The sequence below is a fragment of the Barbus barbus genome (genome assembly GCF_936440315.1).
Source record: "Barbus barbus genome assembly, chromosome: 24".
NCBI lineage: Eukaryota > Metazoa > Chordata > Actinopteri > Cypriniformes > Cyprinidae > Barbus > Barbus barbus.
The window spans coordinates 7,816,222-7,884,505 of record NC_136752.1 but is presented as its reverse complement, the minus strand read 5'-3'; the positions used below and the strand labels follow the sequence as shown (position 1 = coordinate 7,884,505).

Here is a 68,284-nt window from a genome sequence, read left to right as displayed (position 1 = left end):
ATTCCGGCGTAATAATCAAGGAACTTTGCTGCCATACCATGGGTTCAGCAGGCGCAATGATATGACACAGTGCCTGAGAGTAGTCCCCAGCTATATCATAACCAGTTACCTAGCTGGGGACTACTTCCAGGCGCTGCGTAATAGCCGGAGATCGGCTGAATGGATTCAAAAACGGTAAAACTCAACTGTTTAAGGTGTAAACAGTTGATAAAGAGGTGTAAAATGAGCCTATTTCCAAATAAAGTGGAGTGTTCCATGCTTAATATCATGTCCAACAAACTTGTTTCTTGAGTAAAAAATCATTACACTACATTAAAATATACGTCAAGACGGTGTTTAAGTGTATTTATACAAACATCTTCAGTATAAAAAACACAGGAAGTGTTTCATATATATATATATATATACAGTAGTAAAAGAAGGAAGAATATTATCTACATGCTTTGAACAATATTTAGCACTTATAAATGAATTGAGAGTTGAATTACTTTTAATAATATTAATCATTGTTTATTTATGTGCAAATTTGTTTACATTTTTTATATAAAATAAATGAAATTATTTTATAATTTAAAAAATAAATTGGGTATGTTTGTTGTAGGATTGAAATTTCTTGAAAAGTTTTTTTTTTTTTTAATAAAACATTTTTAACACTTTAGATTTTTATTTCGAATAAATACTGCTCTTTTTAACTTTCTGTTCATCAAATAATCTTGAAAAAAGTATCACAAAAAATATTAAGCAGCATTGCTATCAATCTGTATAATAAGAAATGTTCCTTGAGCAGCAAATCAACATATTAGAATGATTTCTGAAAGATCATGTGACACTGAATACTGGAGTAATGATGATAAAAATGCAGCTTTGCATCACAAGAATAAGTAATATTAAAATAGAAAAGAGAGATTTTAAATATAGTAATAATATTAGTATTTTACTCTATTTCTGATCAAATGAAAGGCTCCATTGGTAATCATGAGAAACTACTTTCAATAACAAGTTCACTCTTAATCACTTTAGTTCTGATGTTTATGCTGCATGCCAAATTACTACTGAACCCCTCAGTTTACATTATTGGGAACAACATTTTCTGCTGAGACTTTGACACAGCTTGTAAAGATAGTTAGTGTTAGAGATGGTGATTTCACAAAATAATTAATGCACTTCATAGCATAACTGTTTTGTGGTTTTTGATGGCAACAGAATGCTTCTCTGAAACTCTTTAAGCTTACTGAATCGTACTTCAGCAAACATTCAGCTCCTGTGGCTCTATGATTAAAAGCTTCTCTAATTAGATCAAACTGATAGCACCCTGGCATCATTCCAAAGCACAGCCCCTTGAGAAATCTCTTGTACAGTCGTACACAAGCCAAGTGTTGGTGGTAATGCTTGAATAGCACATGCTGCGATTCTGCTTGGCTCAATTCTGTTAGACTGTTATATTCAACCCGACTATGATGAACCCGATCAATTAAAAATGGGTCGTGTCTCATTGTTGATGCTTGATGCTGTGCTTCTCCTGGGGCGTCTTGCTAATCGAGATAAATCGCTATCTGAGTCGCTCCGATCAATATGTGCTTCACAACACACCCATTGACTATCCACAGTCACGGCCGGCTCCATGCTGTGCAATGTCTTTGGCTCACCGGATTTCACATTTGCTGATTTTGTTGTATTCTTTGACCCTTGATGGGGAACATTCAGCAGGTAAACAGAATTTGATTTGATCTGGATGCCACACATGCCCTTGCAACGGTTTCAGGCCCTTGTCAAATTCTTTTTTTTTAATTGCTTGTAAACACTTTAGTGTAATTTTGTTCAAAGGATCAATGATAAGAAAGTGCCTACAGTTGTCACACCCATGGACTTTGTGTTTTTATTCCTCATGTTCACTTGACCTAGTTTCTGTCTCCCCTTGATTGTGTCATTATGTTCAGGTGTGTCTTGTCAATTATTGTAGGGGAAGTCGTGGCCAGGGGAAGTTGTGGCCTAATGGTTAGAGAGTTGGACTTGTAATCGAAAGGTTGCGGGTTCGAGTCTCCGGCCGGCAGGGATTGTAGGTCAGGGAGTGAATGTCCAGCGCTCTCTCCACCCTCAATACCACGACTGAGGTGCCCTTGAGCAAGGCACCGAACCCCCAACTGCTCCCCGGGCGCCGCAACATAAATGGCTGCCCACTGTTCCGGGTGTGTGTTCACGGTGTGTGTGTGTGTGTGTGTGTTCACTGCTGTGTGTGTGCATGTTGGATGGGTTAAATGCAGAGCACGAATTCAGAGTATGGGTCACCATACTTGGCAGTATGTCACTTCACTTGTCATTTGCCAGTGTATTTAGTTCTAGTTTGTGTAGTGTTTTGTCCAGTCTTTGGCCTTGTTTACACTGCAGGTCTTGATGCCCAATTCTGATTTGTTGCCTATATCCTATTTTTTTGGCTGTCTGTTCACACATTCTTTAAATTGTGACCCATATCCGATTCGTGTGTTTACACTTGCCACACCATCTGAAACATTACACATGCGCTGTTGTCCTTTACCACCTCCACACATGCTTCCTCCTGAGAATAATGTGTGACCTGTGCTGACAAAACGAGTCACAATGAGCAAAATTAAAAATGTAAATTTTATTTTTACATTTGCTGGAATCGGACAAAAATGTCTTGAGCTACAACGTTTGAAGTTAGCAAAGTTGATTTTGAGAAAGATTACAGTTCTCCTCCAGTTCTTATTCATATTTAGGCCTACTATATTAATAATCACCATAGCTACTTCTTATTTTATCTTCGCTATTATAAATGAGAACAACTGCAACCCCCCCCCCCCCCCCCCCCCCCCCCATGTACGAAAAACAAATAATCAAATGTAAAAATCACTTCAGTGTGTAAATTACAAATAAACTGATTATTAAAACTACAAATGCAGTTCATTGAAGTATAGCGAGTGATTCCTTCTTTTTGTCATTGTTATTAACATTAATGAGACAGACGTAATTTACTGTAATGCACAAATCTAATATAATGTTAGACATCAGATTTTTTCCCCAACAGTTCCCCAAGCGTTCACTTAAAACAGAACAGATTATGTTTGCGTGAATACTGAAATACTATAATTCTGTTTATTTATCGAGATTGCGCGCCGTCAAAAGTGCCATTATGCACGCTCTTTGGATAACAGTCAGCGTTAGACGCAAGTGGAGAAAAGGTAATCCTCTCAGAAAATGTACAAATAAAGATAGTTTTAGACGTTTAATTACTATTTTGAGCATTGGGATTGCTAGACGAGGGCTTAATGAACTAATTATTGTGAAAACCTCAAATTCGACTAAAATCAACTTTTTCACTTTTTTTCCCCTGTAGCTCAAAATAGCCTGTGCGCATTTACACTTTAATTTTTTATAATAATTTTTTTTTTGCCAGCTCGGGTCACATACGATGTCATTAAACCGCGGAGAAGTACCAAATTGTCGCCATTTTAATGATGTACAGAACGCAATGCCTCAGAAAATCCGATCTGTCTGTTTACATGACAGTCGCATTGGCACATGTCTGATTTAATTCCACATATGAATGAGGCCTGAAACCGATCTCGCTAAATCCAAATGCATGCGTTTTTTTCCTGTTTACACCCTCATAGAACAGATCCAATCTGTGTCACATGAGCAAAAAATCGGAATTGGGTCACATTTAACTGCCAGTGTAAACGGGGCCTAAAGTGTCTATGCCATGTGTGTTTCCTGCTTTCCTTTGTGGATTATACCTTCTGTGGATAATTAAAGACTATTTGACTTAATCTTCTTGTTCGTGCACATTTGTTATACACCATAGCATGACAACAATAAAGAAAATGAAAAATAAAAATCTTAAAGGGGTCATCGGATGCAAAACTCACTTTTACATGTTGATGTTGAACATAAATGTGTGTTCGCAGTGTGTGTACACAACCACCCTATAATGATAAAAATCCACTCAGTGGTACTTTTTTAATCTTTATAAGCAATATCCCCTTTTTCAAATCCATTCTCAGCTTCTTGTTGGTGTGACGTCACACCAACCAAGGCCGCTCCCACAATAGTTGATTGACACGGCTGTCTTACCTTATACCCGCCCTAAATGAGCTGAGTGAATTGTAAACAGTCCGACCTTCATTGTGTCGACTCCGGTGCAGGGGAAGACGAGAATGGCCACGTTCACACAGCAGCAGAATACGGTTGTCAGTCCTGTATGTGAGTCCTTAATACGGTTACGTTCACACACAGGGGCGCGTTTCCCAAAAGCAACCATGGTCGCAAGTTTCGTCATTCAATGGATCTTACAACCATAGTTAGCTAACGATGCTTATGGGAAATGCACCCCAATACAGTTATTTACTGGTGTGACAACCGCATTCTGTAACCGAACTCACACCCGTAAATTTTCAGGACTCGCAACCGCATTCTCGGAACACACACACTGTGTGAACAGAACAGGAACGGATAACTAGTTGTCTGTCACGTCATACAGCATGAGAGAGACTGTTGCGTGTGTTTGGTGTTTTCATGTGTGGTTTCAGTCACTTGCAGAATTGCAGAGTGTTCTGCAATTTAAAAGCTGCTGTCGGTTATTGAAGATGTGATGGAAGAACTCGAGGCTCGATTGGACTCTTGTCATGTCTGAAGTGATAAAACTTTCAATATTATGGATGTCGCCATCTTTGATTTTACTTTGGTCACTGTCGCTATGGTTACTGGTAAGGAATATGGGCTTGACTCCCATTGCACTTTCATACAGATAGTATTCCCAATGCAACTGTAAACTGCTGTGTGAACGGGACATTTTGAGACTCACACCTGTTAGTAAATGTAGTTGTCAATTCCAAAAACTGGCAGTGTGAACGTGGCCAATGTCTCCAAAGCGATTGAGGTGTTCTGTTGTAGGATGTAATAATGAACATAGCGGTCGTCATTTATTCCCAACATCTGAGCCACTGAAGACACAGTGGATTAACATTATTTTCATTTTTGAAGGAAATGCGTCTGGCGATCTACATAAATGCATCTATGTTCACACGAATCATTCGTGATCCAGCTTCACCTACAGCAGAAGTGAGGATAAGGGTTTTTATGCATCTTTGCAAACCACCTTTTTTAATAATGTGCTAGTTAGCAACTTTCACGGCTAAATGCGGCTAAAGTAAACATCCCATGGAAGAGAGGGGCGGGGTGAGCAGAGCTCATTAGCATTTAAAGGCAAATGCAACAGAACGGCTTGCTCTAAACAGGGCTGATTTTGACAAGGTAAAAAGGGAGAAATTTTAACCACAGTATGTTATAGACTTCTCATTAAGACCCTAAAGAATCATATCAACTGGAAAATGGGCATCCGATGACCCCTTTAAGAAATCTAGTTCCAGGTTTTTGGAAATGTACTCTTTGTATTCTTGTTAGTTTAACATGGTTATGATTTTTTTTTTAAACAATTTTCTAAAAAACTTTAAAAGTACACATACACATGTCCTTTCAGGTTTCAGGCTCTTGTCTAATTCATTTTATTGCTTTACAAACAATTGAATGTAATTCTGTTTAAAAGGTCAATGCCACGAAAGTGTCCATAGTAAAGAAACAAGGAATTTAAAATATATATATATATAGTTTAAAACACAAGTTCTTAATTTACTGTTCGGATTCATGTTAGTTTCATATCATCAAGACCATTTCAAGAAAAGTTTAAATTGAATGACTTACAGTATATTGAAATTTCAAGTGAGGCAACCATCAAGTACGAAGAGTAAATAAGCAAACAAGCAAATAAATAAATAAATGGTTTAATTTAGTTTATAGAGGAAAAATAGTTTTTTTTCTAAACAAAGTATAATTTAGTTTTGTGGAGTCACACCACATGACAGTTTTACAACCTAAACTAATCTTTCCAAGTCATAAAAAGTTAAAATTATCTGATATTTAGGAGACTTACCAACATTGTCATAACTTCCTGTTTAATTTTTTTTTTTTAAGCATTTTGGTTGCACCACATGACTTTGATTTGTAGGGAACATGTTTTTAAAAAATATTAAAATGTGAATATAAAATATTAACACTTTTTTTTTTTCAAAGAAATAATGATAAAACATTATGCTAAACTACTAAAGGTTTTCTTTTAAGATTTTTGTTCTTCACTATGATAATTTATCAAGACTGACCTTTGCAAGTTGTATCACACTGACATATTTACTTAATGCCCTCCATGATGAAAGAGATATATATTTAAGTCATTGCATATTTGAATTGCACTTTAGATAAATAAATAAAGATGTTGCAATGCCAGCTTTATGTCTTTTGGGATTGCTATGTACCGGCTTTGCATGTTGTTCAGTCGCAATATGGTTGAGTGGTGCGTCTTTAATCCACTCTCAAAAACTCCTCTGTGTAACTCCTTCAGAGTGATCACTGGCTTCTCTCTTATGTTCCCACTGAGAGTTTTGAGTGAAAGCCTTTCCTATCTGTGTACCTTGATGGAACTTCCAATTCCTGATAATTGAACAAATCATGCCCAATGGGACACTCAGCACTTGGATGCTGTTGTCTACTCTTTCCTTAATTTATGCATTTGTAGTTAATCTCCAACTATTTTATGCCTCTTTTTCACAGTTGTCCTTCACGTTCACAGCCTGGATAATGATCCCTCAGCTGTGGGGTTTCTAAACTGAAAATGTGATAGTTATTTTAATGACTCACAGGTACAGGATATTTGCAACATAATTGTGTTCACGTTACTTAGAGCTCCTACAGCACAGCCGTGGAATATCTAAACAAATATTTTGTTTTTATAACAGTTATTATGTTATGACCATCTACTATTTAAAGCTAAATAATCATTGAATAATAATAGTAATCATTCAATAATCATCAAGTCCAGTTACAGTATATGACTTCAGTGTTGAAAAACAAAACATTAGATAAAGACCCCATGAAATAGTTTTTTTTTTCTGTGCATATTTTCTGTTGAAGTCAGGGCAACACATTCCAGAGAACCTTTTTCTTATTTTAATTATCCAACAGACTTAACTTGAAACTTGAATTTTCTTGAATTTTCAGAGGTGCTACTTGCAGTATATGACGTTTACATTTTAGAATGCATTTTATTGGACAAAAAATGATGTATTCAATTGTATATCTTCAATATCCCTGCTCTGTTTCAGGAAAAAGTCTGTACTGTACTACTCTGCTAAAACATAATTTAGTCAGCTTCTGCTGGCACATAGATTACATCAATGAAAAAATGAATCACCACGCACCACCACAGGTTCACCACGCAGTAATATTATAAATGTTAAATTATCTCACGTCCTCCACATAGTATTTTAGGTTTGGTCTGGTACAGAGAACGTCTCTTACTTATTCAACCGCAGCAAGCCCACTGATCTTCCGCTTAACATCATATTGATCAAAACCCAACACAATGGTAGATCTACAATAGTGGGTGACTTACTATCCAACAAGCTTTGTTAGCTACCAAACAAGCTAGGTAATGTCATAATCGCTAACATAGTGGACTCATGGAAAAATGCATCAGTTATAGTTTTTTTTTGCCATGACAAATTTATTAGTGACTCAGCATCATTTGTAATAACGAGAAAAGAATCACCTTGTCCGATGTTTAAAGTGAATAAAATGGCCTTGGCAGCCTACTTACTGCAGTTGCACAACTACCGAATAACCACTGAAGGGTGGTCTATGTATTAAGCTACCAAAACCATTCAGGTGGATTACAATAAGCTTTACTTTTAGTATAAGAAAAGACAGTATGAGGCTCTTACGGTCTGACAGATTCTGTCATCACAGTTACACGGCCATATTATTGCCATCCCTGCTAATTCAGTGATTTTCAGAATATTGTAGCACATATAATGTGCACTTCCAGTTCAATGAAGGTGACCAAAAGACAACAGATAATGGTATAAGGTGTATTATTGTGCGCGTGTGTGTTTTTAGCATGGTGAGTATCTCAAGGTCATTCAATATACTTGGCTCACAGATTTTGCAGCAGTGTCCACTCTATAGATTATATAGTGATGTGGATTGTCTTACCATTCAGTGCTATTGGTAACATAAACCTTCATTAATTATTGTTATCGTTTACCCATGCCAGATGCCTATTATGTTTACAAACATCAATCCCACGAAATTTGAGAATCTTTGTATAAATAACTAAAAAGCCTCCCTTCCTCAATGCAACGTTCTCAAAACCTGAAATAAAGAAATCCAGGGAGATTAGACTATATTTAGTATTATTATAATATTATTACTCTCTAATGATAGTTGACTGCACCTTCCCTGTAGGCAGAGTCATGAGTTCATGGGTTTTAAGCATTGTCCTATAATGTATCCTTGTAATATAATCACTGGAGAAAAGTGCAGGAATAAAATGTTGTTAATTATAAATTTAAATATTTTTGACAATATTTATTTAAATCAGTTGCCTTAATGAACCAACTCACTAAAATATACTGGACTTCAAAATAGGAGAAAGGACATTCTAGAAATGTATTTGACTCTGCAATTGCAATACAGTGTGGGTGAAAATATGGAAGTTGCTATTTGTGATGCTGTATCATTAATTAGCTTGTTATGGGAATAAGAACAACTGTGCTACTGTCATGCCGCTGAAAAATTTTGTTATTAGCATTGCCACTTTTAGTTCGTTTCTCCCCAACATTGGTGACCATGGAGTGAAATTTCTACAATATATTCAGTCAGAAAGTCAGAAAACAAAGGTCCTCACATTTACGATGTGTATGATTCTCTTATATAGTATATTCAGTCTTTTACCTTTGTATATATTCTGTGGATTTGAGTTAAATTGATTTTTAGTTCCTATATAAATAAAACAATTTTTTCAAAATAATTTATTATTATTAGTAGTAGTAGTAGTAGTATTAGTAGTAGTAGTAGTAGTATTAGTAGTAGTATTGTTGTTAGTAATAGTAATAATAATAGGCAAGGCAAGTTTATTTATATAGCACATTTCATACACAATGGTAATTCAAAGTGCTTTACATGAAAGAAAGTAAAATAGTCATAAAATAATAATAATATTGATCACAGCAATAAAAATTTGTTGAATTTTTTTTTATAATAATAATAATAAAAACAAGAAACGCTTTGTTCAAACTCAAACACTAAGTGAGCGGGGAAATAAAACCTTCCAAAACACCGAACTATTCCACTACTTCACCCCCTACTTACTTTGACCATCATATCTGACCTATTCGCTAAAACTGAGGGCGTGCCCCTGTCTGTAATGGTAGGAATTTAGAGTTGGTAGAGCGATTCACGACTAGAACCTCAGTCCAGAACATCAGTTCACCTCAGTTCTAGTGTCTCACATTCTCTCGGTATTAATACCTTCAAATGCACTAATTGCCTCTAGGGCTCTTAGTGCCTTAGAGAATGCATTTAGTCCCTCCCGGACTGTGCATATCTCTCAATCTATAGATGTACACTCGTACACCTTTATACTTGCAGGTGTACCTAAATAATGACACCAGTTTTCTTCTGCTGTTGTCATATCTGAGTGAGTCCATCGCTCTCCCCCTCCCGCACTCCCTCCGCTTACAGACAGTCCCTAACCAGAAACCAAACAAATAGAACTCAGAGGTCCTACTTTAAACTGATTAACCAACACACTTGTCTTTCTTTGCCCACATTCTCTTTACCATCACAGCACTTACTTTAGCCTTCAGTTTAAACTTGTAAAATGATATAAAATTGATTTAAAATTAATTTAAAACAATTAAGAATAGAAAATGATTATCACAGTAATAAAAACAAGGAAAATTATGTAAAATGAAAGTACAGTGCAGTCAGTTCGGATAGCACTGCTCATTCAACAAATGCACAGCTAAACAGATGAGTTTTGAGTCTGGATTTAAATGTGGCTAATGTTTTAGCACATCTGATCTCTTCTGGAAGCTGGTTCCAACTGAGCATGGTATAATAGCTAAAAGCGGACTCCGCTTGTTTTGTGTGAACCCTTGGTGTTTCGAACTGACTCGATCCTAATGATCTGAGTGGTCTGTTAGGTTTATATTCAGTGTGTATATCTGCAATGTATTTGGGTCCTAGGCCATTTAGTGATTTATAAACGAGTAAAAGAACTTTAAAATCAATCCTAAATGTAACTGAAAGTGAAAGTGAAGTGAAAGTGACGTGACATACGGCCAAGTATGGTGACCCATACTCGGAATTCGTGCTCTGCATATACCCATCCAAAGTGCACACACACAGTAGTGAATACACACACACCTTGAACACACACCCGGAGCAGTGGGCAGCCATTTATGCTGTGGCGCCCGGGGAGCAGTTGGGGGTTCAGTGCCTTGCTCAAGGGCACCTCAGTCGTGGTATTGAGGGTGGAGAGAGCGCTGTACATTCACTCCCCCCACCTACAATTCCTGCCGGCCCAAGGCTAGAACTCGCAACCTTTTGATTACGAGTCCGACTCTCTAAATATTAGGCCACGACTTCCCCCTGGAAGCCAGTGTAAGGACCTGAGGACTGGTGTGATATGCTCAGATTTTCTGGTTCTAGTCAGAATCCTGGCAGTTGTCTAATGGTCTTCTTTGGAAGGCCTGTGAGGAGACCATTACAATAATCCACCCTGCTGGTGATAAAGGCATAAACAAGTTTCTCCAAATCTTGACTGGAAACAAAACATCTGATTCTTGCAATGTTTTTGAGTGTACTGCTTTGACATGACTACTAAAACTGAGGTCTGTCTCCAGAATCACCCCAAGATTTCTGACTTGATTTTTAGTTGTTTGACCCCTAGAGTCAAGGTATGCATTCACCTTGAGAACTTCATCTTTGTTTCCAAATGCAATGACTTCAGTTTTCTCCTTGTTTTACTGAAGAAAGTTCTGGCACATCCAACTGTTAATTTCATCAATGCATTTGCAGAGGGAGTCAATGGGGCTGTAGTCATTTGGAGATAAGGCTAGGTAAATCTGGGTATCATCAGCATAGCTGTGATAGGCAATTTGGTTCTTCCTCATTATCTGACTTTGTGGGAGCATATACAAGCTAAACAAGAGTGGTGCAAGAATTGAGCCTTGTGGGACTCCGCATGTCATGGACGTCCACTTAGACTCATGCTCTCCTATACTCACATAATAACCTCTCCCTTCTAAATATGACCTGAACCATTTGAGTACCACCCCAGAAAGCCCGACCCAGTTTTCCAGTCTCTCTAGAACAGGGGTCTTAAACTAAAATGGCTTGAGGTCCAGTAATGAACCCTCTCCACCAGCCGAGGTCCAGACAATTCTAAAAAACAATTGATGGTTTTTGCCAGGCCAGGGTATATGCAAGATATTTAAGCTTAATTTCAAGACTTTTAAAGACCTTTTTTAAGACCTGCACAAAAATAAAATAAATAAATAAAATAAAACGACTGTAAAAAGCATGATTTACAGTTCAAATGCTTTCTTGTACCATTTAAGACTTTTTAAGGACCCGTCAACTTTCCTAATTTTTGAAAATGCCATAGTTTTTCACTCACTGAAAGTTTCATCTGTCGGCGCGCATGCAGTTCACCGCTCTTTGATCTCATCACTGCACGCACGACTGCACCCAAATGGCTCTAGAGCTGACCTTGATGTGCTTAATATCAATTTTATTTATTAAATTAGCATTTGGTATTTATTTATTTCATTATGTCAAAAGCCTTTACGAATTCAGACCGGAGTCTGCCAGTGGGCAATCGTTTCACTGGGAATCTGATTTGGGGGGTTTGTTAGTCTCTCAACAGATGCAAAAAGAGTGCGAGTGTTGTTTAAGTTACTGTTTATAAGGGTTGAGAAGAAGGTCTGTCTAGCTGTGGCTAGTTCCGCATTGAAAGGATGAAGGCTGTTTTTATAGATGCTATAGTGAATTTCGAGTTTTGTCTTCCACCACATCTGCTCAGCTTTTCTGCATTGTCTTTTCATACTCTGAACTGCTGTTGATTTTTGTCTGCCATTCTTCTTGCAGATTTTCAGGGGGGCAATATCATCAATAACATTCTTAACTTTTGAGCTAAAGGAATCAAGGAGAATATCAACAGAGTCTGCAGAAATGCTGGGTGTTGAAGATATAGCCTCCATATATAAATAACACTTACAAATTAGCAATGTGTTTGTTTTCATTTTTTTTTTTTATATATATAATGCTTGCAGTAATAATAATAACAATAATAATATGATAAAACAACATTATTATTATTATTATTACTCAAGGTCAATTGTCAAATGAAGATGATAATGATAATTATTGATATTATTGAAATTGACCGTGCGTTTTTAGAAAGGCTCTAAATAATGTTGTTGTTGTTGTTGTTAATAATAATAATAATAGCATGTCAACTTTCAGCACTACAGCTGCAGCTATTGAACTATTTGGGGTAATCGGTCAGTTTGAATGTTCTTAAAATCCATCATTGTCAATGTTTCTGTGCTTAAAATGTCTAGTGGTCTCATTTGAACTCAAACCTGTGTGCTGCTCTTGTTGGAATGACAGCCTGTGGAAAGCATTCAGCTGTTTCGAGCTGTCTTGGCCTCACAGGTGGAAGTGAACATGACGGAACATTCTAATGAACTGCATGAAGCTGCTTTCAGATCTCAGGGGTGGAGTCTCATTTTCCAGCAACTGTATCTGTTGCTTGATAAGAAAATGTCAGTTTCATATCATCAGAAGAACATTGCCCTGCGGGAGGCAGGAGAGAGAAACACCCTGGGCCATTAGAGTCGAAGAGTCTCTTTGCAGTGCTGCTGCCACAAGATCATATCTGTTTCTCAGGACTCAAGTGAACTCAGGGGAAATAAGGCACACATTCATTTAAATTGGAAAATAGTTGAGTGCATTTCATGATGTTGTAGACCTAAACCATCACACATAATAGGCCGAAGGTCTGGGTAAATTATTTGTATATTACAATGGCTCCATGTTAAAACAGCTCTTAGTAATTCAAAGAAGAGAGAATTAAATATATTTAATTAGATCAACTATTCATATTAGCAGTGTTGGGGGTAACACTTTACAAGTAATGTGAGTTACGTAATCAGATTACTTTTTTTCAAGTAACTAGTAAAGTAACGCAGTGTTTTTTAATTTACGAGAAAATTACTCGTACTAGTTACTTTTTTCAAATAAGTAACGCCAGCTGCTTTGTTTTTCCATTTATTGACTGACAGCTCTCCTGTTGAGAGAAATTGGGACTAAGTGCAGAGATGTTTTGTGTCCTGTGTAAACATGATGGTTACTGTAGTTTTAGACTAAATGTGAACATGCATTTACTCATGTCACATGCAAAACACAGATTCAGTATTCCCTAAATAACACATAATGTATGCTTTATTTATTTAATCCCATTTTATTAGCCAATGTTGGTGATCCAGGTCATACTAATAAGCAAAAATGACTTTAGATTTTTATATATATAAGAAGAGTGTTGAACTTTGTTCTCCTGCATGTTACACTGTAAAAAAAAAAAAGTTGAGCCCTTTAAACTGCGCCCTTTCCTGTACAGATGTAAATTTACATTTCCTTCAGCCCAAGGCTTATTCATTTCACTTTTGGGGCCAGATTTACTAAACAGAGCAAATTAGCACTAGAGCGCAATTCCATAAAAGCAGCGATGGGGGGGGGGAATTCTGCGTGTGATTTACTGACAATGTGCACATTAAAGAACAGAGACGAAACATCTCATTTCCATAATGACCAACGCAATCTACCAAGAGCGGCGCAAAATTACCGCCTGCTTTAAGACAGGCTTTTTTTGTGCGTTAAATAATGTCGCAAATACGAGTGGCCTAATTTGAGGAGTGTAAACGTTAGTAAATCGTGTAGCGTGATTCATTTGAATACTCTCCTCCCATAAAGTTTGCATCTAAAATGGAAATTCCTACAAATGCATAATAGGTGAGTCGCAAAAATAACTGCGCTAATTCTTTACTGCGTATCTTTAGTAAATCCTGACAGTACTATTTTAACACCAAAAGACGGTTTGTGCTGGCACAAGCTGTTAGTAAATCTGGCCCTTTGTGTGAAAGGGCTTTTTACATTTGTCAAAAATAGAACCTTTCATATCAAAAACATAAGCAAACCCAGCTCGGATGAGGAAAAGTAACACACAAGTAAAGTATTGCATAAAAAATCTTGTAAAAAGTAACTAAGTGACGTAAAAACGTTTCTTTTTTTAGGGAGTATAACACAATATTGTAATGCATCACTTGTAAAAGTAACTTTCCCCAACATTGCATATTAGTGCATATTTCACAGTACAGTACAATCATTTGTATAAAACACTGCATAAAAATAAGTATTTTTTATTAGTATGTTATACTATTATTCAGTCACCTTTTCAGAGCATTACTTAGCAAATCTACAGCAGTTATCATTAAAGGATGTGCACCTTTTAATCTGAGCTAATGGCTTGCTAAACACCATCGTTTCAAGTTATTTATGCATTGGGTAAATGTTTTAAAGCCACATACCATTTATTCAAGGCGTAGCCTACATATTATGAGGTCACGCATTCCCTACATTGGGTTCAAGCCCATGACCTTTGTGTAAATAGCACCATTTGCTACTGTATGAGCTAAAGGAACCTTTCAATGTGTTTTTATTCGTACATGGCTGAAAGTGTTGATGTATGAGCTGTTTTCTCTGCAATTAGTCCTTTCATAACCACCAGTTTGACCCAATCATGAAGGTGCAGAGCTGTTTTAATTGACTGACAGGGCAGTGTGCTTTCTCTTTTCAGCATGTTTTACAGTTCAAAAGACCCTGAATTGCCACGTAGATGCAATACTCTTGCGGAGCCATCCGGATGAACTGATTCACTAGAATGAATCTATGTAGGACAGATTCACTGGAATTAATTGAAATTTCCCAAACTACATGTGTGACCATGGACCACAAAACCAGTTATAAGGGTCAATTGAAATTCACACATCAGCTATTTGAAAATTTGGAATCTGAGCATGCAAAAAAAATCTAAATATTGACAAAATCACCTTTAAAGTTGTCCAAATGAAATTCTTAGCAATGCATATTACTAATCAAAATTTAAGTTTTGATATATTTACGGTAGGAAATTTACAAAATAACTTCATGGAACATGATCTTTACTTAATATCCTAATGATTTTTGGCATAAAAGAAAATTCGAACATTTTGACCCATACAATGCATTTTTGGCTATTGCTACAAATATACCCCAGCAACTTACGACTGGTTTTGTGGTCCAGGGTCCCATATGAGAAAAAAGGGACCATTTAGGGTTAAGCTGTTAGTAAATCTGGCCCTTGGTGTGAAAGGGCTTTTTACATTTGTCAAAAATAGAACCTTTCATATAAAAAACACAAGCAAACCCAGCTCAGATGAGGAAAAGTAACACATCCCTAATGATGACATGCTTGTGCAGTGACTCTCAGAGCAGCTCTGGAAATGAAGTTCACATGAAGTGTCCTCATATAGTGACAACAGACCCTGAAAACATCACGAGCATCACTTGTACACTGTAAAAAAAATCTGTAAAATTTACGGTAAAAAACAGCAGCTGTGGGTGCTGGAATTCTACCATAAAAAATACTGTAACAACATTTTAGGTTTTACGGTGTTAACTTAAATTTACAGTTAAATACCGTAATTTAATTAACTTATATCATGTTAATATACCGACCTATTGAAGTACTGAAATCTGTTTTCTACCTTTGAAATACACTGATAACCACCACATGCAGGTGGTGATGAGAAAGTCACACGATGAACCAAAGCCCATCACAAGCAGCTTTTAATTAATAACATATATAGAAGGTGCACAGTGTCATTCACACAAACACTAAACACCATCATGGTGACTCATTAAACTGAAATATGCAATAAACATTAATTTAACAAAAACATACAACCCTAATAAACATAACTGATAAGAAAAAAACTAAGAAACAGTTGTTTCAAAGAAAAAACATCAAATTCAATCTAAATTTGAAATGCAGCGCAAGGAATTCTGGGAACGTCAGTTCACGTTTTTTCCCTCTACATTTTAAAGGAACTTAACCATTTAACAGGTTTTTACTGTAGCATTTTCATAGGCTCTTAGCTTTAAAATCACAGTCATTTTTACAGTGTAGAGCATGTGTAGTAGACGAACCGTGCTGCTCATTCACTGAGACTTTTCATATTCATAGACACTAGTCCATATCATGATTTGAAGTGTACAGCCCTACTTTTGATTTATTCCAAATTGCTGAACTCTGTGACATTCTCAGTTGTACAAAAAATTAATGAATAAATACATTTTTATACCTGGATTCTGCAATTCCAGCTGTGTTTTTTTGCATTGTGGAAATCATAGGTCGCTGGACGCAGTGATTTTTTAATGAAACAGACTTACTTACCAACATGACAGAACCGATTTTGAGACGCGTTTTTCGTACAATGACGTAACTTGACGATTAACCACCATAGTACGATGCATTGTTGTGGAAACAAACTAGCTAGGCACGATTGTTTCCTGAACACAGTCACATCTCTGTATGTTGCTATGTTTCTTCACTTCAAAAATCATTGCATTGAGTTATTTCAACTTAAATTACATTAAACTGACTTAAAAAATCGAGTTGATTCTCGATTGACTCTCAAAGATGCTTATACCTTCATACCTTTTTTTGATGGGGCCACAACATACTATGAGAAACTTTGCAAGAATATGTCAACTTCTTCTACTAACCCTAAACCTAACCTAACAGTCTACTCTGAGATGTAGTTACAAATGAATGAGAATTAGTTGACAAGTAGTTGCAAAGTTACTTAATGTTAGTAGAATGTCTAAAGTAGACTATCAAAATAAAGTGTAACCCACTGTTTTAATGATTTCTGTGTTGAATGTTAAGGACAGCACACACTTGGTTAATTTCCTTGTCAACATATCATTGGGCTAAAACCCACAAATCAAGACTGCCGTTGTTATCATGGAGGAAATAATCACTCTTAAAGGGAGACAAAAGTGTACAATGTGTCCAAATTATGCATGGATCAATAAATAAAATGTATTTATTTAGCTTCATATGCACAGTGAAGTTTATTAACACTTGAGCACACTGAAATCTTTAAAAATGTACTTTAAAAATCACCCTTACTTACAAGACAAGGCACCTGTTTCATAGAATGACCTCTAAACAGACAACGGAGAGCATTTTCTGACTAGACATTGTGAGTTTTTCACAGTGCCATATGTGTGAACCACATAAAGTGCTGCTGGGATCTGAGTGTTATTATATTACTGGGACTGTCCTGCTTACTCACTGAACTTCATCCAGCATGAGAGAAGTGCTCAGTATTGGACTAGACCTTATGTCACTATGAAATCAAAACAGACTACGCTTATATTTTATTGAATATTGCAGGTTCTAGAGAAATTAGCAAATGACAATGATCCAGTCAATTCTCAATGGACAAAATAAAGCCCTGTACATTTTTTTATTATTATTGTTCGAGAAGCCATTGCACTCTGAAGCCATACACTTGTGTGTCATTTTAAGTTCAGTAAATTTAAGTTAATATTTCTTGCACCAGCTGTACATGAGCTTTCTTACAATTGTAACTCCTTTAAAGTGTCCATGACATTTAAAAAAAAAAATTGTGTGTGTTCCTTGAGGTTTTCTTATAAAGATTTGTTAATTAAAAAAAAAACTAAAAAAATCAACCCGTATTCTGATCATCTGTCTGAAATGATCCATTTTAAGGGTGGCTCCTTTAAAGGAACACTCCACGTTTTTTGAAAATAGGCTTACCAGGAAAATAGTTTCACCATTTTCGAATCCATTCAGCCGATCTCCGGGTCTGGCGGTAGCACTTTTAGCGCAGCTTAGCAAAGATCATTGAATCTGATGAGACCATTAGCATCTCAGACCCGGAGATCGGCTGAATGGATTCGAAAACGGTGAAACTCAACTGTTTACCTCTTGGGGAGTTGGAAAATGAGCCTATTTTCAAAAAAAGTGGAGTGTTCCTTTAAGGCTTGTCAGCAAACAGTCAATGTTGTGATTGGCTAATGTCATTGCATATGAAAAAGTATCAATGCCCCCTCACTATTGCAGATGAGTAAGTGTTTCGAAAACATTATCCATCTAAATAATGTTGTGTTTTACAGACAAAGTGTTGCGAAATAGGTTAGGGTTTGCCCTGTAGTTGCTGTTAGATACAGTGCAGTTGGCAACAAAGGTTTATTTTCCAACTCTCCATTAGACTCTGCTTCATTTACAAATCAATCTAAAAAAATCCACTTGTTCCTGATGCCGGGGTCTTTCTGATGTCTGAACAGAGACATGCAGTAAATGTGCTGATGAAACAGGAAGCATCAAAACAAATATTCCTTTACTCTTCCATCTGTCCTGTTGTCAGGAGACGCTCAAGCACATTTTTGCCTGTGTGACATCACAAATCCCACACCATCAAAACAAGGCATTTTTGGAGCTTACAATTTTTACAATTCTGTTTGGTGACACTAGTGACACTCTTCACCTTTAAATCATATAAATAAAGATTCAAAAAGACAGAAATGACTCCAAATCCTCAGCTCATGGTTTTAAATAGTGCGTTTTTAATAGAATTTAATATTAAAATCTTGTTAAATATTGTTATACATAGTATTTGTGATGTGTGGCAGCAGCTGTTATCCTGAACTCCCCAATGATTTCATCTAGTATTATCTTATATACTTTTGCATCACATGCTTCAGAAACAGGGCTTGCCTTGCATTAGAGAAGAGGCATTCACTTTATTCTTATTGTAGTTATGAATATTTAGGTTTAACATTTAGCTTTATGGTAGTATGCAGTAGTTTCCATGGTGATATAATCTCATGTTCAACTATAACTTGATAAGGAAATCTGAAATGTCCAATTACATCCTTCCTTATATTTATTATATTGTATATTTATATCAGTTATTCCTTTTCTTCATTTGCATTTAAAATTTCACTCATTTTGGAAAAATGGAAGACAACTTAATTACCATTAGTTTTTAAAGTAGTCTTATTTCAGTCAAAAACCAAATCAAATGAGTTATTACTCAAACATTACTGAACATTTTTACTACTTACAGAAAAAAGTTATTGTATATGAACTCAAAATATGATTATATTAAGATAATGAAAATAAATATGTTAAAATTAAGTGTAATTTAAGAATTGGCTGAACTTTAAGGCTGTATATTATGTTTATGCAGTCAAATTGTATGAACATTTGAACAAATCGTATTTGTTCAGTCATCATTTTAGTTAAAATGTAATTACTTTATTTACTTAATCTTCGAGGTTAACTTTAAAAATTGATGTAACTGATTACCTCAAAATTAATTATGTAAAAACAGAGTAATGGCAATGTCTGTCACAACAAAATAACATAAAAATGATTGAATGAATGATTTGCAAATTGTAGATTTTCTTACAATTTTAAAGTTATAAAATTTGTTACTATCAACACAACAAAAATTGTTGCTGTGTTTCATGATATGCAAAATATTGTTATTTTGTTAACAACCAGTTTAGCATAGCACATTTGTCAAAAGTTAATATACATCATAATATTATCATTTATTTTACAGTCTGGAGTCCCAGTGCTTAAGAAACAGATATGTTTGTGACGATGTAATTATTTAGCCATTGTTTTGTCACATATTAGTGTCTAGTGAAAATATACCTCACATAAAAAGCACAATTAAGACTTAATGTGTGTAATAATTCATGTTCCTAGACAAACTTCTGGCGGTAAATTGTCAACTGAGGTAAAAATGATTAGAATATATTTGTTTCTCAAATTTTACAAGCAAGCAGCATCATTCTTGCAAAGTGTTACGCTTGTAATGTAATCCATGTATTCTATCGCACCCGAATGGCCAATAGCTCATTTCTATTTACTTGTCAAAACCAAATTTGACTTACTCAACAAGTGTCAGTTTTGGCACTTGCGTACTGTATATCTGTAGCTCTTGAAGTGTATTATTGCTAAAAAGCCTTTTATTTTCTACCAAATTCTGCTTTCTATTTAGTAATATAATGGAAAGTGCTCAGTTCATGATGAATAATGACCACACATTTGGACAGCTGAGCAATTTTTTTGACTCAAGGTTGGTACAACCTAAAAACGGTTGCTTATTCAGACTGGATTTGCATAATATAACATATGTTCTTAATGGCAGCGAACCCCTATAATCTAACGAGTTTTCACCATCCCGTCATTTTCGTGATTTTTCATTTGGACCTTTTTCTTTTCTCTCCTCTCTGTATGTTAAGTGAGGAGCTGTTTATTGGGTGAGGCGTTCGCTAGCAGGTGCTGATGGGTCCTGCCATCAGAGCGCCACCGTCCTGTGTGTGCGAGGGCAGCAGTGGGCGTGAGTGGGAGACTGAATCAAAGGTGAGCTCCTGCTCAGGCATCCAGCGCAACTCTTTTCTCTAGCATTCGCTTCCTTCAGCTTTATATAACAGTTTACTGGGACCAAACACAAAGAACTGACTTAATTCTCTCTCAGACGGTGATTTGTCTGAATGTAAGCGAAAGCCAGCTGCCTTTTCTCTTTTAGGTGTTCGGTTAGATTACCGTCATTTCGGTGAAGAGGAGCTTAGTGCCTGAAACCTCTTGTCTATCTTACTCCATTAGCTGTTTGCCAATAATACAGTGCAACACCAATATTTACACTAATGGCAGGTGATTTCGAGGGACCTCGGTTACCGCTTACAGAAAGCCGAACCCCTCCCTTCTGTGATATTTTTAGCAGCGCGACTCACGTGCCTGTGGATTGATGCCTGTTACTCTGCTCTCGTCTTCAGTGATCTTTTGTTTCACTTGAGATTTGGTGTGGAGGTGGAAAGACTTGATAATGCCGAGTTATGCAACTGGCAATGGAGGAGATACAGGTGCAGCTTTCCTTAAGTAAATGCAGTTCATTTTCTGTCTCATCTGTAGGGCGCTTTGGTGAATTGCCGGGTCCTCCTGGGTCATTACAGCCTTTTGAACTCATGTAACTTCTAAAAAAAAAAAATGATTGTGTTGTAATTTAAGGAAGCATTATAAAAGTGTATTTTTCTGGAAAATGTTGCACTTTATTAATTATAACTTGATAATTTTTAAGCAATTTGCCGTTATAAATTCATTTTTAGCTTATATGAATTTTGAAATTTTCTGTTAAACTTTCTGTTAAAAATAAGCTTTTTAACCTTCTGATTTCTGTAATTTTATCAGAGAAAATGGATTATTTGAGAACAGTAGTTCTTAGTCTTTTTATCTCCATTGTCTAACTTTAAAGGCCCCATGTCTTTTTCAGAGGTTTGTAATTTATTGGGTAAGAATTAAAGCATAATAATAAAGGATAAGGATCATTTAGAGCTTGGCAAAACTAGGAACAAAAAATGGATATCCATTATGAAAATACCAATGGAGTTTTAAAATTGTATTAATTTAGATGACTTTTTCAGGTCTAGAAATCACTATTTTAAACTAGGCTTCCTCATATCCAGGTTTTTCTAGACATTTATTATATATACACACACGCATATACACAAATGCAGTAAATGTTGTTTTGTCCCATTTTAAAAATAATTTTTTTATTATTATTTAAAACATAAAAAATAAATTAATGTTGAGGCCCTCCTGAAAGTTTGCAGTTTTCTGAGGCCCACAGGAGAAATCCACTGTTTTAAGAGATACATACATATGTGTATATACGGTATATATATATGTATTTATGTATGTATGTATATGTATCGCCAGTGTTGGGGAGTAACTAGTTACATGTAACGGAACTATGTAATTTAATTACACATTAAATGTAATTGTAATCAGTTACAATTATTGAGAAAACGTGTAATTAAATTACATTTACTTTTGAAAATGTTAACTATTACAAAGGGGGTTACATCTGAATATTTTCACACACATACAAATTTGATTGATTTCTTTCCCAAACTGCATTGACTGCTTTAAAATATGAGACACCGATGTTTCAGGAGTTTAGGACACAGAATAGGACACATGCTTATTTGATAACTGTTTTATTTCCTATTTGTGTTTATGTATATGCTTAATTTTTTAAGATTAACCATTTTTTCCAAGACACTGGTAGATGCCAGTGTTTTCTGCCATAGCTATGCAAAGATTTGATTTCAAAGACAGTATCATAGCTATATATCATGATTTTAAATCTTTATTTAAGCTCAGAAAAGTCTCCAAGTAAAAGTCTGATTTGCTTTAAAATTAAATTATTATCATCTTAATTCAAGTGATGAAGGATTTTGAAAGTTGAGTACTACTGTAAGGATAACCCTGCCTGGTTGAAATGTTTCAAAATGATTAACAGTTGAAAACATTAATTAGACATAGAAATAGTTACACTACGTATTACATTTTAAACCGAGTGACTTGTAATCTGTAACCTATTACGTTTTCTTCCCAGCACTGTGTATGGCATTGTATTATCTTGTTTAATACAGACATAATTCATAGAAAGAGAGAACTGTACCTAGAAGACTGTAGATTACATAACAGCCTGTATTAGTGTCAGTGTACTCAATTTTTTTCTTAAATGCCACGTTCTGTGACATCAGTGACGCATATCTTTTTGTTTCCTAGAATCACACAATTCAAAATATCTCTGGTTGCTCAGGTAGTGACCCTAAATGTGTCATTGTGTGTAATTGTGCGTCAGGAAGATGCTACACGTGAGGCCACATGGTTATCTTTCTTTGACTCATTTAGTTGTCAAGGCAACCACATGTTCTTTATCATTTTCTGTAGTGATGCGTTTTAAAAATAGAGAAACAGGAAATGTTGGGAATGTTGCATATTTAAAACTCGCTGGGTTCATTTTGTGGATTCCGGTGGGCTGCTTTGACTTGGAGGCTCAATAATAATTTTACAGCAAGATCCATTTACTGTACCCTGAAGTCATTGCGCTTATGAGCTCTTTATCACACAGACATCAGGTATTCTGATCTGAAGTATACAGATGTATAAATTGTAATAACTCTAGGTTGAAATCCAGTGACGGCTGCAAACAGCAGTCCTGCTGTGAATTACTGTCATCCCTGTGTAGCAAACTCTGAAATCTGCTTTTCATGGTCAGAGTTCTCAGCTATGGTTACCATGACAACTCTGTGTTATATCTCATTCTCTTTGATATACTGCAATGGATTATGGGCCCTGGGCATTATGTAAGAGGAGATTTAGCGCTAAAGGTGTTTCCTGCTCTGATTTCTCCACTGGCACATTAGCATCTTTGCTTTAATTTGTCATTTACTGATATTAAGCTGTTATCCCAGATGATGAGAACACATGGTTTGGATGATGCTACATTAGACTGGCTGATTGTATATCTCTTACACACCGAAAAGGAAAAAAATTTATTTATTTAAAGGGCATTTTAATATTGGTCTAATCAAAAACCATGCTTTTGTTGAGTTTGTCTAAAGCAAATGTATAGGTCTAAAAAGTATTTGATGCTTTTTGTTGCTTTAAATAAAATGAATGGGAAAAATACTTCCGGAACCAGTGCCACTGAAGAAGTTGGTGGGCACTAATGCACTCTATAGACAATTTAACTTTTGCTTACAGTGAAATTAAGGTGTTTATACATATATAACAAATAAGAGTATTTAAAGGGGTCATGAAGTGAGAAATCAAAATTCACTTTTATCTTTTGAAATATAAGAGGTCACTGTACTATAAAAACATCCGGTAAGTTTCAGAACTCAAAACTTTCTCGTTAGTCTGAAAACAGGTTATATTGAAGGTAGTCTGCCAAAATGACAGCTTGTGGAGGGTACCACTCTATGATGTAAGAGAGTGGATAAGCAGCGCCTCGGCAGAAGATCAACGCCTGCTTCTACATCACTGCCTGTTAAGCCCCACCCACCAATTCACGCATATAGAATGTAAATGACTAGAGCAGCAAACGCAGGTCTACTTAGAAACAAAATGATAAAGATGCTCCAAAGACAACAAGATACTGTACAGTGCAAAGTTGTGGAAGAACACTGTCATTGCATTGCCTTCCTTCTTCTGAGCCCAACATTAGGAAAGAGTGGATGAACTTTATTTTTAATGACAATCCAGACCGCGTCAGTAAGAACTAGGTCTTTTGTTTGCTTCATTTTAACGTGGATTAGTTTACAAACAAGGCACAATTCGATGTAGGATTTTCAGAATAACTGAAACTAAAAGACAACGCTGTGTCGACTATATTGGATCTGGCTGTAATGTGGCAACACACAAGTGTGAGTAACTGTTTTTATTATGTGGTCACTGTTGCTTTGTCTGTTATTACAGTTCGTTTGTATATACTGAGAATTTCTGCGTTTTTAACCTAAATCACAGCAGCGCCCACCTAGGAAGGGTGTATGCTGTCAAATATACACAACTGTTAGCCAATCGTAGCAGTGGGCGTTTACTTCCGAGTCTACAATCCGCCATGCCATGAGGGAGGTTAAAAACAAGACAGAAAATAGCCTATTACTTCTCAATTATGATGTTTTTGACGTAAAATTCCTTATAACATTATAAGTGGACCTCAGAGAACAGTACAAAATAATAAAAAAGGCAGTTAATGACTCCTTTAACAATAAGAGTATGAAACAAATGAGAGTATTTTATTTTTATGTTGGTGCAAAGTATCTTTTTTTCAGTGCATCCTGGCGGCTGTTCCTCACAGAAAGCTTTCATATGGCTTTAGAAGTCTCCTAAAACAGACTTCAGTGCTACATTTTTCTTTGAAAAGGAGCTGAAACAGACCAACAGAGTGGTTGGTTAAAATTGTACTGTTAGTCATAAGACTGTGGGTTTGAGCCACGATCCTCGTTGAATCCATGTGAGCTATCGCCACTGTGCTCTTGAACAAAGAAATTAACCTTCTGGTTGATCAAGGTGAATTTCAAGGTGTGTGCTGTAAGTTGTTTTGGATAAAAGCATCCATACTTGTAACTAAACTACAGATTTGTGTTCTCTGGGGAGTTCAAGGCATCTCTTTTTAATGTTTTATGCTTGTTGAATTCAATTCTATCAGGTTTCCCAAATGTTACGTCATAAATATGCAAAGCCTTTTTTCTCTTGTGGTCACAATTCTTTTGAAATAATTGAAAGAAGATTCCTTTTCTGTCAACATTAGTTTAACTCACAATCAAAGCTTATAAAATATAATTTATTGCAGAGAGAGAGAGAGAGAGAGAAGTTTCCTGCAGGATCCCATTAGTCAGAACAAGAGAGTCTATCTGAAAGACTTATTTGACTCTATCTGAAATATTATTACTTTTTTTGTGATATATTTAGACATGGTTTCACAGTAGTATAAAGAGAGGAGGACTTATAATACCTGGAGAGAGTAAACTATTAGAATTCCCATTCGTTTCAGTGTCAGTGGCCTGGATGGTGCATGCAGTCCCAGAAGTACATGTTTGGTAATTAGATATCTTTGCTCATGGCACTTAGGTATGGACACATGTGCCTCAGCATTGTTAAGTCTGCAGAAAAATTACATCCAATTCTGTTTGGATGATGGTAACACAAGAAAGTGCACTTTCCCAAACCCTTTACTAACAACTTTCCTGTAGTGTGACATAAAAGACACTTTTAAGAGTACTTAAATCATATTGCAAATAAAACATTTTTGTCATTTCTAGATATTTACCTCCACATACACTTTGCACTTTGATATTTGCACTGAATGTGCACTTACAAGGCCCTATTTTAACAATCTAAGCACATGGTGCAGGTCCACTTTTGCTATTAAAAATGGAAAAAAAAAAATGGTTGGCGGTCGGGTCCAAAAGGGTTGTACCTATTCTCTTAAAGAGTCACTGGCTAATGTCATTGCATAGGAAACAGTATCAGTGCCTCCTAACTATAGCAGGTGAGTGCTTTGACAACATGAACAAAAGGTAATTTCCAGACGAAGCATTATGAAATCATTTACTTACAGTTTGTGATGCAGCTGCAGTCAGATCTAGTACCACTTAATCTTTAAACACATTTCTTTGTGAACTCTTTGTGTCTTGACGACAGACTTAAGCACGTGGACTGTGTCAGAAAGCGAACATGCATCTGTATACTGTATCCATTGTAGACAAGATAGCAGCAGTGATTGTAATTTCTATTTGCTTTTGATGTGAAGCAACACTCACATTCAGCGTAATCAAGTCGTGTGTTAGCTGGGTCAAGCCATTATCAACTAAACACCAGTGGGCGGGGCCTATGGTGAGAAGATGACTATTCGTCGATGTATTGCTCTGGAGGCAGTGTTTATGAAAATGTTTGTGCCCAGGAGATGCCATCTTGCACCTCAGATCCAAAATCAGCTTGCTTAAATAAATGCATTGTTTATAATGAGGAGGATGTTTTAAGCTATGAAACTTGAATGACGTTTTAATGGTACAAAGACCAAAAGATCAAGATCAAGGCAAATTTGATTTCTCATGTCACGACCCCTTTAATATAACTTTAAACTATAAAGCATTTTAATTTAATTGTAAATAAGATGCATGCAATTAAGTATCTGAAAACATTGCATTTGTTTCATAATTAAGTATTTTCTTTTAAATTATATTACTTCTGTAATAAGTAGCCTTTTGAAAGTATACTAAAGTGTACTTACTTTTTCACAAGGGTAGGCTTTAATAATTTAAAGCAAATAAAGATGTCTGAAGCTCTTTGAACTTTCAGACCTGACCTGATCAGTTGGTTGTATGGCTGATATTTTAGGTGGTGGGGTACCTCAGCATGGGAGATAAATGCATGTGGTGTGCAGATAGCAGCATTCTCTCTGCTTCTCTGTGGTGTGTGTAGACAGACACACTTAAGACTGAGAAAGGCCGTAGGGTGACAACTTGAATCACTTATGTTAGCTGCTGGTTTAATACAGGGAAACATTACTTTTTATCCCGGACCACCACAATGTCTCTCTTGTGACTTTCTCAGCTCTGAGGACTTGGCAATCTTTGCACACTATCACATTTTTAATATCACAAAACACTGAAGTAGATCCAACTATAATAGGTTTGATTTCAATGTCAAATGATTAAAATAATATAATAACATTAAACAGTTCTGATCCTTACAATGGTGCTGATATATATTGCACCTTACAATGGTGCAAACAGTGCTGATATACAATGGTGATTTACATTTCTCCATTTTCATCACTACTCATGTCTGTGTTCTAGTCAGTTTGTGCATAAGTGGTGGTGATTCGTTCAAAACACTAATTCCATCAGGAGCTAAATGAGTCATTGAACTATTCATTCATCCGTTTTGTAGCTGAATCATTGAACCATTCATTCAAATGATTCTTTCAAAAACACTGATTCATTCAGAAATGAGTCAAGCGACTGTCAGACTGAGTGAGTCATTGAACGATTCACTTATCTGATTTGTTAAAAAAAAGTTATTCAGAAACCAAACAAGTGACTTTCTGTGTCCGAAAGCAGAGTAGGCACTTCTTTTGAGCAAGTAATAAAATATGTTCTTTATTAGGGGTGTCCAATCCTGCTTCTGGATGGCCAACATCCTGCAAATTTGAACTCCAACCATTTCTAGCACACTTGCTTTGGAAGCTCATAGTAATTCTGAAAACCTTGATTAGCAGATTCAGGTGTGTTTTATTAGAATTGCAGCTAAACTCTACTGAAGGCCTGTTTCACACCGCAAGCTCGAGCTTTGCATCAGTTTTGCCCCAGCTTCATGTCAGCATAATTATATTGTCCACTCACGAGAGTATTCACACTGGAAGTGTTTGTACAGCATCACAGCAGCAGCTTCAAAGCTACATATTTCTTTACAAAGACAACTATGAATTTGTTTTTAGAAATTGGTCAAACTGAATAATCAAAAACAAGTTCAAAAAAGGGTAAATGTTCTTTATGACATATCTGAATCTTTTTTTCTGACATTTTTTTTCTTGTTAAAACACACTAGACATGCTTATTATTTGCATTTTTAACAATTTTTGTATGAAATCATATTTGTTTTGTTCATCAAAAGTGTGCTTTCATTTTAATTGAGCATGAGCAGTGCAGCAAAAATAGACTCGGCGTCGAAACATTCCTTCACTGCCGCTCATGCAATGCTCCTGCTTGAAGCTCTTATTTGTTAACATGCACACTGAAAAAAAATATGCACTGCTCACATATGCGGTGTGAAACCAGCTGAACTAACCAGAAACGGTTTTGAACACCCCTGTTCTATATATTATAAATGAGTGTAGTACAGTATGAATGTAATCCAGGCGTACCACTTTTTCCTCTTGTCATGTGATTTACTACCATCAATTGTGCCACTTTACTTCTAGTCACAGATCCAGATGATGTTTTTGCACTTCAAAATCTCAGTTGAAGTAATAGTTGCGGGTAGCTTTTGCCTATGTTTTATATGAGTACTGTGCATTCAGACATAGTATTCTTTTCACATACTGTTTTCAGCTGCTAGTAGGGAAGTATGTGTATTTAAATCTAGCTACTGCATTCAACTGATTCATTGAAAAACTGTTCTTCTTAGATAAACAACTTTTTTATAATCTCCCTAAGCCATTGCTAGTTACGCAGTGTTTTTGAGTTAGTAACAGAAGCTTGAATTCATCTAGAAACTAGAGTTTATGAAAGGTTCAAATCACATTGTTCGCCTTAGCTGAAGCGAAAGTTATTTTCTTTCCAATATCAAAATGCAAATTATACAGGTTTTGAATGACTTGAGTGTAAGTAAATGTTGACAGAATTGCTATTTTAACCACCTTGTGTAAAGTAATGAAAACTCTGAAAATTCTTTTTTTTTTGTGCGAGATAAATGGCAAGTTCTGTCATGAAACTCTTGATGGTGCAGGCTGATGATATTCACAGCGTTAAACTACTTGGCACAAGCTGATTGGTTCATGTTGCATATGCAGCCAATAAGCTTACTGCTGTACATTTTAATGGCTGGTTAGTATACACTAGAGTTCCTCTGAAACCCTCCACCTTCCCCAGTTCCACCTGTATAGATCTATTATCTATTATATATGCTACTTGTGCAGCAGCAGTATGATTTAAATACTCACAGCTTGTGCTGGGCAAAATATTTATTTTTTCGCTTAATTGTTTTTTTTTTAAAATGGTGTCGATTCGATATCGATTCTCAAAAGCCGCAAATCGATCTTATCCGGTATTTATTTAATCAAACATTTAAAACAATATCTGATTAATGTGATTCTTATCATTAGTCTTCTCCACTAGATGTCACCCTCTTATTTATCTTGCACAATGTTACAACAGAAAGGCTGTCATTCATTCAGTGCTTATCATGGCGGATATACTGTTGACAAGAACCAAGAATAAAGCAATATGCGTGATATGCAATGCTCAGGTAAAATTATATAATAATACTACAAATCTGCGGAAGAATTTATCACGAATCAAGAATCGAATCAAGAACTTGCAAATCAAAATCGAATGGATCGGGACACCTGAATCGATAACCAGCCCTACTCACAGCCCTGTATTTATTTCCAGTAGAAAGTTCCAACAACAACAGCAATATCCAACAGCAGCAGCAAGAATTCAGCAGCAGCATAGCAGATATATTCTGACAAGACCAAATAGATTAACATTGTCATATCCACTACCATGCTGAAATCTTTTGAGAGTTGTCATGATAGAAATTACGTTGAGACTAATCTAGTAAAACTGCTCATCTTTAATGTCCTTCTCTTTATTCCAGACCAGCAGTATTCCCCCTGGTCACCATCCCAAGATTTCAATGAGGATAGTAGCCTCGCTCTACCCAGGAACATGAAGGGCTTATCAGGTGGTCGTGCACCGCACCACATTCCCACACTGCCCCCATGTGGACTGGCGGAGTGCGAGCATCTCCATGACCTGCATGGCATGCATGTGTCCGATCTTCGCCACTCCTACCTGCTCAGCCCCACGGAGACCTGCGCCATGGACTTCCATCACCGTCTTTCCCCCCGCAGCTCCATTCACTCCGACTGCATGATCATGTCACCTGTGGCGCTAACTTCCACTTCCCCCGCCGACTACGTCTCCAGCAGCACTTTTCCCAGAATGCACTACAGTTCACAGTACTATGACCCAGCTGCCCGGGAAGACTGTGCAGCCATCACCACCTCAGCCACATCCGCCGCCGTCGCTGCTGCAACATCTGCCTCTCACCACATCAGCAGCAAGAGCAACCGCATCCCCGCAAACCTGCTGGACCAGTTCGAAAAACAGATTCCGCTTCATCGTGACGGCTTCCATACACTCCAGTACCAACGCACATCTGCCGCCACTGGTGGGGAGCAGCGCAGCGAGAGCCCCGGTCGCATCCGACACCTGGTGCACTCCGTCCAGAAGCTGTTCACCAAGTCCCATTCACTGGAGGGTTCGTCCAAGATGAATGGCACCAAAGGTGACAGTGGAGGTGGGGGGAGCCATCACCATCACCACGGCAATCATCACTCATCCAAGCATGGCAGCAAACGCAGTAAAAGCAAGGAGCGTAGGCACCGGTCGGGGACAGGGGGCTGGTGGAGCTCGGATGACAACCTAGACAGCGACAGCACCTACCGCACAGCCAGCGCCTTGAGCCGCCACCATCATGAGCATGTCGGCCACAGTTTCCCAGAATCCATGCACACTCACTTTGGAGACCACTCTCTCAAAACCTCCAAAAGCAACAATGACGTCAAGTGTTCGGCCTGTGAGGGCCTGTCCATGGCACCTGAGGGGAAGTTCATGAATAGGAGTTCCTGGTCAACGCTCACCGTCAGCCAGGCCAAAGAGGCCTATCGAAAGTCCTCCCTAAACCTAGAGAAATCCATGATGCATCAGGACCTTAAACCATCATTCCGGTCCTCACACTACCTACAGGTGAGTGGTTTTCTTAAACATATCCACTTCCATTCTTGAGAAGATGATATGATGGTGCCCCAAATGCCTTTCAGAAATGAACCAGTAGTTTTATGATGGGAAAGATGAACAGTTGGTTTAATGGTTTCCTTATATATGACAGTCTCTTCATGGAGGAAATTAGTAATTTTATTGCAGCTGTTCAACGTACGTATATCTGCTTGATTTTGGGGTAGATTTTGGCAAAACATTGCCTTAGACATTGAATAATTGACAAGATGTGCATTTTATTAATATGTAATGGAAAATCATTTTGTGATATCCTTATGGTAGCTCAAACAGTAGAGCATGGTGCAAGCAATGCCAAAGTCATGATTTCAGTTCTGAGGAAAAGTAAGAACTGATAAAACCCTACCCCGAAATACTGGATTTTGGACCATGCGGCTACCCATAAACCCAATGCGTACTCTAAGTAACTAAATTGTAATTTCATGTATTTTCATTGCATTTTAGAATCGTGCAAGGGGTACAAGTGGTTATTAGTGTAAAATCTTACATTATTAGTGTTTCTTATAGAGTTATTTTAGATCAGGTGAACCACTGTTCTGGTAGAGCAACAGTTTGATGAGAATCCAGGCAAGTTAGTTAAAGTCAATTTGTTTATGGCAAATTGCCTGAATAACAACATATTTTATATAATGGCACATGTATTTTGAAAATAACTCCATTGAGTACTGCGGTGGGTCACCAATGGTAAGACCAATTCAAGGCCTTTGAAACGGAGACTATTTCGTCACTAGTTTAAAACCAAGAAGGGGTGATTCATGAACTGGAGAATGACAGGGATTTTCAATCATGATGGTGCCCTTCAGCAATGGACTTTACCCCAGGTTACTCCATGGTGATTGTTCTTATAATAAAGGTAGTCTTTGAATAAGAAACGGTTTAAGGTTTAATTTAAATTGGCCCCTTAGATGACAAATTACTGGTTTTGAGTATCCCTATGGATAAACTGTCTGTTTCATCCACTTTCTTTTACTGAAACAGATGTGTGTGGGGCAAAATGCAATTGAATCCGGTAATTGATTATCTAGTGTTATTGTTTAAGGCCTGTGGGAACCATTGATGCCTAAGAAGGAGGGATCAATACAAACAGGATCCGTGATGTAGTGTAAGACTGTGCCGTTAAAGCATGTGGTAGATAAACTTTTATTTGATAGATGGCTAGATGTTTGAAGTATTTTTCATCAAATAAATGCTATGATATACATTTCATAAGTTTTGTTTTGTAGAATAATGTCAGAGGAAATAATTAGAGGAAATAATTAACTGCATTGGCTTATAAGTTTTTCTGTTTTGCCGGTAAGTGCCAGAAGAGGAGCAGGAGCAGGAGCTTTTATTTTGACAGTGCAGAAAATGCTAGCATGTTTTAACAGTCAAAAATATCCATATTACTACACCACTGATTTAATTTAGGAGATTTTAACATATCTGTCAAAACAGATCTGATTAAAATCAGTTGTCGTACTGCAATGTAAGGACAATTTGAGTGCAATGCATTGTGGTATATATTATTTCACACATTGTGCTCTGTTGTATAGCCTACTGCCTCAGATTCTCATTCTGAATTATGGCATGAAGCACACATAGGTCATGCTGCCTGCTACACAGTTATTCAACTAATAAGTTCCTGACATCTAACTGACATCTTCCTCCTTGAAGGTTAATTATGCCATAAGTACCAGTGGTCTCCTTGTTCTGAGGAGCTAAGGACTACTTTGTACAAATCATCAGCACATACAGCATTGTCATATTTACATAGGAATAAATGAAGCCTGTCTTCTTGCTGACCTTATTAGAGACTGTCAGTGTTCAAGAGAAATGACAGCCTGGCTGAGTTGTAAGTGACATTAAACTGGATACACTCGCTAATTAACCATTCAGGAATAACCGTGAACTTCAAATTTGATTTCATTATAAGTCATCTGTGTTCCAGTGTGCTTAACCAGATAGATGTGCATGGTTTGTAACAGTATGAAATGAAAACCTGTAAAGGTTAGGCTTTGTGGGAATTTAAATTAAGCTGATGAGTAAGAAATGTCCAGGCAAGCTGTCTCAGATATTTCTTCTAAAATCCCTCTTTCCCATTGCCTAGCCACGTAGGATGCAGATGAATAGACAAATTTGGACAAGTATTTAAGTAAATGTATAAGCTATTAAGTAAATTTCTATACCATACTCAATATAAGCCTGGATATTGTGTTTTTAAAACACATTCAGTTTATTAGGATCATAAAGTTTCATTTAAGTATGACTGACAAATATAAATCCCATAATCAGATAAACGAATAAATAAAGTTTATTAGTAACTGTGTAATCAAATAGATTTCTGGAATTATAAATCCACTGCCTAATTTTAAAAGTTATCAAGACAATTTCATTAAGTTAGTAGAACTTTATTATTATTATTGGTAACACTTTAAAATAACTTTCATTAATAAATCATTAAAAAACATTATATAATGCTTAACAGATCATTCGATAATATACATTCAAATAGCTAGAAACATAAGACTTTGCTTGAGAATGTTTACTAATAAACTTATTAAACATTACCAGATCATTGTTTCATGTAAATTGAAATGCTTACAAATGTACCTAAGCTTTCACTTCTTGAAAATCTACGTATGATTTTATCATATGCTATACAATGATTAAAAGCTTTTGTTAATGTACAACGCTTTTGCTGCTATTGAGGTGTGATACAAGTCAAGTTAAATTAAGTGAATTCAGGTAATTTGGGACACATTTTGTTATTGAGATAACTAAGTAATAATGATAGTAAATGTTCATAAACCATAAATTGATTAATAGTTTCCACTTTAGACTGAGTACTGCAAAAACATGATCATTAGTTGATTATTTAAGATAAATAGTAAATAGTAGAAGTCTACACAACAAATGAAGGCCAAACATATGACCTTTACAGACTGTGATTTTGGGTTTGTGAATGATATGTTAACATGAAGAGTTTGTAAAGTTACTAATTAAGCTGTTTTTTTCACACTGTAAAACCGAACAGAGTTAATTTCACTCAAATAATAATGAAAGTTCATTGGACTTAATTGTAATAAGTTCTGTTAACTCAAAATGTCGTTGTAGTAAGGTGAACTTAAAATTATTGTATTTTCTAGTTCTCAGCATGCTTTGCATCAGACAACAAGGAAAATAAATGTTGGAATTATGTGTTATTTTGTGAGTTTTTGCACAAGATTAACACAGAGAGACATAAGTTAGTACTTAAATGTTGTGTTATGTTAGGATTTACAGTTTCTGTAATGTTGGTTTTGTAGTGTTACCGTTGTGGTGAAGAGTAGAGCCTGTGGTTAGCATGTGACAGTGTGCTATTGCTAACTATCACTTAACTATAAAGATCTGAATGAATGTGTTGTTTACAGAAGCAAGTTGTATATAATTATCATTGTGATGAGTGGGGTGGGATCATGGAAATGAGGCCCATTGCTCTAAGCCCTGCCCCAATCATCATAATTTTAAGTTAAGAAATCTTGCAATTTTTGAATTAGTTTCCTCAAATGTTTTGAGTATTCTTAGCTTATCAGGTTTTACAGTGCACAACATTTGTAAATGTAAAAATAGCATTAGGTAATCTATGAACTGAAGTTTAATGACATTTGTTAGTACATTAACAAATACGCTTTTAATCATTGTAGAATTTCTGTTAAAATCACTTGTAGATTTTTTTAAATTGTACGATTGTATAAACTGAAAGTAAAGTGATTTGAGTTTAAATTACACACAGTATTAAATTAATTTGATGATCAACATTATTATGTCAACAGAACACATCAAAAATACTAGAAACTTCAAAGGTTTAATTAAATCAATCAATTAGAATTTTTAACTTGCAACCATGCATTTATTTAAGTTGGTAACAGGTCTGACTCATTGTTTAGAGTGTGGATGGGAAGGCAATTCAAATACATAAATCTTCAAATCAGGCCTAAATATATTTGAGTGTGATTTGATCTTGGAAGCACACGGTTTGATTGAATTGTTTTGCATATTTTGGTGTCTTGGCAAACCTGAGCACAGTTTGGGACATTATTGAGATCTGTTTTGAAACCCAAGATTACCAGGGCCTTACTCTCAGCTGTACTGAAAAGACCAAACTGGCATGAATTTCCGTGCTGGTTTGCTGGTGGAGCAGCACAGCCATGTTATTCACCACCAAAATGTAGTCTGTTTTTGGTAAAGCTGATTTACCAAGGAAATCTGGGAAAGAGTTCAAATGTTTTTGGCTAAACAGCCCCCTGATTAATCAGCTAGCTTTCACAATGTCTGTACAGCTCTGTGAAGTGACGCTCATTCATTTGAAACTTTATTTTGCAGTATTTGAAAATCTTAACTCCCTTATCAACTTTAACCCCTGGAGACATTTCTATCTCCCAGCAAATAGAGTAAGCGAAATGTCGTGAAAGGACTTAACTCAATCTGAATTTGCAATGATAGCATGCTATCTCACACTGAGTGGAAACAACTAAAAGTATTCTGCAGGCATCATTTCAACATCTGATGGGTTTATCTCATTTAGATTTCTCTAATCCTGCTCTTGAGTGGAGTTATATCTCGATCTGCATTTCCTCACTGTCAGTGAATAATAAATGTTCATTTACCGCATGAGTGTGTTGTCTGTAGTGCCTCCTTGTGTTAGAATAATGTACTGAAACCCAGCTAACACTCATCTGGAAGAAGAAAATTAATGATATAAATGTCCAGTTAGAGATGTTCCTGTTTGTTCCCGTTTTACCAGATTTAAGGTTGATTTGTGTGATATGCTGAGGAATAGCAAATTCTGATTTTATGCTTTTGAAATGGGAGATTCTGCTAATTTACTCATCAAATCAGGTTTCTGTAGAGAGAATTGTGCCAATCTTGAAATGATGAAATAAAACAAGAGCAAATAGTGTACTTCAGTTCTTAATATATATATATATATATATATATATATATATATATATATATACACACACGTACTTGCAGGTGATATTATATTAATGAAATAAAAGGCCACTTAAAGGGATCATTCACAAAATTCACTCTGTTGTGCTCAACAGAAAAAAAGAAAAAAAAGAAACTTTGAATAAATGACAAATTTTAATAAATGACAGTGCACTATCCCTTTAAGTGGCCTTAAAGAGTACTGTGGTGAGTGGGGCGGGGCCGAGAGCCGTGGGAACGGAGCGAGGCCGGTGGAGTTAATGATAATGAGCGACACCTGCGACACTCACCGGTCTCGAGTCCCACGGAGGAGCTCCGGAAGGATAAAAGGAGGAGTGACGACAGTGGAAGACGAGAGAGGACCAGGCCTGGATTTTATTTTATGTTTTGTGTGCGGCAGTCGTCCGTGAGGGGCTGCCGCTGTCCTTTGACGTTTGTTTATTTTGATTATTAAATTGTTGAATGTTTGTCGGTTCCCGCCTCCTTCTTCCCGGGTTTCGGCACCAATGTAACAACGTTCGTAGGTCGGGAAGAAGGAGGCGTGGGGCTCGTGGGACTCGAGACCGGTGAGTGTCGCAGGTGTCGCTCATTATCATTAACTCCACCGGCCTCGCTCCGTTCCCACGGCTCTCGGCCCCGCCCCACTCACCACAAGTACAAATTTGTGACTATGCATTAATTTATTTATTGACTTAAGTAGACTTTTAAAATTGCACTTTGTAATAATGTCACTTGTTTTGATTTGTTTACTAAACTAAAATATACTATATTTTACTAAATTGTAATTACAAATGTGTAATTACAAGTAAATTTAAATGCATGACATAATGTACAAGTTTCCTTAAAAATTTCATCAAAGTATATTTACATAATAATAATAAAACTATAATAAATGTTTTATCTAATTGTAAATAACACGCAATTAAGTGTCCAAAAACATTATATTCGGTTCGTACTTAAGTATATTATTTTTAGGCCTAGTTTCACAGACAGTGCTTAGACTAAGCCAAGATTAGGCCGTTGTTCAATTAGGACATTAAAGTCATTTACAGTCAGTTTTTGAATGAAGTTTTTTTATTATGAAAGGAAAACAAAATCCAAACCCACATGGCCCTGTGTGAAAAAGTGCTTGCCCCCTAAACCTAATAACTGGTTGGGCCACCCTTAGCAGCAACAACTGCAATCAAGTGTTTGTGAAAACTTGCAATGAGTCTGTTACAGCGCTGTGAGGTCACGAACAGATGGCTGGATATTGTCCTTCAGGATTTTTTGGTAGACAGCTGAATTCATGGTTCCATTTATCACAGCAAGTCTTCCAGGTCCTGAAGCAGCAAAACAGCCCCAGACCATCTCACTACCACCAGCATATTTTACTGTTGGTATGATGTTCTTTTTCTGAAATGCTGTGTTACTTTTACACCAGATTAATGGGACACACGCCTTCCAAAAAGTTCAACTTTTGTCTCGTCAGTCCACAGAGTATTTTTCCAAAAGTCTTGGGGATCATCAAGATGTTTTCTGGGAAAACTGAGACAAGCCTTTATGTTCTTTTTGCTCAGCAGCGGTTTTCGTCTTGGAGCCCTGCCATGCAGGCCATTTTTGCCCAGTCTCTTTCTTATGGTGGAGTCATGAACACTGACCTTAACTGAGGCAAGTGAGGCCTGCAGTTCTTTAGATGTTGTTGTGGGGTCTTTTGTGACCTCTTGGATGAGTCGTCGCTGCGCACTTGGGGTAATTTTGGTCAGCCGGCCACTCCTGGGAAGGTTCACCACTGTTCCATGTTTTCGCCATTTGTTAATAATGGCTCTCACTGTGGGTCGCTGGAGTCCCACAGCTTTAGAAATGGCTGTATAACCTTTTCCAGACTGATAGATCTCAATTACTTTCTTTCTCATTTGTTCCTGAATTTCTCTGGATCGCAACATGATGTGTAGCTTTTGAGGATCTTTTGGTCTACTTCACTCTGTCAGGCAGGTCCTATTTAAGTGATTTCTTGATTGCGAACAGGTGTGGCAGTAATCAGGCCTGGGTGTGGCTAGAGAAACTGACCTCAGGTGTGAGAAACCACATGTTATGTTTTAACACTTTTTCACACAGAGCCATGTGGGTTTGGATTTTGTTTTCACTTCATAAAAAAAACTGTATTTAATTTGACTCCTTCATTCAAAAACTGCATGTTGTGTTTACTTGTGTTATCTTTGATTAATATTTACATTTGTTTGATGATCTGAAACATTAAAGTGTGACAAACATGCAATAAAATAAAAAATCAGGAAGGGGGCCAACACTTTTTCACACCACTGTATATAAACATGCCTTAGAAAATAAATAAATAAAAAGATTACTGTGTGCATCTATAGACAAAGCAAAGGCACTGATATCTTTTAAGATCAGTCAGTGCAAGTTTCTTTCAGTTGAAACAGCTCATACTTACATTTTAGTCTAGGACTAGGCTTAAACCTTGTTTGTGAAACCGGGGGATAAAGTATTAATTCCCTAATAACTATTCTTTTTAAACATTTGCTAAATTGTACTTATTTTTCACAAGGTATGGCAACCCTATGAATTACGACTAATTTAATACATTCCCTTTCTTTGTAGTTCAGTGTTAAAAGTGTAATGTTTCATGCTGACATTTTAAGCTCTTAAAATGTAAAAGGCTCATATCATGAGGAATCCAATTTTCGTTCATCTTTTGAAATTAAATAGCTTAATGTATTATGATAATATACTGTAATTTTCAGAACTTCCTCCCTAGTTTCTTGGAACTAAACGGCAAATATGACTGTGAACCTCACACACAGACATCACACAGATAAATGCATCAACACATCGTTGTCCAAAAAGTGACTGGTAGGAGAGCGTGGGAAATTGTAATGGTTAAAAAAAAAATGCTAATATTATAAATTGTTAAAAAAATATAAAAAGTATAAAAGCATAAGAGTATACAAAGTATGATATGACACTGTTGAAAGAAAAATGAAGCATAGACTTATGAAAAGATATATTATACAACAATTTGAGGTAGTACAAGGAACCTGTCGTCTGTCACGCTCTGCTGAAGAGATGAATTGGTGCTTTTCTCATGACGCTGTCTAGACATTGTCTTTGATTTTATCACAGTGATGTGCTTCAGAAACCAGTCAAGACACAGAGAACATTAAACTGCCAGCTGAATTAGTCTGACTCTGTTTAAAGGAACATTCTGGGTTCAATATCAGTCGACCGCATTTGTGGCATTATGTTGATTACCACAAAAATTATTTTGACTCATCTGTTCAAACCTTTGATAGAGCTCTTGTTTTAAGAACAAAAAATTGAGGTTACGGTGAGTCACTCAAAATGAAAGTGAATTGGACCTATTTTTTTGAGGACTTAAGAGCAGAAATGTGAAGCCTATAATATTATTTAAGTACAATTCATTCTTCTGGTAAAAAATTCTGTATTATTTGATCTGTAAAGCTGTTTAAGTAATCATTTTTACAGTTTTACAGATTTAGGCCTCTAGTCCTGTAGTTGTAAAATTTGATATAAAAGGTTTTTATTTTTCACCCTAAAATCACTTTACCCACATATCGTTTACATCTTATGTCTGTACTGCTGTGTTGGAACAGTCAAACTCTCTAGTTCATTTAGATTAAAAAGTGACCAAAATGTCCAAATGGATGAATTGTTTATTCCATCCATTTCAACCAATTTGACTCATTTAGGCTGATTTGTGACCCGATTCTGAACATGAAAGGTTAGCATTATAACATTGATAGGCTGATCAGCCAAACTCATCAACTTGGGAGCACTGCCTCATCTCATGTGACTTTTGGTTGCATTTTGCGGTTACAGTGTTCTCAGTCATGCTGAAACGCCACCCTTTATCTGCTGGTGACACTGCTGCAAAATGATGGAAAATTGATTCAGTGTTATTTAAAGGGGTCATATGATGCGATTTCAAGTTTTCCTTTCTCTTTGGAGTGTTTTAAGCTGTTTGTGCATAGATAAGATCCCTGAAATTGCAAAGACTAAAGTCTCAAAACCAAAGAGATATTCTTTATAAAAGTTAAGACTCAACCACGCCCTCCTAAAATAGTTCATTCAAACACGTCTACGTCACGGTGTGGGGAGATCTGCAAAACACCACCCAAATGTATAAGAAAGGAGGCGGAACTTTTAATCTCGCTGTAGTATTGTTGCTGCCGCCAGCGCCATGTCTTGGAGACGCTGTGTTTCGTTGTGACACCACTTCTGACTCACGACCTGTAAGTACGTTTTCTTATTTAAAGAATTTGCCACTGACGATTCAAACGTGAGTTTTGAGCAGTGTAGAGTAGTGCTTGTTGTTTGTCGTTATTCTATAGGATCATATGAGATGGAGTTCTACTGGAGATAGAATCTGCTACTCTATATAGTAATAATAATCATGGGGAATCATGGCAAAATGACGTTGTTAGGTATGAGAGTGGAGTTCACAGTATTCACAAATGTAGCAAATAAGTTATTCGGCATCAATCCACTAGAACGTAGTTTCCAAAATGGGGGTTCACATGAGAATGTAAAATTAAAATACGTCAATGTGGCTCTAAAAAGAACTCTAAAATTCTGATAAAATTCTATATATATATATACAGTCAAACCAAACATTATTCAGACACCAGATATAATTTTTGATATTTTTTACTAGTGGGTGCAGGACACTATATTCATTTATCAGAATCAGAATGAGCTCAGAATGAAACTCCACATTGCAACAGAAAGACAGCAACAGGGCAGGACACAGATAATAAAACAATAATATACACTATATTGCCTAAGTATTGGGTCACCCTCCTCCAATGAACATGCCCGACCACTCTAGCAACCTCTACGAGCACAAATCCCAATGTTCAAGCATATAATGATACTCTAGGGAACCGTGCGCCTCCAGTTCCACAGCAACAGTTTGGACAGGGCACCCTCCATTCCAACATGACAGCGCCTCTGTGTACAAGGCACGGTCCAAAAAGACATGACTGACTCAGTCAGTGTGGAAGAACCCGACTGGTCTGCAGAAAGCCAAGTCCCGATCTCAACCGAACACTTCCGGCACAACCCCACATGCAGACCTTGAGCCAAAAACTCAACACCAAACACCAATGACTTGTACATAAGGGTACTGTCATTTTAGACGCGTCCATCTCCAACAGAGATGGAAATACAATTTTTAAATACATGAATTATGTTTCCATCTTTGTTACCACAGTTTTGTTAGTGCCTTTTTCTGTTCTAAAGAAGGGGGTTTCCCAACACTTTTGTCCTTATAGTGTATATACAAGTCATTGGTGTTTGGCGATGAGTCCCCGGCTCAAGGTCCGCATCTAAAGTCACACCAGAGGTGTCCAGCCGGGACTAGGACCTGGCTTTCCGCAGACCAGTCAAGCCCCTCCACACCGACTGAATCAACCATGTCCTCCCAAACCGCGCCCCACACACAGAGGCACTGTCATGCCAGAACAGAAAAGGGTCCTGTCCAAACCGCCACCACAAAACCAGAAGCACACAATTCCCCAGAACATCACCACATGCCCCAACATCAAGATTTGTACTCACAGAAATCACCAAAGCAGCCAAACATGTTCACCAGAAGGGGTGAACCAACACCCCTGGCAATATAGTGTACAAATATCCAAATAGGCAATGTACAAAACAGCAAAAACACAATATATAATATAGACAATTATGTGTGTACAGGTCTGATATGTGCAAATTTGAAATGGAAAAAAAATAAAAAAATAAAAAATAATTAAGTGTGGTGAATAAATAATGTATAATAGAGTTGTGTGTTCTGCGTTTTATTGTCAAGTGTTCATGTGTCTGGTCGTTCTGGTGCTCAGAGCTCTGTAGCGTCGACCAGACGGTAACAGTTTAAAGAGGGAGTGTGCTGGATGTGAGGGGTCCAGAGTGATTTTGCCAGCCCTTTTGCTCACTCTGGATGAGTACAGTTCTTGAAGAGTGGGGAGGGTTGTACCAATGATTCGCCCAGCAGTCCGGACTTCCCTCCGTAGTCTTCTGAGGTCAGATTTGGTAGCTGACCTGAACCAGACAGTTTTTGAAGTGCAGAGGACGGATTCAATGATGGCGGAGTAGAACTGTTCCAGCAGCTTCTGTGGCAGGTTGAACTTCCTCAGATGGCGAAGGAGGTACAGCCTCTGCTGGGCCTTTTTGACAATACAGTCAATGTGATTGTCCCACTTCAGGTCCTGAGAGATGGTGGTGCCCAGGAATCTGAATGACTCCGCTGCAGTCACAGTGCTGTTCATGATGGTGAGTGGGGGGAGTGCAGGGGGTTTCTCCTTAAGTCCACGATCATCTCCACAGTTTTGAGCGTGTTAAGCTCCAGGTTGTTAAGATTGCACCATACAGCCAGCTCCTTAACCTCCTATCTGTAGAGACTCGTCACCATCCTGAATGAGATCAGTGTGGTGTCGCCTGCAAACTTCAGGAGCTTGACAGAGGGGTCTTTAGATGTGCAGTCATTGGTGTACAGGGAGAAGAGCAGTGGGCAGAGAACGCAGCCCTGAGGAGCTCCAGTGCTGATCGTACGGGTGCTGGATGTGTATTTTACCAGCTTCACTAGCTGCTGCCTGTCTGTCAGGACGCTGTTGATCCACTGACAGACAGAAGTGGGGACGGAGAGCTGTGTCAGTTTATTCTGAAGGGTGTCCGTGATGATGGTGTTAAAAGCGGAGCTGAAGTCCACAAACAGGATCCTCACATAAGTCCCTGGTCTGTCCAGATGCTGCAGGATGAAGTGCAGTCCCATATTGACTGCATCATCCACAGACCTGCTTGCTCTGTAGGCAAACTGCAGGGGGTCCATTAAGGGTCCAGTGATGTCCTTCAGATAAGCCAAACCAGTCTTTCAAATGATTTCATGGCCACAGACGTTAGAGCCACAGGTCTGTAGTTATTAAGTCCAGTAATTTTGGGTTTCTTTGGGACAGGGATGATGGTGGAGCGTTTGAAGCATGAGGGTACTTCGCACAGCTCCAGTGATCTGTTGAAGATCTATGTGAAGATGGGGGCCAGCTGGTCAGCACAGGTTTTTAGGCAGGCTGGTGACCCACCGTCTGGGCCTGGTGCTTTCCTTCTTTTGTTCTTTCTGAAGACCTGGCGCACCTCGTCTTCGCTGATCTGAATTGTAGGTGTTCCTTAGCTTGTCAGAATAATTCCTCTTTGCCACTCTGATCTCCTTTTCCAGTGTGTATTTGGCCTGTTTGTACAAGACTTTATCCCCCTGTCTGTAAGCATCTTCTTTGGCCTAACGGAGCTGTCTGAATTTTGCAGTGAACCATGGTTTATCATTGTTGTAGGTTAAATGAGTCCTGGAAGGAATCCACATATCCTCACAGAAACTGATATATGAAGTTAGTCTCTGTGAGCTCGTCCAGATCGGTGGCAGCAGCTTCAAAAACAGTCCCATCAGTGAGAGAGAAACAGGCTTGTAAATCCCGCTGTTTCATTAGTCCATCTTTTAACTGTTCTTAATACAGGTTTTGCAGATTTAAGTTTCTGCCTGTAGGTTGGAATAAGATGAACCAAACAGTGATTAGAGAGTCTTAAAGCTGCTCGTGGGACAGAGTGATATGCGTCTTTTATTGTTGTGTAACAGTGATCCAACATATTACTTTCTCTGGTGGGACATGTGATGTGCTGTCTGTATTCTGTGCTTTGTTAAAGTCCCAGAGAATCATTAAAACCGGGTGTTTTTGTTCTGTGTCTGTGATCTCATCAGCGAGTTTCTGTAAAGCTGAGCTCACGTGCGCTTGCGGTGGAATGTAGACACTCACGAGAATGAACGAGCAGAACTCCCACAGTGAATAGAATGGCTTGCAGTTAATGAAGAGTGTTTCTAGATCTGAACAGCACATCTTCTTTAACACAGTTACATCTGTACACCACCTCTCACTGATATAAAAGCACGTCCTGCCACTGCGCGATTTCCCCGTTGATTCCACGTACCGATCTGCTCTGATCAGTTAGAAGTTAGCCAGATGTAGCACGCTGTCCGGTATGTCGCCATTCAGCCAGGTTTCCATGAAACACAGAACACAGTAAAAAAATCCTTGTTTGTCCGAGAGAGCAGAAGGAGTTTGTCCGTTTTGTTGGGTAGAGAGCGGAGATTCGCCAGATGGATGCTAGGCAACGGCATTAAAAATCAGCTCTGAAGAAGCTTCACAAGCGCGCCGGCTCGCTTCCCTCGTCTGCACGTCCTGAAGCGTTTGACCAGAGCTACGGCTCCGCCAACTACAATGTCCAGCAAAACGTCCGAATAGTCAAAATCCGGTAAAAGATTTTGTGGTGTGTTCTGCTGAATGTTCAGCAGGTCATCCCTGGTAAAACTGATCGTATTTGAGAAACAAAAAACAGGAAAAACAAACAAAAACAGTACAAACACTGAAGAGCAAAGGACAGTAGCTGCCATCTGCGGTGCCATCTTATATTATGTAAGTGAGGATAGCAAAATAAAGCAAACTGTGACATTTTATACTGTAGCATTTTGACCAATCAGACACACAATTTTGCATTTGATTTAACAAATCAATTAGTTATTAGATTAACAAATGGTCACAGACCCCCACCCCCACCCCCCCCACCCCACGAATTACCTATGCAAATTACCATGTTCAGAGACAAAGGGTCATAAAAATTTCCCTCCAAAAATCCAGGACTCCATTGGGTATTTGACACCTCAGAGGTGTGACCCCTATAGCAGATAAAGCTCCCACTTCAGAGATGCCAAGCAGTCTGCGGTTTTGTTAGATCCTAAGAGGATGTGAGCTAGAACTTTTTCTGACCCTCTAAGTTTTTGTGCCAGGCCTTTGCGGCCTTATCTTTCCATTCAACCAAGCTCCTCAACATGACCTCAGCATGATCTCTTTCTTAGCTCTTTTCCATTCAAAACTTGGAAGAACATTTCTACCTGAGAACATTTTTGGAATTCATCACTCTTCAACCCGGAAGAACGTGATCGGGAGTCCAAAACTTTGAAACCATTAAGACTGTCATCTGAGACTGCATTCCGGACACTCGACCCGACCAAAAGCAGTGCAAGTATAACATTTAACTAAACGAAACAGAGGTTTAGTATAAGTTATAGACCCCATTATAAATGGCACTGATGGTTTTACTCAGGTGGTTAAATGACTTTCTCCATAACTGCATTCTCTGGTTTTCCTGATGGCTTCATCCATCAACTATCATTTTGCCTTTCCCCGTGTATGAGTGATTGTACATATGTATGTTTGTTTGTTTGTTTGTTAGACTAGTTTGCGTTAGTGTTTAGTTAATAAAAGTTGTGTGCACAAATTACATGAGTTTCTGATTCTGCCTTGCAAATTAGTGTCCCTTTACGATTTTGACCCTTGCTACAATGCTCTAATGCATTAATAAGAAAGTATTTTCTGTGGCCAAGGAAATACCTTTTCTTAGAGTTGATACGAACTTACACTGAATGTTCGCTGGACGGACAGATCAGTTGATGGCAATTTAATTCTGCGAAAGTTATTACTGTCAGCCGATATAAATAATTGTAAATTAATCATAATTAATCGTAATTATTTATATACAATTCCTCTTTTGAGCTTATAAATTGTTACAATACCCAAAAATTCTTCATACAGTGGACTACCGGTAAAACTGATAAACATTTTGGGACCAAAAATTATTCAGACACTTTGACCTGACCATGTTTTGCTTAAAGGGATAGTTCACCCAAAAATGAAAATTCTGTCATTAATTACTCACCCTCATGTTGTTCCAAACCCGTAAGACGTTCATCTTCAGAACACAAATTAAGATATTTTTGATGCATTCCGAGAGCTCTCTAACCCTCCATAGACAGCAAGAATCCTACCACGATCAAGGCTCAGAAACGTAGCAAGGAGATCGTTAAAATAATCCATGTGACATCAGTGATTCAACTGTAATTTTACGAAGCTATGAGAATACTTTTTGTAAAGAAAACAAAAATAACGACTTTATTCAACAATTTGTCTCTTCCGCGTCACCATGGCGCCATTTTGGAGAGTATCCACTGAATGAAACAAAAAGTTTGTTTGCGTACAAAAAGTATTCTCATAACTTTGTAAAATTACGGTTTAACCCCTGATATCACATGGATTATTTTACTGGTCTCCTTGCTACATTTCTGAGCCTTGATCGTGTAAGGACACTCGCTGTCTATGGAGGGTCAGAGAACTCTCAGAATTCATCAAAAATATCTTAATTTGTGTTCCGAAGATGAATGGAGGTCGTACGGGTTTAGAACGACACGAGGGTGAGTAATTAATGACAGAATTAAAATTTTTGGGTGAAGTATCCCTTTAAGTGTTTTTTTCTTTAATTGCGAATGCTAAATTTTTACATCACATACTGAACAAAATTAAGCATTGCTTAGTAATTGGTTGACCTAAAGTGGTATTATCTAATTGTGTACTTGAATTTAACAGCTGACAGCTATTCAACCTAATTCATTCTATCAAAGTTATCTGACATTATCAAGATGGATTTGTTTTGACACAGTTTAACTTTGAGTTCTTGTCATATTTTATTACCATTTTCTACCAGAGAACCATAAACATGCAAGTGTGTCCTTAATTATTATATTGGGGGGTTATTGTATGTTTTAGCATGGCTGGAAACCTCTATTGACCAATCAGAAGCCTGTTTTGTAATACATGTACGTAATACTCTTTTTAATTTATCTGATATGCACATTTATTTATACTCATTGTGTCATCTTGTTGCAGTTCTGTGTTGCAGTTCTGTGTGTCACTGTGTCTTGTCTTATGCAATATGTTGTAATCTACATCATGTTGATCAAAAATACAAACAATAGTATAATGCATAGTGTAATGACTGATGTGTCTGATATCTTAACTGCAAGGTTAAATGTTTACTTGGATACATGTATGCATAAATATTTTGTGGTGTCCTGTTTCTAGAGAATGTCGTAAATAATGTTGGCACACATTACGTGAATATACATTCCTTGTTGAATGGCATTTTAAGGAGTTCTCGCAAAAATGTTTCCTCTTAAAAAATTGCTCTGACAACCTCCGGTATAAACAATATCTATTTCTCATCTGATGTCTTAGCTGCACTGTTGCATATGCATGCTGTGTTCATATTTATTCATGTGTGGTTGCTATGGCTACATCCTACACAAATTTCTACCGTTATCCCTTGAAAACAAAACTGGAGGTGTTAACAAATGCTGTGTTCAGATGTAAGATAATTTTTAAGGTTGAGAGGTCTTTAGGTTGCCTGACCCATTTTTTTCTCACTGCAGATTTACTGCCAATAAGCTTGAGCACAGTGGTTTTATTATAGCTGTGTTCTGCTAGGGAACTGTCTACAGCCAGAATATGACATTTAGAAAGAGCCATGAGCTGCATTCGGCAGAATGTTTTAACCATATTTCAAAGACCATAGAAGAAATTATGAAATTACATATGAAGATGTACTTAATGAGGCAAGAAAGCACACTAAAGTTCAGCTAATATAAATTTAAAATACAATTTTGCTTAATTGCACTTAAGTATCTGAAAATACTACATTCTTTTAAAGTTTATTATTTGCATAAGTAAACTTTATATTGCTGAAATGGATTTCTTTTGATTCTGCGTCAAATAATAGTAGTCACACATTGATAACTATAGCAATGCTTCAGCATCTCATAACTGTAAATGACAAACATGAATGCCAACAAGTAAACGTGTTTAGTGTTAGATATTGTTTGCCATTTCTTGAAAAGCGCTGTTGTTTTTGAAGTGAATTCCATGGTATAATGTGTCACTCTCACAAAAAAACACGCTTTGTATACAGAAATGGATTATGCGCTTAGATAACGAGTGACAACCTTCCGCAGTGTGTTTATGTGCTATTGCTAAAATTAATAAAATTACATAGCAACTCCAGCATCCCTCTATGAGATAATTGGCTTCCCGAAAGCTGAGATTCATCACAGGCAAATGTTCTCATTCAGACATCACCCTGAGAAACGATTACCACCCTAATAGAGCTTTAGAGTATTTGAGAGTAGCTTCCGCTAGTCATTTATATCACTTTATATTCTCTTTGAACCTGCATAATACAACCAAGCTAAATCCCGGTCCATTTACTGACCTGATCGCTTTTTGATTGCCACACAAAACAAACATATCATTTATTTTAGGATATGTAGGTTGTATTGAAATATTAGTTAAATAAATAAGTAAATGAGACCACATAATTACTATCAAGAGACTGAAAGATACGCTTGTATGTGATCCAGGTTTTCTGTGGGAATCTGATCCAGGTTTGGGTCCAAAGCTCTCTGACTCTGCTCTTCATGTCCTCTTGCAAATTGGTCTCGGAGGGCTATGAATGCCACTTAAAAAATAAAATGACTTAATATCATAGTTTATCTATCTATCTATCTATCTATCTATCTATCTATCTATCTATCTATCTATCTATCTGTCTATCTGTCTGTCTGTCTGTCTGTCTGTCTGTCTGTCTGTCTGTCTGTCTGTCTACCTGTCTGTCTGTCTGTCTGTCTGTCTGTCTGTCTGTCTGTCTGTCTGTCTGTCTGTCTGTCTGTCTACCTGTCTGTCTGTCTGTCTGTCTGTCTGTCTGTCTGTCTGTCTGTCTTCATTTATTTTTTATTTTATTGTTTTTGTTAACACTTTATTTGAAATATTATGTATTATATAAAAAGTGATTTAATGCATTAATGCACCTTATAAAGCATTTTATGATCTCATGAACAATTGTAACCACAGTTATAATACTTATATATGTATTATAATACTAATATATTAATTGTTATGCTTTTAGTATAATGCTTTAAAACATATGACAAGCAAACAAATCTAGCAAGAAATTTGCAAAGTAATTAAAGAAGTAACAAGACATTTGCAAATTTTATAATGCATTTTTAATTTGTTCATTTTAAAATTTTGTTAAATTTAATTTATGAAAAGATGAAAAGCATTAAAACATACATTATAAATACATCTATAATACACTGTACATGAGTAAAGTGTTGCCCAGTTTTTTTTTGTTTTTTTTTTAATCATGTGTTTAATTTTAGTTAAACAATACAATAACACATTAAATAATTTTAAGAGCAACTTCTTAATTGTTTTTTTAACCCAACTTGACAACTTTTCTTTAGCTTCTTAATTTTAAAATTAATTTATTGTTACATTTAGCTATTTTTTTTTTCACATCAATTTATTTATTTTATTTAAACTTGTTTATTTATAACTGTATCCTCTTATTTTTTTAAATCAATTTATTGTTACATTTAAATACATTTAAAAAAACGAATTAAGATGTTGAATACTTAAAAAAAAAATCTATTTATATATTTATTTACATTTTTATACTTGCTAATAATAAAGCCACAGGGAGTTCCTGGAATTCCTGGCTAATTGTGATGGATATATTGGCGGAAAGTTAGCTGCATATGGTAGGTTTAACAAACAGCTTGACGTGATGTGTGATGAAAGGTGCAGTATTCTCTCGTGCAAGAACAGGCTTTGATGCTGTGTGTTTGTATCCCTGCAGGTGCCTCAGGATGAGTGGGGGGGTTATCCAGGGATTGAGAAGGACGAGGAGATCCCGTGCCGCCGGATGCGTAGCAGTAGTTACGTCAAAGCCATGGGAGATGATGATAGTGGTGAGTCTGATACCAGCCCCAAGACGTCGCCTCAGAAGACTGTGCGGTCCGATGCCCTTGTCCTTAAATCAGCCATGCAAAGGCCACATATAGACACCCAAAGGTAAGTCTCAATAGATCTTTATTGTTCTCATTTTTAACGCCGAGTTGCTCACAGACTGCCTGGCCGTTGTTTATCCTCCTGGCTTATCAAACGGTTTCTTCTCAATTCAAAAGCTTGAGCTGTTTCCAGGGCGTTTGCAGAAACGCTCATTAGAATCAGCTGTTTTTGTGGTGTTTGAGTGGCTCACAGCATCGCTGAGGACAATATTAATGTGCAGAGAAACTGTGTACTGTATTTTGTCTTAATAGTCTTATTATCTTGTGTGTTTTAGACCATATTCAGTGCAGTCAGCAGCTTATAAGGCCTGGCCACAGTTGTGTAAAAACATATTGTAAGGTTGTAAATCGTGTAAAAGAGAAATTATAGTTTAACTCTAACCCTGTGTGACTTTCTTTCACACACAAGAAAAGTCTGTTTTTATGTCCTTGCAATGAAATTCAGTGTGGTCCAGTGTTGTGTTATACCTCATTAACTTTCATTGTATGAACATAAAAAGTTTTACAAAATAACTTAGTTTGTGTTTTACAGAAGAATAAACTTGTACAGATTTGGGTGGACATAAGGGGGTGTGATAAAATTGTCATTTTTTTGGTGAACTGTCCCTTTAAGGATATATATATATATATATATATATGCAAGGAATAATTGACGACGGGCCGTTGAATTATTAGAAAAATAATGCACACCCGATGTCACGAATCCTGACAATGCACTTCCGTTCACTAGCCACCAGAGGTCACTCGTTCACCACGTGGACTCATACACAGCTGTTCACAATGATCACGCCCACACCTGAGAACCATCTCGCAATCACCATCACCCAAACACACACTATATAAACCATGGACTTCCTCAGCATCGGGGCCGAGTATTGTTAGTGTTTATCACTCTTCTAGCGATAGCAACTCTACAGAGCCATAATTCTAGTCCTAGTCTTGCCTTGTTTTCCTGCCGTGTCTGACCCTGCCCGTGTTTCCTGGATTAACCCTTCGCCTTGCCGTTTGGACTCTGTTTGCTCCCCGTTTGGATTATTGCTCTCGTCTCTGGATTATCTCTCTGCCTTGCCCCTTTGGATACTGTTCGCCGATCGTTGACCCACGCTTGCTCCACGGATTGCTCTGTCTTGCCCTTGCCATACCTGTTTGCCGATGTCTGACCCTGCCTGTTTCTGACCATGTTTCTTAATAAAGCTTTGCACATGGATCCGCACGTCTCACGTCTCGTCAGCCCCGTAACAGAATACTCGGCCACACAAGGATCCAGCGGCTTTTCAAGAGGACATTGGCCAGGTATGGACTGTGCACGACTGTTATTAACCCTCGAGCAGGGCTCGCGACCGCTCGAGGATTATATTCAGGAGTACTTAGACCTCGCCTATTTTTCTGATCTGCCGGACTACGCACTTATTGACTTTTTTTGTGAGGGCATTAATCAGCCGCTCCGGTCAAGGTTAATCCGCGAGGGTCCCCGTTCATCTCTCAGTCAATTTATGGACTATGCTTTACTGTGTGTGGGCTCTCCGTTCACTGTGGGTGTCGCGGAGGAACGCGGCACCGCACTCACTCACAAAATGGCGGCAGCAACAGCACCCCTTCACGTCATGCCTGCCAAGCCAGAGTCTGCTCACGTCGTCGCTGCCAAGCCAGAGTCTGCTCACGTCGTCGCTGCCAAGCCAGAGTCTGCTCACGTCATCGCTGCCAAGCCAGAGTCTGCTCACGTCGTCGCTGCCAAGCCAGAGTCTGCTCACGTCGTCGCTGTCAAGCCAGAGTCACACCACGTCACAGTGCTCCAGCCAGAGTCTGTCACACCCAAGGATTTAAGGTCAGTCCTTCAAGTTCCCTGTCTGATAACCAGTGTGATGGACCCACCACTGGTGTCAGTGCGAGTAGCTGGCATTCCCAGGGCCTCAACCCTGTCTGTTACAGAGACTGTTCCCCTGACCTCAGTACTTCCCGTTATGGCGGTTGCCATTTTGAGTGTGTGGGCTGCACACTGTGCTCCTGAGGCCTCTCCTGTCCACGAGTCTGCTCCAGTGCCTCCAGAGGTGGCGGCTTCCGCTGCAGAACCTCCCGAAGTGGTGGCACCCGTCCCTGAACTCGCTGTCTGCCCTGTCACGGCCACGGAGGCCGTTCCTGACCTCATGGTCTGCCCTGTCACGGCCATGGAAGCCGTTCCTGACGTCACTGTCTACCCTGTCACGGCCACGGAGGCTGTTCCTGAACTCACGGTCTGCCTTGTCACGGCCACGGAGGCCGTTCCTGACCTCATGGTCTGCCCTGTCACGGCCACGGAGGCCGTTCTTGAACTCACTGTCTGCCCCGTCACGGCCACGGAGGCCGTTCCTGAACTTACTGTCTGCCCCGTCACGGCCATGGAGGCCGTTCCTGAACTCACTGTCTGCCCTGTCACGGCCATGAAGACCGTTTCTGAACTCACTGTCTGTCCTGTCACGGCTAAAGAGGCCGTCTGTGAGCTCTCGCCCTGTCCTGTCACGGCTCAAGAGGCCGTCTGTGAACTCACGCCCTGTTCTGTCACGGCCAAAGAGGCCGTCTGTGAGCTCACGCCCTGTCCTGTCACGGCTAAAGAGGCCGTCTGTGAGCTCTCGCCCTGTCCTGTCACGGCTAAAGAGGCCGTCTGTGAGCTCTCGCCCTGTCCTGTCACGGCTAAAGAGGCCGTCTGTGAGCTCACGCCTTGTCCTGTCACGGCTAAAGAGGCCGTCTGTGAGCTCACGCCCTGTCCTGTCACGGCTAAAAACGCAGAAATAATCTAGCTGCATCAGCAGAAAATTTCCTGATAATGTAACTCTGTTGCACAAATCTGTTTAATCACAATTTTGCCAAAGTTCTGAAATTCTATGTTCAACTGAAACTGTCTAGAGCTGGGGAAGTCGTGGCCTAATGGTTAGAGAGTCAGACTCGTAATCCAAAGGTTGCGGGTTCGAGTCTCGGGCCGGCAGGGATTGTAGGTGGGGGGAGTGAATGTCCAGCGCTCTCTCCACCCTCAATACCACGACTGAGGTGCCCTTGAGCAAGGCACCGAACCCCCAACTGCTCCCCGGGCGCTGCAGCATAAATGGCTGCCCACTGCTCCGGGTGTGTGTTCACGGTGTGTGTGTGTTCACGGTGTGTGTGTGCACGTTGGATGGGTTAAATGCAGAGCACGAATTCCGAGTATGGGTCACCATACTTGGCAGTATGTCACTTCACATCAAATCTATTTAAAATAATTCCTATTTATCAAACAATTCTTAAAATGGATCATGGTTTATATTATACAGTGTTTTTATACATTCATCTTTTCACTCTTACTGTATATACATATGGAAATGTAGCTGAGTAGAACAGTACTGAAAAAATGTTTCAATATTACTTGAGTAAAGTGTAAATTATAGAAAAATAGTAGCATAATGAAATAGAGTTACTGAAGTACTTTACATCCCATGGCCACACAAGGGAAAGCAGTGTATAATTGGTAAATTGAATAAGAGTGATTTAGTTGTTCGCCTTATATGAATTATATATTATGTATGTATTTGTACCTCAGGAATAGTTCAAACTTAGAAACTGTTTGTGGATCAGTTTAGGCTCTGCGTGATCTGGAATATGAAGTGAAATATTTAGTGATGGGAGTGTTTAAAAAAAGTTTAATCCTGTACTTTATGGCACATCACACCTTCATATATTTTACTTCTTTTAACACCTGATTACTGTGTTGTCATCAGCATATTTGAGTGTGGCTTTAACACTTTTGGCCCTGGAAACACACTTGTCACACGTTTAATAAATTACTCGTTCAATAAATTACTATTTCTAAAAGGCATATACAAGAGCAATATCGTAGCTGTAACCAAACCAGTAACTCATATTGAAGGGGACATGAAGAAAAAAAAAAACATCTTGTCCAGGTTTTCCAGAGAGCTTTATAGACTCTGAGCAACTGTCATTCACAGATCTGTCTGTCTGCTCTTCAAATATACACCAGTCTACAAAAGTGACAGTGATCACCAGCATTGAGGAAACTTCCCAAGCTACAAGCTGCTGATAATTTAGTTATGCTACAGTTAAGATACTGTTTTTTTGTTGTTGTTTTTTTATTAGTAAGTTACACCAAAAACTAAAAAAAAAACAAAAGCAAAAAACACTTAAGACTTAAACAGACACTGAGTTGAATATTTAGAAAGATATATCTAAGTTATAACTAACTAAATATCTCAATAAAATACTTAATTAAATCTAATCAGAATATGTATATATATATATATATATATATATATTAATACAGTAGCTGCAGTTGGAGAAAAACGTCTCTGGTTACTCATGTAACCATGGTTCCCCGAGAGGGAACAAGATGCTGTGTCCTAGTGGACACTTTGACGTTCCCCAAAGTGTCCACTAGGACGCAGCACCGAGTTCCCTTGAAGGGGAACGTCTCGGGTTACTCATGTAATCATGGTACCCCAGGGCCGGCGCCAAGTGCCCCCCCAAACGAGTTACTGTGCCCCCCCACTTTCCATCCTCTCCCCTCCTTGCTGAACGCGATCGATTTTGAAAGCGAAAGTACCGATAAAACAGCGCACATAAGAAAGCGATTGCACGCTTTAGCGAGCGTCAGCAACTGCACGCGGTCACAGATTGCACGCCCCCCCCACACACACACACAGCGTGATTTGTGCCCCCCCTCCAGAAATTTAAATGTCTCCCCCCCCCCGATGGAGGTGCCCTGGGGCCGGCTCTGTGGTCCCCCTTCTAGGGAACGAGACGCTGCGTCCTAGTGGACACTTTGACATTCCCCAAAATGTCCACTAGGACGCAGCGTCTCGTTCCCTAGAAGGGGAACTACTCAGAACGTTGTAAGAAATGTAATAACAACTCTCTGGCAACCACCCAAAAGCAACACCAACATCAAACAACATCATCTCTAGGTTTTCCAGAGAGCTTCACAGAGCAGCTGTCATTCACAGCTTTGCTTTTCAAATATACATCAGCCACGATTCTGGGCACTTTAAAATTAGAAAAGTGACAAAACTCACTCATGCCATCTCAGTATTCATGAACAACAGCATTGTTTAAAGCCATGACTCCTGATGATAGCAGTGTTGCAGATGTTGGTGTTGGGTTTGTAGATTTGGCTCCGTACAGGTGCGTTCCAGGAGCTGGAGAGTTGCAGAGATCATGATTTATCACCATGGTGCCCTTCTTGAAAGACGCTTAACCCACATTGCCCCAGAGATTGTGCCTATAATAAGAGCACTATGAGATGTTATGGGCAAGAGACATCACTAAATAACAATAGGGTCTCTTAATTACGACATCTCAGGGCTTAACTATCATCAACTCTTGTCTTATAATGGAATTGCAGTTGGTATGAAATTCTCTGTAGTCTGCAGAAGAATATTGGATTTTGATGCTAGGAGCATCTCAAATATTACAGAGCTAAAATATTTTAATGTTGCAATCCACATAAGAATATTAAGGACAACATGATCAAATCAGAGTTTGTTGATTGTATTTTAGTGAATGTCATATCAACATTGTCTCCCTGGTTTTATAAACACTGACAATAAAACAGGCTATTTTAAAATCTATTTTATATACAACTTCGAAAAATTGTTTACAGTGTAATGAGGTGATTTGGATACTCTATTTATTTTACATATTCAACCTGAATGATGGTTCAATAAAAACCTACATTTAATGTCAGAGAATTTCTAAATCTCTGTTTATTTTATTTTATTTTATTTTACTTTACTTTAATTTTTGCTTTTGCTGTATTGACAGACTGAGAATGGCAGTACTTGCAATCAAAAAATAATAATAATATATATTGTGAACTGTGCAGACGAGCCATAAAGAACATCTCTGAGGCTGCCGAAAAATCCTCACGATGGCTGTGGATCCGGAGGGGGGATCCGTGGAGTAGCATGCCACTTGGACACAGGCCGGGGACTGATCACCCCCGGCAGGGTCGCCCGGGCGAGGGTGTCTGTTGATTAAAGACCCGAAACACCTGATGACCTCGGGATCATCACTGATGACGTGTCCAAGTAGCACCAGACGGTGTATGTTAGAACCATATTTATATATATTTTTTTTAATCTGTCACTTGATATTGCGACGTGGGCACGTAAAATACGTAAAATGTACTGACAGAGTAAAAAAGGTCATTGAGTAATCTAGAAAAGTTATTGGCAATTGACTACTTCAAGTAACTTTCCCAATGCTAGCCTACAGCGTAAAGTTTGGATTTTGTTGAGACACTGTCCAGACAGTCATTTTTATTTGCTGTCAAACTGATGATAAGAAGGGCATCTGTTTGGGTGTGAGGCGACATTGCTGAAAATGGAAAACAACATGAGGCACAAGGTGTCTAGGTTGCTCCAGAGACACCATCAAACTCTATATTTCCCAAAATAGTTGCTGTGTGTGTGACTTTGGTGCCTACAAATCCTGCACACTCAGAAACCTGTGAGCTGGATTCATATAGCTGCTGATGACGCAGGAAAATACATTCATTTTTACATTTGTGTTCTAAGTGAGCACTTTCTTAGCAAGGAAAGGTATCAGTTACCATGCCAATTAACCATTCTGACTTACCCACAATTCTATGCTGTATCTTTTTGAACTTAAAATTATGCTGATTGGATAAACTTAGAGTAAACTAATATTTTTTGTACAGTAGGTAATAGGTTGTTTTAAAGAATTTTTAACCCAAAAATGAATAGTTCACTGTTTTTTTTCTTTTCTCTCTCTCTCTGATGTTGTTCCAAACATGTTTGACTTTTTATTGACTTTTTTTTTATTCTGTATAACAGAGGTTTTAAAGATATTATTGGTCTATATCAAGAAAGTAAGTATATAAGGATATAATTTAAATCATCAGCTATATTAATTTAGTTATGTGTCATTTAGCAGATGTTTTACATCTATAGAATGTCTGTTGATGAATGGCAGTCCTAGTAAAACCTGGTATCTTGCTCAAGGGCAACAGGAAAAGGGGATCTTAGTAACTTTCCAGTTCACAGGCCACAGGCCACACTAACCTGACATGTTATAGACTCTGTCGAGTCTGTCAGCCGTAGCTCCTCATTTGATCATTTAGGTGCATGAAAGAAAAGCACCAACATCATGTTACTTTCTCGCTTTCAGTAATTTCAGTCTGATTAATCAGCTAACAACTAGGGAATTAATGTCTATTATTACAGATAATTACATGTTTTATTACATTCTCGTGATGTACCATGATCTCCATTCAATACACATTATTAAAATAGGGCATGCACCCACACCCATGCACCATTTCATTCACTGCATTTTCTTATTTTTCTAATAATTTCCAAGGCCTTTGCTTACATTTGAAAAGATAACAATAATAGGCCTAGTTGATTTTGAACATTACACATACAGTTAATTTTCTAAACCTACGTGTCCAGTTTTCATTTCTGAGTCTTTCGTTCATGAGTAATTCATAGTAATTCTGATATCTCAGAATAACTTGTGCAATAAGTGGACTGATTTTGACTCTAGGTTAATGTAGTTAAATTGTGTTATACTGAATTATGATGGCTGAGATGAGTTTGCATAATACAGGAAACACTGTGACCATCAAGTTAATCAAATTCCTTCCTTTTTTCATTCATTGATTAAAGGATAGGGGCTCACAGGCATAAATTCACTGTCAAGATATTTCATAAACATTTAAATGAGAGGTACAAAGACTTGGCTGAACATTATGGACATTTTAAAGGTGGTGTGTGTGATGTTCTGAATGCCTTAATTTGCTATGACCATTTGTTAACCATTTAAAAGTTGATTACCCTGAAAAGTTTGTTTGAGCATCCCAGACAGCCAGACACATCAACATTGGTGTTAGTTTGGGTATCAATGGTACAGTATCTGTTAGCCAATTAATGGCAGACTTTTATAATTATGTCACAGAAATCACACACTTCACTTTCAAGGATAAAGTACCAAGGTTATTATTTTTCTTGTCGTGTTTATGTGAAAATAGTTGAGAATTCACACATTAGCTGCTGATGAGAGAACTGAGGATGAAGGGAATGCTGTTGATGTTTGAGATGTCTTGGCAGTGAGGAAGTGTTAGAGGCTTCAAAAATGTCATCCGATTTCTCTTTTGCTCCCTACACACTTTCTCTCCTATCCACATGGTTGCCTGGTATTTTCTGCTGACAGATAGTTGCTGTCTATGGTTTGGTTTTGGATTGAGACTAGAAGCACTGATAATGTGTGTTCTGAGGCCTCTCCCTTAACATGACACATGATTTGACGGTTTCTCTTTGTTAGGCCATCATACCATTAAAAACTCCAAGCAATAACCAATTTGGAAAAATAGTAAAAATAAGATGGTTGATACTCATTAAGTGTCCATTAAGTACGTCGTAATGAGAGTATAATTCCTAGCCATATCGGCCTAGAAAATCACAACTTTTCATTTTCCGTCGGTCTTAGTACACGATGTAACTACTGAAGAGTCAAGCTTTAAATAGGAAAATTATCGAAACTCTTGTCATTTTTGAGCGAGATGCTAATGGTCTAATCCGATCCAGTGATCTATGCTAAGCTAAGCTAAAATTTCTACCGCCAGACCCGGAGATTGGCTGAATGGATTCAAAAACAGTAAAACTCAACTGGTTTAACTCTAGGAGAGTTGTAAAATGAGCCTATTTTCAAAAAAAGTGGAGTGTTCCTTTAACCAAGTCACTTTATCTTAAATCATATCTTCAGATTTTGCCAAAAGTTCACCATTGTTGGTTATTGCAGAGTGACCCTTCAAACTAATTCTGAATAGGTTACTCTTTGGCTACATTAGTTTTTGGTTGTTCCCTCCATTTAGCTCTGGCTACCACTTGCAAACAACGAGAGATATGCGTCCTCACCCCAGCGTGTCTCTGGACCCAGCAACCAACTTCAACCCTCCACAGTTTCGCTCCAGAAACCAGAGCTACATGCGTGCAGTCAGTACCTTCAGTCAGGCAAGCTGTGTCAGCCAGGTGAGTCCACCCACTCGCAACACCACATGGCACTGACACACTGATACAAGCAAGGACAATCTACATACAGTAAGTGGTTTCAAGCAGAGGGCTTTAGATGTCTGAGATGCTCTGCTCTTTTCTTAGATTGTGTCTTGAGCTGATTTGGAGAGTATAGACTTTTGAAGACTTTATGCTACCATAAGTCGAATGATCTATGATTCATTAAGGAGTGTTGTCCGATCATTAGATGATCCAAGTTTGTCCAAGTTGCTTTAGGTGGAACAGTTTAATACTACTTCTGGGGTCTTGTACAGTCTACTAGGTTATCTTGGTCAACCTGGTTGGAGTTGATAGATGACCTAGTCTAAGCTAGTGCGGAATAGGTTGGGCTGATTAACTATGTTCCAAAGCCTAGTTTGATTTAGGGGGTTTCGGTGGTTGACCAGCATAACTACCAGCTGGTCAGGTAGAGAAAGAAGTTAATCTTGGTGAACCTGATTAGAATTGGTAGACATCTTTGGCTAAACTGCTGGAGATATTAAGCTGATAAACTACATTCCAAAATCCAGCTTGATTTGGGTGGCTAAGCGGAAGAACTACCAGCAGGGTGGACCAAGGACAACTTGGGAGGTCATCTTGGTCAACTGCATTAGAATTTGTAGATCGCCTTGGCTAAGCAAGTGGGGGATATGTTGAGCACATTAACTATGTTCAAAAACTTGATTTAGGTGGTTGGTCCCCCATATTACCAACTCACAGGGTCAGTGAGACCTAGTACCTGCCTGGTAAAAGCTGGTAGACCTCCTGGTTAAGCTAGAAAAAAAAAAGTTAATGTGGGCTTTATGTAGGTGGCTTTTTACAGGATTTTATTGATGGAGTAGGTTACAATTGAGATGTTTAATGGGGGTTTTATAGAACATGCAAACTATCAAACACATTGGAAAATGTTTTAATTAGGGTAGGGAAAGTGTTCAAATTTAGAAGAATTAAAAGCAGTAATTTAAGTTACATGATCTATAATATCTTTTAGCTTAATATTGAAGTTTATTTTTGGAAAGTTATCCGTCGTCTTCTTATGCTTGGTTTATCAAATCTCTGTTTTCTTGCTTTCTGCTGCTGTTGTCTGTTTGTCATTTTCCCTCCGAAAGTTCTTCAAACAATCTGCTTTTCTTCATTTACCTATTATGAGATTATATTCCAGTCTGAAATGTTTTCTCTTATCTTGTTGCTTTTTGACATAATTCTACTGAGACGCTCAAGGTCGGTAATTGCCAGTGGTATATTCCTCCTGCTAACACTCCTTTATATTTACTGTGCAAAGGGGAAGAATCAAAGTGAGAAAGAGAAAGGAAGAGGAAAAATTAAGGACTGCTATTCCTGTTTTTGTCTCTCAGGTGAGTGAGACTGAGGTCAATGGCCAGTTTGAGTCAGTTTGCGAGTCCGTTTTTAGCGAAGTAGAATCCCAGGCCGTGGAGGCCTTGGACCTGCCCGGCTCTTTCCGCACTCGAAGCCACAGTTACCTGCGTGCAATTCAGGCTGGGTATTCCCAAGATGATGACTGCTTGCCTTCAATGACATCTTCTACTGTCACTTCAACTCTCAGATCCACAACAGGTAACCGTATGCCTCAAATCCCACCTGAGAGAGAGAGAGAAAAGGCTTAGAGCACATACCCGCCATACATTCAGCACATGCTGAACAACATACTCTGGCATACCTACATATGTACAGTGGGATTCCCTTGTGCTTGAGAGATGACTGACTTGAATGTCGTTTCCGTCGGCTCCTGTCTGTTGTGTGTGTTTGTTTTTCTGCGTCTGTGCTCCCCAAGTGTTGAGAGACGGTTGCCTGCAATTCCTTTTGCACGAGTCATGCGACCTTTTCTGGGCTTCTGATTGGTTGGGTCCGGTGGTAATGAGAGGCTATACAGGGGGTCAGAGGGACTTAGGCAGAGACACAACTCAGCATGCTTTTAACTAGCACAGCTGTCCAGAGCATGCAACACGCCATGGGCAAGTGTTTTCACGCAGCACAGAAAGTCAGGTTAAGGTTGGGCAGGAAGTCCGGCTTTAGATGTGTTCACAGTCCTTTAATTTTAAAAACGTGTGTATTTTCTGTCTTCTAAATATCAAAATGGATTAGCAATTTAAAAATATATATTTTGGTTTGGTTTGGTAAACTTTAAATGCTGTTTCAGTCCTGAATGCACAAAGCAATGACTGTGAACTATATAATCAATTTTATTTGATATTATGTGTTGCATAAAACATCTACATTAGTCGAAAGAAATTCACAATGCTTCAGAAGTCAAATCAAGATACTTGCTTGAAAAACTAGTGAAATTAAAGTTTTCATTTTTCAACGAAATGAATTTGAGCAATATGCACTTGTTTTTTAGTTCTCTCAGAATTAAATTTTAAAAACTAAATGCTAATGCATAGTGTTCAAGGCGTAATATTTTGTGAATATTAGATTATTTTATTTTAGATAAATTTATAATATAAATATATAGTTACTTATTTATGCTAAGCCAACCTCTCCACATGGTTAAATGCTTCATTTTATCGAAAATATTAGTTTGTTTTAGAAAAAAAAAGATGTCTGTTAACCACTTAAGGGTTTATTATTTTGATTATTATATTGCATTATATAAACTAACGTCTGTTTTAGTAGGACATTTTTGCATTGAAAAAAAGTTTTTAAAAGTTTCATCGTAATATTGCATGTGAGCAATTTTTCTGTCACTGAGGTGAAATTTTGGTTGGTTTGATAATGCGCTAATTGAATTATGATTTAATAACCTTTGTATGATTTCAAAAACTGGAGGTGAAAACAAATCCTATTATCCTAATCCAGTTTTAACATTAATCCTAACTAATGAGTAATTTTCACAACCTAAATGGGTTTAGGAAGACCTGACAGAGCAAGTGTGGAGGTTTTGTGCAGCACATACTCATGAGAAATTGTGCATCACATGTCACAGTTTCTTTGTGCAAGCAGAATGCCGCCTCCGCACCCTGTCCCAACACCCCTGCTGTGTTTGGTGTACACATGGAGTAAAGCTATGAACCCTATTGAAATGCCACAAACTGATGTCAAATGACTTTAAAAATACTTCTTTTTTTTTCAGTTGTTTACATTTGAAAACCAAAATGCTCATTTGTTTTGTATGATTTGTTTGGTCGCTCCAGTCAAACTTTGTTTCTTTCATTTAATGTGGGCTTCTTTGTGTTTGTTATTCAAACTGGAGTTTGATTTGATTGGACCTTCATACTGTCAAAAACTCATACTGACAACACACCGAGGACTCTAAGGAGAAAGGAGAGCTCTCCAATCCCACCGTCTCACTCTGCTGAAGTGCTTTCACCACATATGGCTCTGTATGCAATCCCTGTCAGCTCAAGTCAACCGGCTGTAGGACAAAACCATTTTCTCAAAAGGATTTCATCCACTCTGTTTCACTCTGGAGGACTTCTTGTTTCAGCAGTCCTGTACTGCTTTGGATTTACAAAGATAACCATAATTTGTGTATGTGTAGATCCTAAATTAGATGCTTTCTTCCCTTAGAGACTATTAAGAAAGTTCAAATAATTGCTTGAGCTCTGGTATCGATGCTCTCTGGTTATAAAGTTAATTCAAAAGCACCGAACAATCAGAGTAATGTTATCAAGCATATCCCATAAATTCACGAGTAAATGAAGCTAAATTTAGTTGCCGCTAAAATCATTGAGTAAGGTGTTGGGTGTTCTGTGATGGTGGAGAGGGAGGGTGGGCAACATGGCCCCTCGTTGGCCATCACAGGAAGGAGATCCAGGGGGAAAAAAGCAGCTGGAGAGATGCCTGTCACAGGTATTATAATGTCAACACGCATACATCTTTCAATGGATATGTGTGTTTTTGCACTGCCTTCTCAACTAAATCAAGATTAGACCTTTGAAAGACACATCACTAAAGGTCAGATCCGGTGTTCAGTTGCCAAAGTAGCAATGCTTTTCTATAAAAGGCATTTCAAAAATATTTTTTTATTTCAGAATTAAATGTTGTTGATTACCACAGAAAATAATTTTGATTATATAACAACAACAACAACAAAAAAAGACGTGCACTTACAATGAAAGTCTATGGGGCGAGACATTCTGGAGAGTTTTAAAGAACAATTGTGAAGTTAATATTTTTTTGCGATATTATCACACTAGTCTCATGTTGACGTGTAATGTTTAATATTGTGGTGATATTTTTGCAATACTTTATATTTATCCTGGTGCAATGCCTTGCCCCATAGAAATCCATTGTAAGTGTAATAATGCACCTGTAAATGCATTATTTGTTTATTTTTACAAACTGAGGGATGTTTCAATTCTGTGGTAATCGACATCATGTCACAGACAATTCTTATTCATTTTTATTTCTCTTTTTTTGTTAGTATGTTAAAATGGTTGGGTCACTTTTAACATTTCTCTTAATTTTTATACCAACCTTGGCATCCTTGGAGGACAAACGTGGCCAGCAAAATGCGGTTGGAAGTAAGAGCTGGTGTGGAAGATTTCAGCTGTGATGGACAGTGGGATTGCAGCCTCTGCCTGGTGCAGCCCTCACAAAGGACTTTATTGGATCGTGTTTCTTCTTAATCCGCCCCTATAATCTCCACATGGTCCAATCAGCTCGATAGATGGGCTTTTAACATATTCAATAGGGTTCATATCTCCTTGCCTGAATGATTGCGTGACATTTTATTGCCTTTTCATCTTTTCTGCTGCACAAAAACAAGACAATCCTTAAAATTAGCCTCCACATTTGCCACAATGTTCTGTGATTTGATAAAAGGATAAAAGGGGTTAATAGCATTGAGATATTGTTTTTTTTATTGGTTATGCTGTGAAGAGATGGAAAGGCTGAACAGATGAGATGTTCTTTGACGTGAGTGAGAAGGCAGTGTAAACACATATCTGAAAGCTAAATGTATGTGAGTAAAAGAAAGTGAAAGACCCTGACCACACAATCTGCAATGAATTTCATTGTCAATTTTTAACATGAACACTTTCATTAAACCAGGGGCGCTTCTAGCCTTTCATCTTTTTTGGATATAAATGGATAAAACTTCCCTGCAGCATTCACAAGTTGCACATGCGGTAAACATCTGCTTTGTTGTTGACAAATGATAGCCAAAATGTTGGTACCTACAGTGGAGGTAAATATCCACCTCATCCAGTCTTATGAAATATCCCATTCAGGGGCATAGCTACCAGGGGAAAAGGGGACAAAGTGCATAGGGACCAGAGGTTGAGAAGGGCCCAGAACAATGTTCTCTGGGGGGCCCGAACAACCCCCCAAATGAACGTGATTTTGAGTGGGCCCCATAGCCAAATTAGTGCAAGAGGCCAGAACTCGTAGTGACGCCACTGATCCCGCTATTATTTTGGTGTGACAAACTTCTGCAAACGATTCCATCCCAGGCTCATTGAAAATACATGCTTGTAGCACCGTTTCTGCAACCCCAATAGTACAGCATGTACCTCATAGCATGTTTTGCAGCAGTTTTAAAAGTGAAATGTCCAGTGAGTGGTGCTAAAATGCATGTTCAATTCGTGACCATAGCCATGTTTTTATTACATTGTTACAGCCACGTATTGTAGCATATTTATTATGTTGTTAATGCTATAGTAAAATTAATGCTCTATATCACATCCACCCTACACCAAACCCAACCCTAAACCTACTAGATAGCATGTTAAATTGGTTTTGGAGTTGTATTGAACATGTATTTTCAATGAGCCTGGGTAGAATGATTCAGTTCATTACTGAACTGTCCAAATTAATCAAACTAAATCACAAACAACTTCAGACCTTTTTGCAAATCCGTTTGACAAGTTGGTTCAAAACAGATTCGCAAATCTGGCAACACAGATACTAAACACCTGATATAAAACACATGACTTGATTGCTGAAATATTATCAGTGAAAATGATTCTCAAGTTGATATATAATCAATCCCATTAACACATAAGAATTTATCAGTGATATTTTATTTGGACATAGTGGTATTCACCTTGGTCTCATGCCTCAGTAAAAAAAGGTCTAGCGATGCCCCTGCATTAAACTAGTTGGAAACAGATATTAGCTTGTTTCCTATAAAAATCAAACAGAAAAAAATCACTAGCCTGCAATTAAGCATTAAGTGTAAAACGGAATTACTTCCTCATCAATCTAATGTGCAGTCATGCTCTTCAGTCTCTCTCCATACACTGTCAGAAAAAAATGTTGAAAAGTTGTACCTTTTGGGGTACAGCCCTCAAAAGGACAGATTTGTACCTTCTTTACCCCTAAAGGGTGCATAGTAGTATCTTAGATTAATAATATGTACCCTTAGAAATATGTACTCTTATGGTACTATTATGAACTGTTCAGGGGTAAAGGAGGTACAAGGGTGTCCTTTTAAGTGTACTTCCCTAGTGACAAGCTGTTGTACCCCTAGAGGTACGATTTTGGCATTTTTATTTTTTTTTCCTGGGAGTTTACTTGATTCAAATGAAAGTTCCTGAATTTACTCCCAGGAACAAATGCAGTGCGCAACTGAAAATTGTGTGTACAGGGCATTTACTCACATACTGCTAATATGACACTCAAGTGTTGACATTAGATAAAGTGAGAGGCTTCGCCGAATTCCACAGCTGTTCATCCCTTTGAATTTCCCTATCTCCATATTCAAATTTGTCTTCCAGAAGGGTATGATGCAATGGAGGGCACCTCATTGCTAAATGAGGATATGATTGAGGACGATGATGGCGCCAGCTCCTCAGCTTATCAGGAAATCGAGCGGTTTGAAAGAGAAAACGCTGCACGTAGTCAACACAGCACCAGTTCCACGGTCACGGCTATCTCCATTCCTTCTACCTCCAAGCATGCCTACCGAGTCCCGTGTCCGCCCCCATCCCAGCCCCCACCGGATCCTCCTGTCCCGCAGGCTATTCAGGCTTTCAAGGAGTCTGCAAACATGGTGGCTGCCTTCAACATGCAGTGGAAGGAGGAGATATCGGCGATGCGCTACGAGTTAGCGGAGCTGCGCAGGGATGTCTGCGGAGAGCTCAAGACTTTCAACAGCAACTTCTTTAATTTCACCCAGTGCTATAACATGTGGACCATGTGCCGAGAAGCTGCCACTGGCACCAGTTCCAGCACCAGCACCAGCGAGAGGGTGTCCGTTGGCGTCCAGACCGGCGCTAATGGTCTGGTGAGACAAAACACTGCAGACGCCTCTGTAATGTGTCAGCCAGAACCGGCTGCCTTCAACATTTTTGACCTGATGGAGCCTCCGCGCATCGAGATTACTGAGGGAACTCCTGAAGGAACCACGGCAACCAACAGCCCAACCAGTCCTGCCAGTCCAGATAGACCCACCACCGGCCCACCACTGTCCAAGCCGTTGGGACGGTCCAAACTGGACACAGGCAAGAAGAAGAAGAAGAACTGCAGTCGAGCGGACGGTCAAAGAAGTGCCAGCCTTGAACTCTGGTGCAGAAAGTACACTAGTGGACCAATGTCCTACTTATCTCTATCGTTCTGATCATTCTCATCACTGGAACAGACATTGACTTTGTTTCTGAATCAACACTATACACCTGCATCCAGAGAAGAGCTTGTGGCTTTTCTCTTGGCAAAAAAAAGATGGATAGCTTGGCTCAAATGCCGAAAGGAGAAGGTGCCGTTTTGGCATAACGGGGGTAGTGTAGCTATTCTTGATGGAACCATTTGCTGTGCCGGATCATAAAATCTGTTTACATCACCACGGAAATGAATCATGAATGTCATTCGCATTGTAAGGAATGTCACAATTTGCCTGACTGTCACCGTCAGTGTTTTGTCCATGGCTAAAGCAGTTTTTGTAACAGTGGTGAATTATCTCACTGCTCAGTCTGACCAAAAGAGGTTATGAATATAGTTGAAAGATGCACATTTTTTTTGGCTTATACTTTTAACGATTATCAAATAAATCTAAATCATTTAAATTTGGCAAATTCTTTCAATACACTTCTTTGCATTGTTTTTAAGTTTTTTTTTTTTTTTTGTAGATGGGTGAAAATATGGAATACCGTTAACTTTAGTGACTGAGGTTTTCAACAGGCCAACATGAAAGGCTAATTTGGATTTTTATACATTTCTAATTGAGATTTATTTGAGTATAATAACTTCTATGGTTAAGATTAATATTAACGGTTGTGCTACAACATAAATTGTCAAATCTAATGTGAACTTTGAAACCGTTGTGTGCTTGCTATCAAGTTGCTACTTGAGAACTATAACAATGATCTGATTACATGCTATATTAACTACTATGCACTAACATTTACTAAATTTATCATTATATAAAATGCACTTTCAAATACATTGACAAAAATACCTGCATGTTGTTACATCTGTAATTACACTGTTGTAACAGTGTAACTGCTACACTTACGCAAGAGCTGCAAAAGAGTTTTGCAACACAACGTGAACACAATAAGTGCATTGTTCAAAATAAAATGTGAAATAAATTGTACCTTTAGGGGTACAACAGCTTGTCACTGGGGCAGTAGCCTTTGTTCCTTCTTTACCGTTTTTTTACCGTACCATAAAAGTACATATTACTACCTTAAGGGTACATATTACTACTCTAAGTTACTAATATGCACCATTTAGAGGGTAAAGAAGGTACAAAGTTGTCCCTTTGAGGCTACTGCCCCAATGACAAGCCTAAATTTACTATTTTTGCGCATTTTGTCCTGGCAGTGCTTAATGGACCACCATTTATGTTCTTATGTAGCAACTTTTTTTAAAGTTTAAAAATTCACATTTGAACTACGACTCTGTAATTTATGTTGTAGAACAACACATTTGAACTTATTTGACAACAAAATAATCAATTCTAAAAGCCTTTTAGAGGAAACCCATCATATTGGTCTGAACAGCAAACTGAACAGCTCTAGAGCTGTCACACAACGCTTTTGCTTTTCATGCCAAATTAATATGATGGATCATACACAGCAATCATGTTGAGCTTTTTGTTCTCAGTTTCAGTCACATATAGATGGATTTAAAGAAGTCAAGAAATTTAAAGAAATTGAAATGGTATTTTAACTCAAGCATAAGCACTTACAGTATTTACTGTAACTCTACATTTGCGGTGTAATTACTAGCTAGCATATATAGAAAGCATCTGTGGACTATTTACAAAGTAGTGCTGAGTGGTACATCTTTTTATGACTGAAATACTTCAAGGATGGAAAAGGAAGCCATTTATTTCACCGAACAATACAAAAATGGGTGTCCCTCTCAATTTTAGATTTGTAACCCTGGACCACAAAACCAGTCTTAAGTGTTGATAATCTGAATAAATAAGCTTTCCATTGATGTATGGTCAGTGTTGGGGGTAACGCATTACAAGTAACGCGAGTTACGTAGTAATATTACTTTTTTCAAGTAACTAGTAAAGTAACGCATTGCTTTTTAATTTACAAGAAAATATCTGAGTTACTTTTTCAAAAAAGTAACGCCAGTTACTTTTTCCCCATTTATTGACTGACAGTGGGCTGTGTAAACATGTTACTGTAGTTCTAGTCTAAATGTG

The 68,284-nt window shown here is 38.0% G+C and overlaps 1 protein-coding gene across 1 annotated transcript; it reads left to right on the top strand.

The window, feature by feature from the left end:
• Positions 1 to 29,811: 29,811 nt before the first annotated feature.
• Positions 29,812 to 66,244, top strand: LOC306844349 (disks large-associated protein 2-like; the record flags this gene model as incomplete). The annotated part of the gene is made up of 5 exons (XM_079376406.1): positions 29,812 to 30,894; positions 49,480 to 49,694; positions 58,545 to 58,701; positions 60,078 to 60,297; positions 65,403 to 66,244. The coding sequence occupies 5 exons, from the start codon at positions 29,812 to 29,814 to the stop codon at positions 66,242 to 66,244; spliced, it is 2,517 nt and encodes an 838-aa protein (XP_079232532.1).
• Between the last annotated feature and the right edge of the window lie 2,040 nt (positions 66,245 to 68,284).